General features: G+C 39.0%; 3 protein-coding genes across 5 annotated transcripts; 2 read left to right on the top strand and 1 right to left on the bottom strand.

Moving 5' to 3' along the window:
- Window positions 1-3420: 3420 nt before the first annotated feature.
- On the bottom strand, window positions 3421-32233 carry pds5a (PDS5 cohesin associated factor A). Of its 3 annotated transcripts, none has more exons than XM_084715385.1 (33): window positions 32084-32233; window positions 31011-31163; window positions 20795-20998; window positions 19406-19492; window positions 19189-19286; window positions 18676-18802; window positions 18085-18165; window positions 17780-17920; window positions 16557-16672; window positions 15828-15922; window positions 15554-15699; window positions 15235-15386; window positions 13680-13793; window positions 13381-13462; window positions 13216-13264; window positions 12963-13102; window positions 11461-11576; window positions 10759-10864; window positions 10421-10581; window positions 9614-9737; window positions 9304-9462; window positions 9137-9205; window positions 8479-8615; window positions 8016-8139; window positions 7492-7696; window positions 6869-6983; window positions 6558-6690; window positions 6025-6144; window positions 5726-5788; window positions 5439-5590; window positions 5266-5347; window positions 4915-5174; window positions 3421-3825 (listed from the first exon to the last, which is right to left on the bottom strand). In XM_084715385.1, exons 2-33 carry the CDS (start codon window positions 31122-31124, stop codon window positions 3822-3824), a joined length of 3876 nt encoding a protein of 1291 aa, XP_084571511.1. In that variant the 5' UTR covers window positions 31125-31163; window positions 32084-32233; the 3' UTR covers window positions 3421-3821. The 3 variants fall into 3 exon arrangements, with proteins under 3 accessions (XP_084571511.1, XP_084571512.1, XP_084571513.1); XM_084715386.1 differs by lacking the exon at window positions 32084-32233 and adding an exon at window positions 31872-31889; XM_084715387.1 differs by lacking the exon at window positions 3421-3825 and having other exon boundaries at window positions 4911-5174.
- Window positions 32234-35660: 3427 nt separating this feature from the next.
- On the top strand, window positions 35661-49960 carry n4bp2 (NEDD4 binding protein 2). The gene is made up of 16 exons (XM_084715384.1): window positions 35661-36145; window positions 38089-39067; window positions 40229-40353; window positions 40541-40629; window positions 40804-40880; window positions 41024-41164; window positions 42225-44869; window positions 45630-45715; window positions 46118-46163; window positions 46545-46768; window positions 46861-46985; window positions 47072-47198; window positions 47944-48120; window positions 48218-48386; window positions 49284-49407; window positions 49505-49960. Exons 1-16 carry the CDS (start codon window positions 35887-35889, stop codon window positions 49548-49550), a joined length of 5439 nt encoding a protein of 1812 aa, XP_084571510.1. The 5' UTR covers window positions 35661-35886; the 3' UTR covers window positions 49551-49960.
- A 2259-nt stretch (window positions 49961-52219) lies between these two features.
- rhoh (ras homolog family member H) lies at window positions 52220-56027 on the top strand. Its single transcript, XM_084713058.1, has 2 exons — window positions 52220-52497; window positions 54309-56027. Exon 2 carries the CDS (start codon window positions 54760-54762, stop codon window positions 55345-55347), a length of 588 nt encoding a protein of 195 aa, XP_084569184.1. The 5' UTR covers window positions 52220-52497; window positions 54309-54759; the 3' UTR covers window positions 55348-56027.
- The last annotated feature ends 4921 nt before the right edge of the window (window positions 56028-60948 follow it).

Raw genomic sequence — 60948 nt, 5'->3', positions numbered from 1 at the left:
TGTTTTCACAATGGCAGAAATGGGCTTCCATAGATTTCAACCATAGGCACTATTTTCAGCCACGGATTAAGGATCTGCTCACCTTCTCAGTCCTGATGTTGATGAAAGAGGGGGATCTTCATCACAAATCACTGATCCAATCCAGCAGTACTCAATCAAACCTTTATATAAACCTTCATATATAGAGGTATGTAGGTGAGGTCCTATATTCCTAAACATGCTTTACAACACAGCCAAATAAAATGCTCATTGAGGTTGTCTTTCAATGATGTCTTATGAGTAGTAAAAGAGGCTGGAACTCCTCTGTTATCCTCTGAAGCAGATAGCAGGCCTGCACAGTTTTCACACATTTTGATTTGAGGTACGTGGACTGTAAGGAGATTCTTCGCGTTTAGAGAAGTGGGGTGTTGATGAATCCTCACACACGGCCTTTTTCTTTTCTTTTTTTTTTTTAAAGAAACAGATCTTCCTTTTGCTTGCCCTCCTCCAGCTCAGTCCCTACCAACACAGTGGCATCATATTACAGTTTTACATGGCGTTGTTGTGCACCCTGTCCACTGACAGTGAACAGTTTCCAGCCAGAGCCAAAAAAAACAAGTTCATAGTCAGGGGTAGAATGCACAGACATCTATCTCCTTTACTTGTAAATATTCAGGTTCTTGATAAAGAGCCGTCTCGTTATCACTAGAGTGCACCATTGATAGCTGGATCTATATTTTGTAAGAAAAAGAAAGGACAAAAAAAGGAAAAGAGGCCCCCTCCTACTCCCCAGTGTTCTCACTATGTACAATATTGCACGATGACGAAGCATAAAAAAAGGGGCTGTTGCATCTCAGTTTCTCCATTTGGATTGAGACTTATTTTTCCTCTTTTGTTTCCTTGGAAGCAAGCATCAGCAGTATAAAAAGCATGGTTATTTATTGTGACAGTGTCATGTTTCTTTGATTAAAAAAAAAAGTGGAAAAATTAGTTTGTTTCTGTCGTGTCTCATGATTTTTAAAAACTGCACAAGACAAATACACTGCATGGTACCATCTAAGGCATTTATTTTATAGAAAAAAACTTAAATGTGATCATGAGAATAAGCATACTTTAACTACATCAAAAAATAAGTCATCAACACAACCTGCACAATTTCCAGTCACTCAGTGCTTAAAGGTGCAGCTCACCCCAAAGCCAAATGTAGATATTTTTCTTCTTACCTGTTGTGTTATTGATCCATCTAGCTTGTTTTGGCGAGAGCTGCAGTTCTGAAGATAAATGTCTGCCTCAGTGCACCAAAATAATTCATGTGAGAAACTCACATCAGTGTCTCTTTCCAGAAATTATGATCCGGTTACACAAGATGATCCACAGACCTTGTGAGCAGTTTCATGTAGGAAATATTTTCTGTCTGGTTTTAGGAAAGTAGTTCCTCTTCTACTGCAGAGAGAAAGTAGTTCCAGTAGACTCTACCTTCGAAAGAAAACAGTTCCTACATGAAAGTGCTTACGAGGTAGGTGGATTATCTTGAGTAACCGATGTCAGGATTTCAGAAAAGAAGGACTCGAATTGATTTCGGAATTTTTCAAATTTATTTTTAATTGAATTGATCCAATTAGATTAGGTGACTGTGACTTCATGTCCATTTCACTCTTGTGAAGGCGTTATATCTCAGGAATGCTTTGAGAGAGTTACTTTAACTTTGGTACAAACACCTGTTTGGACTCAAGGATGAGCTGTTGTAGATTTTGGTGGTCCAAGGTCAAAGTCATTGTGACCTCACAAAACACTATATTGGCCTATATTCAAGAATTCATTCAATAATTATTACAAAATTTAACACAACTAACAGGATACTTGCAGTGCTGGACAGTAACTAAGTAATTACATGTAATTAAAAGCTACCACAAGGAACTTTCATTTTGTGTTGAGGCCCCTGGGGATAAAATCAGTAGTGTTTCCACCATTATAACCACAAAATATACTGTGAAACATTTAATTATTCTTCTAACGTTCTATTTACTGTAACTTTGCCTGGAAAAATGTGAACACAGGCCTGTTTCATTTGATTTAATCGAGAGTCCAACACAGTGGTGGGAATTAAGAAGAACTATATAAAAGTAGCTGATTTTCTCATCGTTAACTACATGACAAGGTCATATAGAGGCAAAAAGTAATAAATCAAGACTGTTTAATAACTGGTTAAAAAACTCTTTGTAGAAGCTTTGAATTACAAAATAAATGTAATTGTAATTAGCTACAGTTACTGACAAGATAACAAAATAACAAAATTAGTTACTAATCAAAATGTTGGTAATTACAATCAAAATATGATTTATGGCATTTTAAGGCCTAAAATTCGGATTATTTACTTAAACAATTTCCTGATCATTTCCTTACTTTTGAAGGGCCTACGGTAAAAACCCTGTATTTCCTTTCTACTCAACCAAACCCTGCAACCAGATCACTGCACAGAGGGAAGCGTGCATCTTCTCATGGACGACAGGTTATAGGTCAGCAGTGGTTCTGAAGGATACCATTAATATTTAAGCCTTGCTCTTTCATGAGCCCGCGAGCTGCTGCCTTCTGTGCGAGGATATGATTGGCAGGTGTAGTTCAGTAGAAAGAAAACAGTTCCTACATGAAACTGCTCACAAAGTCTGGATTATCTTCAGTGACAGGAACATGAGGACTGGAAAAAGACATTGATATGGAGTTTTTCTATTTTTTGGCACCACAAGTTGAGTGACATTTTTGTTCCATTATATTGGAGAGATGGCAGACATCTCTACAGATGATAGCCTCTGCAACTCAATCTAGATGGAATAACAGGGACTACAGGTAAAGGAAAAAAATGTATTTTTAATTTTGGAGTAAACTGACCCTTTAAAAGCAGGTGCTACCCAACAAAATAACTGGCAACGTTTAAAAAAACATATATAATTGTAAAAGATGAAGAAAAAGCTGAACACATACTTGTATAATAATATATCATTTATGCATTCCAGTAAAAAACAAAAAAACAAAAGTTTATTTCAACCCAGCTCCAGAGCCCCTCACCAGTCTGGAGGATGAGGCTGCAACAGAGCTCGAAGCACAGTATTCAGAACTGACAGCTTAAATTTGAACATAAATCAAAAGGCCTTCAAAAGAATTACAGTTAAGAAGCCACTAAGGGTTTTTAACCGGCCTTGTGATGCTGTAACAACATTAAGCATCAAAACATACCAAAGTTAGAAACATAAACATACCAAAGTTTATAAAATTTAGGCGCCCGTTCCCATATTTTAGCCATGTGCTGCTATTTTTGAACCATCTTGGGTATTCAGAAAGTTTTACTGCAGAGTTACCCGTGAGTATTTATAAAATACAATTGTGTGAGCTCAAATTAAAAATATTGTGACGAACAAAAGGAGGAAGAGGTCAGGACACATACAGTAGGATTTTTCCCAGGGAATTTAATAAGCAACAATCATAACCAGATTAAAACGTTTGTAAAATGTCCATCCTGTTTTTTTTTTTCTTAAAAATGGCTCCACAAAAGAAGCAAAGAGCAACAAACACAAAGGAAAAAAATAACATGTTTTTTGAGTAAGACCTACATACAATGAGCTTCAAATCAGGACTATAAGGTACTTAAAACCTTCTAGGATGTCAGTGGTGTGTGTTTGCATGTGTGTGTGTGTGTGTGTGTGTACATGTGTGTTTTAAGAAAGGTCCATAATGTGTCCAGGAAAGCTTTAGAGTCAGAGGAGCGGTGTGCGCAGGGTTGGGGAGGTATAAGGAAGATTCTGGCCCATTTCTCTACAGTCTTGTTTTCACCTTCACCGGTTTCCTCTTTACCTGAAAGACAACAAAGACTGGACTGAGTAAAAAAAAGCAAAGAAATGATTGGACTGACAATGACTTAAAAAAAAAAAAAATCATAACACAGAATGACAACCTTACGTTTATGTAATTATCTGTGGCTTGTTAAAGAATAGGATGTAATGAAAAGTACCCATGACAGAAACTGTAACTCTCATCTTTACGTTGTGTCTTTACAATGAGAGATTTCCTTAAAAGTAGACAAGTAATGCAGTGCAAAGAGAAACTTTAAGGACCTTAAACAGGTCCATAACTACACAAACACTGAAAAAACTGTATGTACAATATACTGAGAGTGAATTATGGTGAATAATCACTGTAGTAATATCTTCTACATTTTACACAAATCGCTTAACATTAATTTCTCACCAAAGGAATCAGTGTGAGATGCTTCCTGGAACTATTAAGTTTGGGAAAAATACAAGAGTAAAATTTTGCTTTGTGCTACACTGACTACATAATTTGTTTCTGCCATTCACCTGGTGCAGTCCAGGGATGTGGTACTGCACTTCCCTAATGTTGAGGTACACAGATATACCTACATTTACTTTTAAGAACATGTTTTCTCCTAAAACTTTCTACATTTCCCATAATACAACTCCTTGCCCAAAGTTTGTAATGCAGACGGTCTGGTCTGGTCCTGAAGCTGGTTACGTTTAGAGACATCCTGGACTAAATCAACTCACTGCCAGTCTGCCTGCCTCACTGATAACTTCCTCTGGGCTGGAGTCCAGCTCTATCGCAATGTCGCCCTCACTGCCCAGGAGGAGGGCAACTCTCCCTACTGCTTTCCCTGTCTCCTCTCCAGACTTCCACTTTCTCACTTTTTCATTCCCTTGGCTCACAAACGTCCACCTGAAGAGAAAAAAGTTGACACTCAAAAGATTTTTGCGAAATTTCAGGATTAGGTTACATTCATTAGCCATCGCATCAAGAGACACAATGCAAACTTAAAAAACCTGTCGCGCTTTTCCTTGTCAATTTCTTTTTTCATCACGTATCTGCCAAAACTACAATAAGCCAAGTAAGTGACGTCTGCTGGACCTTTCCTCTGTCCTCTCTCACCTCTGTAAGTCAATCTGTCTCTTTGTCCCTTCATCATTCTGCTGCTGCTGTTTTGACATCTTCATGTTGATGGACTCTGTCGATGAGTTGGGGTCAGCTGCTCTCTTCCTGCCTCTGCCGGCTCCGCCTCCCATCGGTGCCGATCCCTCTTTTTCAGCCACTGCAGGAGCAGCGGCTGCTGTTTTGGGTTGACGGCCACGCCGTTTGACAGGTGACGCTTCTGTCTCGGCATCAGGGGTCGTGTTCTGACTCGGAATCTCCTGAGAGATGGTTAAGGACAGCTCAGTCAAGAAAAATCTGTATAATTTGCAGTAAGAGTAATTCCAGTTGACGTCTGGTGTCTGTCCTTACCTTCTTGACCTCGTCGTTCTTGATGACCGGGTTCTCGTTGTTTTCCTGCGCTCGACTCTCCGCAGACTCAGTGGCAGCATTGCTGTTGTTACAAGAAATGTTACAGAAAATTCACTCAGTTGTAGACGGTGTTATTTTGTGTGTGTGCAAAGGTGTGTTATGTGTGTGTGTACCTGTTCTTGTTGATGGTTGCAGAGCTCAGAGGTGTGGAGTTGGTGCTGGTGTTACTGGTTGTGTCTGGTGCTGTGGTCGTCTTGGTGAAGATCCTCCTCCCTGGTACTGTCAGAGGCTTGTTCACAGCTCCTAACACTGGTGCTGGTTTAGGCTGCAGGCAGACAGACAGGTGATGGAGTTGCAGGGTGGAGTTATTAGACTGGTAAGTGCTCAGTAAGCAGCAGCAACACTGAGTGGTGTTCATATTTATAGTGTTCATTCAAATTATCAAGTGTTTTGTATTTACCTTTCCAGTGAGCAGCATTTGTCTCATCTCTGTCGACAGATACTCTTTATCATTTTTGAATTCCTGTGGACAGAAATCACAACAGAAAACTTTATTACTCACTAAACCTCAAATATTGAGCACAAAGATCATTTTGGCTTTAATCTCACAAATATGCCCCCATATTTATCTGCTACTGAGGGGATACATTTCATTCTTAAGTTGTTTGATAGGTGTTTGTTTTGAAATCATTTTTCCAATCCCACGAGGATAAATCCATTAACTACAAGTGTGTGTGTGTGTTTGTGTGTTTGTATTGCCTTGTCCTGTATGAGGAAGAACTTGGAGGGTAGGACAGGGTCTTTCGGAGAGTCGAGGTGACATGCGGTGCTCTTGTTGGCGATGACAAAGAGAGCGACATCACAGACGATATACAGCTTCTGTAAACACAACATGGGACACACACTGTTACATATTGTTGGTAATGTTTGATAAGTAGGTGACCAGGCCAAAAGACTTTGTTTCTTTGGTTTCTTTACAAAAACTTGTTTTCCCATGAACATAAAATTCACACATTTGTGAGTGATGTTTATGATCAAAATAGGGATGATTCTCAGGCTTGTAATTCACTGTAACCCATGTGTGCTACACATTTTCCAAATATCCTGTAGGTCCAACCAAACTGTTTTACAGCAATATTTTATCATAATCATCATCTATATAGGGATTTCATCAACAATGTGTTTGTTTTAGATGCAGGGGGCAGGACAGGATCCAAAAAGTCTGTTTTGTTTTTGCTTGCTGCGTATTTTGCTGAGTAAGAATGTGTTTGCATGCGTGTGTGCGTGCATACCTCATTGGCCTTTGCATCATCAGGACACTGTGCATCCTTGGTCTGTTTGATGCTCTCTACCATCTTTCTAAGAAAGGCATGACTGTTGTTCTCATTCTTGGTCATCAGCACTTCCAGCATGAACCACAGGCACCTACCCAAATCAGCACAAGATCAATAAACATGCTGGATGTCACAGCTTTAGTCATCAACACATTTTAGCAGAGCATAAAATTCTCATTAAAATTAGAAGAATAGGGATTTTATAAAAAAGACATTATCAGTAGAGTCATCAGATTCACAAAAATAAAATACAGTGCGACAATACTCACTCTTTGATGTCTTTGAGCTGTTCATATTCATGTGGTTTTGTGAAGTCTGGGTCGTGGGCCAGCAGGTGGATCATATACGGAACAACATACTCAGGAAGGAGGGAGACAAGTTTTTCTGAGGGAAGAGAGAAAAGAACTCATTTTAACATCTAGAAGTGTGTTTCCACCCAGCTGTTTTTATGCACATTTCCAAACTGCAAATTATAAAGTGGAAACTTCAAAATGGAAATGTTGGTGTATAGATGGAAAAAAAAGCAAATATATAACAAACTCTAATAGAGACAGTCTCAACCAATAAATCAGGTGGGCTATGAAACGTGACCTGAATGTCCACTGAAGATTTTGTCCCATATGTGACAATGATGAGATTCTGACCCTCTGCAAATTAAAACACGTTATTTTTCCATCATGCCACCAGCGAGGACAACTAGTGCCACCAACTCTTAATAATTGTGTAACAGTAGTAAATGGAAATAGGCCTTTCTTTCACAGATTTTCAGGAAATTCTGTTAAAATTTGACCTAAATTTGGACGGAAACTTAGCTTTTGTGATCTTTCGTGGTCTAAACTCCTGTTCGATAAACCAACACATTCATAACTTCAGACCTCTGTTGAACACTGACCCTGAGCAAGTGGGTTTTGCTTGATGTACTCTCTGCGGACGGAGATGTTTTTGAGGAGGCACTGTCGGGCGTGGGCGCGGCGCTCCTTCACCGGGTCCTTGGCACACAGGGCAAAGACAGCCAGGTACTCCAGGGGCAGCAGCAGTTTGACGAGAGCCAAGTGCAACTTCTGAGCGAAGATCTGACGAACCTGGTAGCACTCATCCTGCATATATATATATATATATATAGGAAGGAACAGACTTAGTGGAGTCAAATTAAAATCACACTACTCAAAACATACATGAGAGTTACTCAGATTATTAGCACTGATCAATGAAAATGTTTCCTTCTCTTCATATAACACATTAAATCATCCAATCTGCCAGTGAGGCAAGCTTGTACAATAACAGGATCCAAAACAACTAACTGGAATTCAGCCATTATTAATTTCATTATGTACGCCTGAGATTCTTCTACAGTAACGTGACAAAATGTCCTCCCTTAAAAAGGTACATAAAAAGTGACATAAAGTGGAGACTGACATTGATAACGAGGCCACAGAGCTGAAACTGTTCAGGTGTGATGATGTCATGGTAACAGGGCTCCTGGGCCAGCTTCATGATGGCTCCACCTGCGGCCAGCCTCAGACGAGACATGTCTGACTTACTGTGAGGAGGAAGAAACAACAAAAGCAGCAGGAGGATAGAAAAGAAGATGAAAAATATCAAATTAATTTACAGTACAACTGGTAGGTTTGTTCCCTCAGTCCAAATCTTCCCGTTCCCTGAAGCTGTGGTAACTTATTTATTAATTTTAACCACCGTTAACAACAGCTTGTTTTTAATTTTTGTTTTTAATTGAACCTAAAACACCATGTTTCAGAATGGACAAAAAATGTTTTGTTCCAAGTAATGCTACCAAGTTAAAATCTTCTCCACCCAATATTAGCCATTTCTCTCAAGCATACCACCACATCTCTACTGTGATCCATCACAGTGACATTACCTGATCTTCTTTTGCTCTGTGAGGTCTCCTTCGCTGACCAGCATGGCTGACAGCAGCCGCAGGGTGGAGTTTGCTGACTTTGACTGGTTGTTCTTCATTCCTAGTAACCAGCGCACTAGCAGCTTGATGGCCTGCACCTGTGGGAACAGAAACATAAAACAATACTGAACAAGAGCTACATCTCTGATAGCAGACATGCATGCCAAGGTTGTCAAAATTACTTATGCTTACTTTTAATTACTATACTTTTTTGATAACCCATGTGTAAGATGATACACTCTCCATTAATCACACATTTGACATTGTTGAAAGCTATCAGCTCTGAAAAAGATGATTTAATTGCTCATTTAAGCCTTCAGTTCTGTTATTATCCTGTGTGAAATGTGACTTGCAGCAGCAAAGCTGGAGTGTTCAGTAATATTTTCTGTACCAACACTTTGTGCAGGTTGTTAATTCAAATAAAAACAAAACAAAAAAAAGTTATATTTGTTGTGCCTAGGACTTTTTTCCTTTTGCCATGGTATCAAAAGACATATTGAGTATTGTTTTGAATTAGTATTGTAAGTTTAAAATTCTGGTATTGTGACAACATCAGTGCATACAAGTCCAATTACAGTAGAAGTGGAAAAAAAAAATGCCACTCATGTTTTTGTCTTACCTTTGCGAGGACTTCTGGTGAAACCTCCTCATCAGTGGTCCACAGCTTCCCATTCTTGTTGCCAACCGACTGGAGACACAAAGACACATCAGAGTCACATTCTCACTCTTTGCATACAAAAATACAAAACAGCACACCATTTTGGGCACGATTTGAACTCCACGCACCCTGTCATTCATGAGCAGGTCCTTGACAATGAAGTTTGCCACAATGGACTTCATTGGTGAAGCAAACTGATCTGGGGCCAGCATGGAGATGTGCCCCAGGGACACGAGGGGAGTGATGAGCTGCTCTGGGACGTCTGCATTCAGACTACGTGACAGAGGCTGTGGGTGAAGGAAAGAAAACTGCATGAGTGCATCTGAGCAATTAAATTACAAGAAAAGATAACATACAGGAAGAAAAAAGTAGACAAGAAAATGAAGTACAATGCAAATTAAAATAAATGGAAAAATAAGTTAGGAACCAGTCCTCTACCTCAAAAATCTGTGCCAGCTGCACTTCCTTGTTGTTAAAGATGGCATGGATACAGTGAACAGCCTGCTTGGCCTGGTGAGGTGTTCCCCGTTTGGCTTTCTGATGCAGGATGGGAATCAGAGTCCTGATGGACACAGAAGAACAGTCATTAGGAACACTTACAATAAACAGATCGTTCCTTTCATTTAACCCAGATGTGGACACATGTGGCTAATGCCCAGAGTGTGGACTCAGAGCAGTACTGCACAATAGAGACTCTTGCCTGAAGGACTCATATTTGAATTTAAAATGTTCTTCACATGTAGATTCATAAAGTGACACTTAAGAATCAGACTCGGTTCCAATGAAATATCTATTGTTTGAATGTATCACTTGCACTTATAAGTGGAGATTGCACTATTTAATTTCCTCTTAATTTCTGTTGTACAATAAACAATGTAGCCAACTAGGTGTCTACGCTGACTGGACGACTTACTTCATGTCGCTCTTACTTGGGTGACATATTGTAAACCATGCAAATCAGCTGAAACTTGAAAAGTTTATTGTAATATTAATAATAAACTCAAGTTTTAATCACCACTTTGAAACCTGTATGGTATTTTAATGCATTATTGTGTTTTAATGGGGTAAGTGGTGAAATTCATAGACCAGCCCTGATATATTTTTAGTCTGGCAAGAGTCTACAGGACATTTCAAAACTGAGACAAAAAAGTTTGCAATTTAGATTGTGATTGCAATTAAGTAGATTGTGCTATTTCTTGCCATATCGTTCCTCCCTGGTTTTAAGCATAATATGATTTTGCTTACGATCGAATCTGTTGTAGCTCTGTCTCAATCTTCTGCCCCGTGTTTCTGAAGATCTGAATGGCTGCTTCTGCCACTTTCTCATCCTCCATCTTCAAACACTGAAGCAGAGACTCGTAGGTTTCTGCTGAGTGGAACGCTGTGGGATGGGTGAAGGACAGGACCTACAAGGAGTGAAACAGAGGGAAATTATTTACTTTCTATCATCACTTTGTTCATTAGTCACACAACTTGAATGCGCAATGCAGTATTTTGCATGTTTAAGCCTGTTAACCACTAAACACACATCATCTGGCCACTGGTTTCCATTTATTGCAGTGTGCTTGCTCCATGCTGTGTACCTTGAGTAGCTCCAGGCCAGAGCGGATGGCTGTATCAGGGGTGACACCCTCCTCATCATCGTCAGCTGTGCCCTCAATGGACTTGTTCAGCAGCTTCACCAGAGCACTAAAAAGTAAATATTCTCAATTAAAACCATCCTGGTGTTAAAATAATCTAAATCTATATGTGTTACATGACAAACCGGAGCAGTTTTAATTGTCTCAGAACATAATGTCAACTATGAAACAAAATAAAAATTGTTATACTGTGTAACTTAAGCACTAAAAGTGATTCAGTGCGTGCATTTCCTCTGTCATGGTGTTTTTCCATAAAGCAGAAAGGGTTAAACCTGCTCCTGGTCTGAGGCCTGCAGTTACACCTCGCCACCACTAGGTGTCTCAATGAATGAGAAAAGCCTGTTTATGGTGTTACACAATGACACAGGGAGCTTCATGTATTCCCCGTCTCTGTATCAGTGAGACTGCTGGTCTGTCTTATGACTGCCTCTTTGTGCACTGTACAAAATAACGCTTTAATCTAATAGAGCAAAATTTACAATCCAATTTCATCCTTTTCAATTTAAATCCAAATGCTTTCTAACCCATTTTATTGGTCCTAAAGTTTAGACTTGGAAATGTGCTAGTATCTGTGGTTTGTAGTAAAAATTTAAGCCAATAGCAGCAGTTTGTGTGTTATTGAACCCATCAGCATGTTTTTCTGACCTGATGGCCTCAGAGTCGATGTGGACGGGGGCAATACGCTCCAGCAGGAATTTAACCATCTCCAGGAACGGATTGGTGGGTTGTTTGGGGAACGTCAACTTCCGAGTGATCTCTCTCTGCACACAGTACAAAAAGTACATCATTAATACAAACATTCATGGATTTGTGCTTATATATCTGTATACACATTTATGCCAAGGTTTGTATCATTAAATCTAGTTGACGTCTTAGCTGAAAATCAAACATGGTAGAGCCTTGATCGCACCAGGTGTTTAAACATGTGACTGACCACTGACTAATATTATGAGGATAAAAATAAAAACCACATGGATTTATCTGTTATGTTTAACTGAATATCATATATTGATTAAGTGTACATTAATGCTACACTTGTAGAAGCTTTCCCTTTTTAGCATGAAGGCATGTATCATTAGTAGGGACGTAACATATGAAATGTTGCAATATTGCAATTAGGAAACGTCTCGATAATGTACAAGTCTGTGTCGATATCTAACATAATATTACATGGTTAATTTTCTCATTTTATTTCATAAAAGGGTTGCTACTGGCTGCTGCATTGCTTTTAATCTGCAACTGTAGACACAATTCAGACATTCATTGCTTAAGACAATTCACGACAACTTTTTGCACATGCTTAGGTCTGGCTGGCTACTTTTATTTTATTTAGGACAGCAGAAGCACTGCTGTTAAAAGGAAACAAATTAGACAAACAAAAGTTGTACACAGCTTTAATATTTAATAAAAAACATATTTTCAAGTTGTCACTTCTCTTTGTTATTTAATTGCCATAAATGTTGTTTCATGGACTTTTTATTATGGTATTGGTGTATTGGTCGTTTTTCACTTCTTGTCTCAAAAACTAATGACAGGCATCATACTGTTATGTACTGAGGAATAAAAATATGAAATGGCTTGCTATCAGAAATTGCACATTTAACAAGTTAAACTGTGGAACTAGTATTTTAGACCTGTATCAAATGTTTTACTGACTAAATATGTGGGTATGTTATTGTCAATAGTAGTTTTATTATTGTTGACTTGTTGTTTTTGCAGTGTTTTTTTTTTTTAATTTTGCCATGAATTTTCTATTGTTATGCATTATGATATAATGTTTATGTGTGTGGACCCCAGAAAATTTAGCTGTACCTTGGCAATGGCCAATGGGGAGCCAAATAAATAAATGGCGTAGAACATTTCCTGATACTACTACATTTGCTGTGGGGAACTGACTTATATTATTTTGAAGTAGCTGCCCCTTGAAAATTTAATCATTTTCACACTGTCAAAATTCACTGAAAAAGCACTACCTTGAGTGAGATGTGACTGCTGCAGTGTAGAACAGGGGCTCAAAAACAAGCCAACATGTCAGCAATGTTAACACTTGTGTGTATGTGTTGAAGATACGGAGAGAGGAGAAGACCGTCAGTCTGTCTGTGTCAGAGTCTATTTACTAAACGAATGAGTGTTCAGTGTCCTCTCACCACACAGATCTCAGCCTGTTTGCAGGAGCAGGTTGGGCTGATGAGCATCTCCAGCTGGACTCGAAGCTTCTCGTCCTCACCGAGCACCTGGTTGAATTTCTTCATGAAGTCCTGGGCCTTCCCAGCATCTGGAAGATTCTCTGTAAACAAAAAGCAGAGAGAAATCAGTTAAATCAATCACTTTAGGTGGAATGAACCTTTACCATTTTGAAGAAACGACAGAAGATGTGGGCTTCATTGTTTTATAACTTACTGGCAATACTCATCAGCTTCCCAAACATGGCTGTGTTATTGGCCTCAGACTATCGGGGAAAATAGAAATAAAAGCATCAAAGATATTTAGGGACATTTTCATTACAAAACATGGAAGAGGTGGTTAATTTTGTGTGTTAAGTGTGTGTTTGATGTTTCAACTCACCACTGGCAGCTTGTGGAGGTCCAGCAGCTCTTTGACAAGCCCCCTCAGCATGTTCTGACACTTCCACATCTCATTCAGGGCCCTGATGACAGGGGAGTTCGCAAAATATAGGAAAATCAATATGTGACAATTTGATATGTACTTGTTGACCCATTATCGCTTGTTTTCATGATGTATATAGATACAGTATTGTATTTCCTAAAGATGTGTGTTTGTACTTATGTGTATAAACCATAAATGTGCGTCTCTGTGTGTGTTTTCATTGACTGTGTGTGTTTCACTGAAGTGTGTTTACTGACTTGACAGCGTTGGTGTCCAGGCAGGCATACAGGTAGTACAGACACTTCATCTTCTCCTCTGTGTCAAGACTGTGAGGGACCATGTACTGAGCGAAAATCTTCTCTACTAATAATCTGTGGAGAGGAGGGGAGAGTTTATACGACTTGTGTGAAAGAGAGTGAAGCAGGTGAGGAATCCACATAATGTCACTGTGCTAATTCACTTGAAACCTACAGGAATGACATTTAGATTGCCAAAGATCTGTGCCATGACCACTAGTGCTCAATCAGACAGAAGTGAGTTTTTGCAATGAGCAGCATCTTTTTCTAGTTATTTTCTATAGATAGTGAGTGTTATGCAGACTGCTAATGCCCTCTAGACAGTTTTGCAGGAGTAATCTGAACACCTTGAGTTGAATAAACTTACAACTCGGAGCAGAAATAGGCCTAATGTCATTTACATTCTTCCTATTTTTCAACCAGATGAATTGAGAAATATATTTGGAAATAATCATGGAAGACAACCACGATTTAAATAACTGTAGTAACCATGATTTGAACATCAACCTGGAGGAAAATTAGTGCAATACTTGAGATTTTAGCAAAGTTGTTTTCATTCATTTCAAGTACTAATAGCTAACTGGTAACATACAGTTCATGGTTTGTGTTAAGCTAATGTTAGCCCACTTTTAATATCTCCAAAGGCAAACTATCCCATGATTTCTCCTCCTCCAAGTGCCCTCTGCCAGTCTTTTTTCTTTTTTGCTTTTTATTTGTTCATTTTTCACTGAACAGAACACACAACAAAACTAACAACACAACTATCACCAACAATAATCTAAAAAAAAAAAAAGGAAAAGAAATAAAACCATAAATAAAGTCAGAGGGCACTACTCTCTCTTTAAAATCTTATCTATTGAACTACTCTTTAATCAGCAAAGAACAGGACCCATCTTTTGTCTTGTATGCAGCCTGTTTAGCCCAGCCTTTTTATTGGTCCCTGCTTTAGTCCTTAGCCAGTGCCTCACTTTTTCCAAGTACATTTCCTCTAAAACGTCTAACTACTGCTCTGACGTTGGAAGGTCACATTTCAACCATCACCACATGGGAGTCTCAAGACTTTGAAGAGATAGATGTCCCTTAGAAATATGTCTCCTGCTGTCAATCCCAGGTAAACAATCTTGGGATCCTTGAATCTTGTAACATAAAACATCTTCAAGAATCTGACTAACCCTGTCCCAGAATTGCTTTTAAAAATGACCAGAAAACATCTGAGTGATTGGCATTCAACTGCCCACAGTGGCTCCAGTATGGCTGCAAATTTTTATTTTTTATGTGAGCTGTAATAAAAAAGCAGATTAAATTCCTCTACCTGTAGGCCCATTTTCAATGCAACTGTTTAGGTAGCTCTCTAACTATCTGCTAACTAGGAAATTAACTACTTGCAGTTAAACAAAATAAAAGGTTTAAAGGTACTACAAAATCATGATTACATTAAGGATATTGCCAGTTTCTGCACAAGATTATGGTGTGTGCTTTTCAACAGTTAACTATTTATATATCTGTATATGCTCACTTGTCGTCGATGCTGTTCTGATAGTAGATGTGCAGCAGTTTGTCTTTGATCCAGCTGATTTTCTGGGCAGACTCTTTCCCAGCCTCATGGTGCAGACAGTATTTCTTGTAAAGCTGAGCCAGGCCCATCATGGCCTCCTTACGCACACGCCACTACAGGAAGAGGGGGAGCAGGGAGGAAAGACAGATCAAAGAAGACGAATTTGAATAAAGATAATACAAGTGAAATTACATTTCTTGAAGAATGAGGGAAAACCTGTGCTGTTGTGAATAATATCTGCACTACTGATGGTCCATATCCGTGTGTGTATTTTTCTTACCCTCTTGTCTAAAGTCCTTTCCCGTACAAAACCCAACAGCTGGTCATTGACCAAATTGAGGTCTTTCTTGCCGGCGTTGATGATGGTGACGATGACATCATGACGGATGGCTTCCTCTGGGTCATGGGAACGCACCTTCAGATACTCTGATTGGATAATAAAGAGAGAGATGTGTGAGGATAATGTGGAACAAAGAACTGAATTAGCGGAAAAAGGAGCGTGAAAACATCACATTGAGGCAAAAAAACAAACTGAAAAACAAGCAGAAGTGCACCTGTCAGGTCTCTGGCCAGGTCCGGGTGGTTCATGAGGCAGTGGCTGGCAAACTTCACACACTCTAGCCTGACTGGAACGTGGATGTCATTGAACCTGGAGAAAAACATCAGTTATAGATCATGAAATCGACTGAATTATGTGTCATACTTTGAGAAAGCAGGTGAGTGAGCGACTGAGTGACTGAGGAAAAGTTGTCTATTTAAAACTACATGAAAGCCGATGTGTACGCTGTTCTTGAACATGCACACTTCCTGTCCTTTCAATTAAGGCAACTTATTATGGGTGTTCCAATTATTCACCCCAGCTGATTCTTCATTAACCGATTATCTTAGGACTAATCGAATTCATACCTTTTGTTCACTGGGTTGCTTTCCCTTTCAATTTCATTTCAGTGCTGCAAAGATGTGTCCCACCTCACCAACCTCATTTTTCTTTTTCAGCTAAAAATCTGTGGACTCACAAAATGCCATCTGCAACTTAACTTAATTCATAAAATGTTTAGTAAATCAGGAAATCCTCCCCAGAACTTTACAAACTGTCTCAAGACTCCACCAGAAATTTCTACTCTGGCTTCATGAGTTAATGAATTCGTGAAAATCAATGTGGCCTTTTATACATGTTAAGTAATATCTATTGTGTACTCTATAACAAATTAAATATATTATTTTCTGTTAATTAGTCTCTCCTGATTGAAATGGATGAGCTCAAAGCATCATTTGTCACTCACCGTCCTAGGAAGCACTGCCACAGTGGTCTGTTCTGTGAGGCCAGCTCTGAATCTTTGGCCCCAAACAACTTAGCTAACAACCGTACAACAGCTAGACGCTCCTCGCCATCATTGCTCTGCAAACACAAAACAAATACATGTTAAATGTTTTTTTTTTTGGCTCTTTTTATACAAACGTTAATTTTAATCCAGGTAAACAAACGGTCAACCATCCCCATCTCGTGCTCTGATCTGGTACCTGCACAACCTGTAGCATATTTGCATACAAAGGAAGCACAGTGTTACTGCCTCTGCCATTCTGAAAACACCTTTTTTGGTAGATTTGAATATTATTACTTTTATTTTCTCAGGTTGCTCTTCAACAGAATCAGAACTGATACATATTCATATTTGATTCCAGTCTTCAGTGCATTTCAAAAGCATCTACAGTATAATAGCTGCCCACTCCGCCCACTCAGCAGAGGCGTCCCATAATGTGGTACAATTCAAGAAGCCATCAGTTCTTTTTGGTTTTCTAGTGTTTTAGAGGACCAAAACATGCACAGGAGATTTTCTGGCAACTCTAAATTGCCTGTAGGTGTGGAAGTAAGCATGAATGGTTGTGTGTCTCTATGCATCAGCTCTGTGATTGACTGGCGACTCATCCAAGGCGTACCCCGCTACTCACCCACTGACAAAGGTTGTCATATCTTTTTGCATTCCGGCATTTTCTGATTAAAAGCATGAGCGTCCAATGAACAAGTGAATGATTCAATGAATTTCTGAGGACAATGCAGTTTCCAGCTTTGCAGAATTTTATATTCCTACTCAAGACTTGTTATACTTTGCATCTCTTGCAACTAATATAATTCATTTTGTAGAGATTACCTATGTTAAAACAGGAGGAACATTTTGTTTTGAGGTTTGTCGTCTTCTCTTTCTTATTTTGTGTCAATGCAGCAATTTCACGAGGAGTTTTACTGTATATTATATGAATGTATAAAGCTGCATTTCATTGTGTTAACTTAAATAAGATATTGTGGGAAAAGAATAGGTTTTCAAGGCTGTCTGAGTAAGAGTGTTTCACCATGATAACACACATAACAATTATCTTAAATTAGAATTATCTTGTACTACTGAGAGATAAAAGCAACTCAATGAGAAACAGTGCTTAAGCTTTAGTTTGCAAAGTTTGTCCACTGACCATCAATACTGTGTGTGTGTGTGTGCGCGTGTGCATTAACCTTAAGTTTGAATTCCAGCTGTGGCATAACAGAGGTAAGCAGCATAGGGTCGATGGCAAACAGTTCCTGGATGAGATCGAAGACATGCTCTGATAGGTCGCTGACTGACGACTTTCCCATCACTAAAACCTGATTGAAGAACTGAGGAAGGACAAAAAACACTGTGTGAGATAAATACTTAATTAAACAAGACATCCTGTAGATTCAGACAGTGATTTATGCAAACAGAGTCTGAAGACAAGAGTGAGAAAAACAAAAACACAGGGGAAAACTGAAAAAGACTGTGAGACGTGGAGGCTGCTCACGTTTGCAATGCATGTCTCGATGGTCTGGACGGTCCTCTTCAGCAGAGTCTTGGCAAGATCGTACGCTTGCTTGTTCAGATTCTGTTCCAAGGAAAGTTAAACACTGATTAGTTAGTTCAAATGACAGTGAAAATCTTACTCAAACATTCAATGATATACTGAACTTCAGGTTTTTGGTCAGTGTCCAGTATGACTGCAGCTGACAAGTAGATGAGAAATATGAAAGGCTAGTTGTTGTCAGAAAAAAGGAAGCTATTCTGGGCAAAAAGATGCCATTCATCAGAAGGGTCCTCTTGTAGTGAGGACAGCTCAGAAAAGGATTTCATTATTTGAGAGCAAAGAGGAAATTGTGAAGTAACCTCAAAGAAGCAGCTGATTTTCACATATAATTACATAATTAAGTGTTTAACCACAGAGAGTATGCGCTGCAAATGGTAATTTTGTAAAGATTTCATAGTGTCCTATGGGGTTTTTTGTTAAAATTAATTATTTTATTTTTGAAAAATATGACAACACAGTCACATAATTATATCTGGAGATCTTTAAATCTTTAAAAACACTGCAGATAATACATATGAATGTGTTTCTTACTTTATGTGCAGGGATGAGGTTAATGAGGATGGTGTCCAGCAGCTCCTGTGTGACTCCGTCTCCCTCCATGATGATGGAACTCATCAGGTCCATCATGTGCATCTGCACCTTCTGGTTATGGCTGTTACTGTGGAGACAGAGAGAGAGAGACAGAGAGAGAGAGAGATGGGGACATTTGTTATCTGATGAAAAGACAAAGATAAAAAACACTAAATCAAAAATAAAAAGAACAGTTTTTCATTGTAGCCTCCTCCACATCTGTGGTGAAAATGGATCCTAATGGTAGTTGGGATCATTATCAGTCTGCACATTTCTAGGTAAGGCAAAACAGTTTAAAAAGAGTAGTAAAAAGGGAGCTTATCTATACATGTGACAGATTAAACCAGTAAGAATGTGCTGGAATACAAAGTCTGACAAATATAGATATTTCAGCATGAAGAGAAACAAAGAATGTGAAAGTTTAAGACATGAAGAGATTTAACAGAAAGAGCAGCAGTTTAAAAAGGGCCTTACTTGATGACAGAGAAGAGAGTTTTGAAAAGCTGGATGAAGATCTCGTTGCAGTCCTCCAGTTCAAAGCAGATGTTGTAGGACTTCACCCAGGCCAGGTTCTACAGAAAAACAAAGAAACATCATTTCTTCAGCAGCAGCTTGTTGTATTGCCCCTTGAACCACAATTAACAAAACACAAATACAGCTCCTTGTGGTTTCTACTGAATAAATGTCTTACCTCCAGCAGGTAGAAGTATCTGTTGAACTGAGGACTCTTGGTGTCTTCAAGTCCCTTTAGCTGTCTGGTGATGAACAAGAATATGTCCTGGAGATGAGAAAGAAAAACATTTGAGCATTGATCGAGCTAACTGTTTTTTTATGTTAGCATTGGTGAGTGTTCAGAATATAAGTTCCTGGCATGCTCTCAAAAGCAGATCTGGCTAGAAAAGTCAGTGATAAATTATAATCATCACAATTCTAAACGTCAGTTTAGCATCAGGTTAAATTTTCTGTTCTTGTTTTACATGGCAATCCTGTTGCAAAAATATCAATTTTTAGGGCGTATTTTGGATTATTTGAAGTGGGGTTGTATGAGGTACTTATCAATAGTGTATCACCTGCAGTACATGGTGGTCAACATGTGCCCAGTTTGAAGAAACAGCAGGAGAAATGGTGTAGGAAGCTAAGCAATGTACTGCTGTGGACAGGGTCAGCAGCAAAACACATTTTAGCCACTTAAAAAAGGCTAGCCAAAGACCAATCAATATCAGTCTAAGTGTACGCTATATTTGGAATATTTTCACTGCTTTACCTTGTCATCAGGCAGCTTTTTCTGATGGGAAACTGCTGTTACATAGGCCAAATATTGCGTTCTCTCACCCAACCAGACTCCACTGATACCTTACCTTGCAAAACACGGGAGCTGCTGGTTTACTGCAGCCTTGATCAGTTAGTTTGTTTCGGATTCACCAACGTCACACAATAACACCAACTAAGAGATCGAGGCAGCTGTCTGACTGCAAGGTAAGGCAGTAAAAATATTCTAAATTTAGCACACACTTAAACTAATAGAGTTTTTTCATGTGTCTGACACATTTTTGTGCTGCTGATCCTGGCCACATCAGTTCATGGCTTAGCTTCTGTGCTGTACTGCTCTCTGCTTCTCCAAACTGGGAGCGTGTGGACCTCCATCTACTGTAGGTAACAGACTGGTAAGTACCTCATACAAACCCACTTCAAAAAAATCTGAACTATCCCTTTAATGTTGAGAGGTCACAATGATATTCTACAACAAGAGTGGTGGTTTTAGCACATATTGGGAATGCCTAAAGATGAAAAGAGTAATGATACAAGATATTAAGTAAAACTATATAACATTATATATTATAATACAATAGTCGACTAGTGAATGTTAATTGCCAACTAGTTAACAAACACACTATTAACCCAGAAATTTTATTAACAGCAGCTTACAGAGTTTTATTTTGCTTGTGTTCATGTTAATTAACAACAGTTCATCAAATCTGCAGACAGGTGTCAACACAACTGGTGCAATCAGCAGAAAGAAAGAAAGAGAGCTTGGACTGTTTAGACGATTTCATGCAGTTGTCCAGGGTCAGATTCTAACCTTGAGTTTGTCATGGGAGGTGTAGGGCGCCTCGGGAGCGTAGATCCTGAATATGTCAGCCAGACAGCAGGCTACCAGTAGCCGTACGTCTTTATTGGGGTTCCTGAGGAAGAACTCTGAGGCGAGGTGGAGTGCCAGGGAGAGATACTGCTGTTTCTCCTCTTCAGAGTCTTGATCCATGTCCATGTAGGTTTTCACCACCATCTGTTAAACAGAGCGACAAGAGAGGAGGGTGAGATGGGAAAACATCTAAAGCAGGCCAAGATTAAAATCAATGGAGCAGTTTGAATGTTTGGCAGCTCTGCATTAAGAAAATCTAGCCTACATCACATCTTTAGTTTGATGGTTTCCTATGGTGCTTTGTCCAGTGTTATCTAGACAGTGTTTGAACAGCCACTTAAAACATGGCTCCTGCAAAATTCTATGAATATAGAGGCAAATAATGGTATCATTATTGTAAGTGCTGGTTTCTCTTTAATTATTTTGTAATTTTTGTGTGCATTTCCATCTCTGTGGTTCACTGTGTGTTCACTCACAACCCTGTATGTTACAGAAACTGAAACAGTGTTCTTACCAAGCACTAAGGTTGCACAATTAATATTAATCACAATCACAATTTTGGCTCCCCACACTTAAATGAAAATGATCAACTGCAGTATTAAAATTTGAAATGCATGCCCTGTTATAGAAAACTTTGCTGAATATTACATCAAATGCTTCCTAAACTATCAGCCAGCCACACTGCAGTGGCAAACTTTCCTGAATTTTGCAGCTGCAGGACAGAGAAAAAGAATCATATACACCAGAGAGCAGACAAGAAAAATTAAAATCAAATGTCTGAAGCACAAGGTGAAGCACTAGTTCCTGGAAACAGATCATCGTTCGTTGGTAAAATTTTATTTCTATTTTACTTCTACAAGATGAACTGTGACTAAGGACCAGTCTTATTTTGATGCACAGATTTGTACATTCGCTGGAATGTAGCACAACGTGGAGGCGAAAGAAGTGCAATAAATCAGTATCTCAAAATGGATCAATCAATCATGATAATCATTTTGCTCATAATAATGCAGTCAAGCACACACAAACCGTGCTAGCTTGAGAAGTGGTTTTAGCATAGCGGCCACAGCTGGAATTGCAGGTCACATGATACTAACTGACTCCATACGGAAGCATTGAAAAATAAAGACCTTTCTATTTAATTTAATTCATTTAATTTTTCTGTGCTTCAAAAATACTTTAAAATTATTGTTTCTATTATCAACATTTAAAGCCATTAACCAATAAAATGTCTCAAACAGCAATTCAGCAAATCTTTAGGAGCATATGCACCCAGGAGCAACTTTCACTTCAATTAATGAGGCACCATCTGGGAACACTGGATCATTTTTTAAAAATACATCCATGATTTTAAATAAGATGCAAATAGTTGTTTTTGACAATGATATACCAAGAGCACATCAGGAAGGAAGCTGGGTACGAACTGTAAAGACTGGCATTCAGAGTAGCTTAAGCAATTATCCAGAGCACTTAATAATCTGCCTCAGTTACAAGTCACTTGGCCTTCCAGAGCTTGTCTACTTGAAACCGCTGCATTCAGATTTTGATGAAGGGATAATTTACAGCAGAGAGACTCAAACACAGTTTCTTACCAAAGGTAAGAGCTAAATGAGGCTAAAGCAACATATGGCTCCAGAGCCTAGCCTTAATATTCAAGTATGTGACACCAGTTTATCATTAAAAAAGTTACTGAAATCAGTGACAACACTGCGGGTTTGAGATATTCAATTTTAAAGTATTGATAGGGATAATGCAAGGTAAGAAGTATATTCCCCTTCTTACTTGTTGTATCTCAACAAATGAATAAGGCCCAGGGTTAAAATGACATACTTTGCTTAGGTTTTTATCTAGGTCAAACATGAACACTACTGTCTCAAGAGGTTGTATGTACACCGGTCTTATCAAACATCTCAGTTGTTATGGACAGGCACTAGGACAGCACACTTTAAACTACCACTTCCTCTACATGGGCTGACTGTGTGTGTGTGTGTGTGTGTGTGTGTGTGTATGAGAGAAGCAAAGCAGAGCAGTGGAGCTCACTGAACAGCCAGGCAGCCAGCGGGGGTGGGGGATGGGCCAACAGCTCCAGCAGACTGCAGAACACCGCACTCACTCCTACACACACAAAAACACACACGCACACTCTCACCCCAACCCTCCGCCGTTCTTAGCTGAAAACAGTAACAAGCCAGTCGCTGAAGGTTCTCTTACTCCACAGCTCAACAGGCCCACACACTCGACTCAGTGTATGTGCACCCTCAATTAACTTTAGTTTGCAACTATTAGCTGATCAGTCGCTTAGCTGTCAGCTATCAAATTAACCACCAACTAATGATAACCAATTCATCATTTTGAGTCACTTTTTGTAGAAAAAAAAATTACCTGTTTTCAGCTTCTCAAAGGTGAACATGTTCTGTTTTCTTGAGTCCTCTCTGACAGTAAACTCAAATGTTTTTAGGAGTTGTGGACAAAATACTGGAAATTTCCCCACTGTGGGACTAATAAAGGAATATCTTATCTTATCTTAACAAGGTATTTGAGGATGTCGCCTTGTGCTTTTGGAAATTGGATGAACATTTTTTATGATTTTATAGACTAAACAACTGATCAACCCTGTAGGTTAATTGATGCAAGCAGCCCTGATAACGTCTAATAAACAATAAACTGGCAGCCATTTCCGTCCCCAGGGAGGAGTCAAATATTTAAGATTTTACCCCTCTTACTTATTTACATGTAATTCATACAGTGCAGCCAGTGCATTGAATCATTCAGCTGTGTTCAAACTGAAAATTAACATTAAGAAATTACACTGTCAACTGTCATCTGGCAACACAACTCCTAAAGCACTGAAATACATCCAAGCAAATATTCCTGGCCGGTACATGAGTTTGTTAAATAAATGGGGCAGTTCTCTTGTTTACCTGGTGATCGGTACCCCAGGGGATAAAATTGTTGCTGTAATAGCTTTCCTTATAGTATAAACTGCAGGGCAGAGTAATTTGTCACTGAAACTGGCCATCCTGGATTGCATTTCGATGTCCAACTGTCAGCCGAAGCCTCAAACCTTGTGGGGTACAGTTAAACACCGGGCTCTTTTTGGTTTCAACTTGGTCTGCAACTAATGATTATTTTCATCACTGATTAATCTGTTGATTATTTTCTCAATTAATCAAGTAGTTGTTTGGTCCAGAAAATGGTGAAAAATATTGATCACTGTTCCCCAAAGCACAAGGTGATGTTTTCAAATGTTGTATTTCCTCCACAACCCGAAGATACTCAGTTTACTGTCAATGATAACTAAAGCAATCAGAGAATTTGGACATTGTTTCTGAAAAATGACTCAAACCAACTGATTGATTATCAAAATAATTGGCCAGTAATATACTAGTTGACAACTTTTTAATCAATTGACTATTTGTTGCAGCTTTAGTCTCAACCACTTTAATGTACAGTGACAGTAGAATGAGCCTAACATAATATAAAATGTAACTAGACTGAGCACAAAGTAAGAAGGAAACATGTTTCCAGATGTGTCTTACTATTAATGCAACCGTCTGCCATTTTGGGAAATTGACTTATTCACTTCCTTGAGTTAGATGAGGGGATGATTGATACCAGTTTCATGTCTCTGTCTAATAAATATTAGGGTTGGGCGACTGGTCGAACATATCACCTATCAATGATGGGCTGAATCCATCACAAGCTGATTGTTGGGGCGATATACAGAGCAACAGCCAGCCACTGCTCCACAACGCACTCATATCCAGCAGCACAGTATACACCAACTCAGCTGGACCATGAATGTGCTGAGCTGGGTGAGGAGTGAGAGGTAAATAGTTTACAGAGCTGGACTCTTTGCACTCTTTTCGCACAGTGAATTAAGGATTAAATTCAACCAAACCAGAGTTGGTGGTTGTTGGAAGAGGGGACATACTAAAAACAGTTTAAGTGAGTTCTACATGTTTTTCTGTCAAATAGTGTTTGCTTTGTGAGCCAGTTAAGCTGGTCTTAGTTTGGTAAAAGAGAGAAACTTGAATTCAGAAGGTGACAGGTTGCATTTCTCTTTTTAAAATGGAAAAAAAGGTGTGAGAATATTTACTTTCTTTACACTCTGTGAGTGAATTTTGTTTAAAGGGCGTAGTGAAAGTACACAGCATATGTAATGTAGTGAATTCACCTGCTGCAAACATCTCCCAGCTGAGACTCAGGAGGACAGGAGCAGGTAGGGGCAAATGTATCGCCAATTGCCAATGGATCAGCTTACAATGGCCGGTTGGAAAATTTTAAAATAACCCCCAATTCTAACAAATAGCAGTCGCTTCCTAATGGTTGCCTCGGTTGGTTGCCTAGCAACATCATAGTGACGACAAGAATTCAACCAGCTGCAGGCTGTAGTTTCATATTTACTGTATAGACATGAGGGTGGTATCAATCTTCTCATCCTGCTCTCAGCAGGAGAAACAGTATTTATCAAGTGAGCTATTGCTTTAGATAAAGGAATACTTTCTCACCATGAGAAATCAATGCGGTCTGAAACAGTGATCTCTACTATATACAGTCAGATCAAGCAGATGTGTCCCAATTCCTCATCATTTCTTCTATTTCTGTACACAGAGCTTTTGGTAAATCAAGCACTACATGACCAGTCTGTGCTGGAGAAAATACTTTGCCACTGGGTAGATAACAATAGTCTCTGGGTGATCATTTACAACATATTAAAAAAAAAAAAAAAATTTGGTTTCACCAACATAATGACTCCAAATTCCTCCCGAGAGGATAACAATCGAGATTCTTAAATGAAATCTTACATAAAATGATCTTTTCTCCAGCCCTCCTTTAGCTACCACAAAGAGTCAGTGGGCCACCCACTCAGATCAGGACCCACCAACTAATCACCATTAACAATCAGGAAATTGGCAGGTTTTGACTTGGATTTACTTTCTAGAAAAGTACACACAGTGGCCATGAGGGTGCATATTATAAAATGTTATTGAAAACCTTTTCCCTGATGCAAATGAATTCCCACTAGGGCTGCACAAATAATAGCAATATTAGTGACTTCGTGATACGATATGAGACACAATATGAGAAAACAGCATTATACTGAAGTACTGAAGTGCTGCATAGATGCCATGGCTTAAAAATCTTGTGCTTAATATTAAAGAAAACAAATATTCTTGGTTAAGACCACAACAAATATCATATCATCACGATTTGAAACTTTTTTCAGTAAAAATTAAAATCGTAACAAACACAATAATTTCCACTAATCTTACCATTTATCGCAGTCACAATTTCAGCCAAAATAATTACAAATGCCTTTTTTAACCAAATTGTGCAGCCTTAATTGCCACCACATTTAATTCAACACAAACACCTCCTACTTTCTATGTGTACTCTACAGCGATTTAAATTAAATGAATTTAATTGTAATTTCTAACTAGATGAAATACCACTTTTCAATTTTTTTGTCTTACTGTCCAGCTAACAGAGACTCAGCTTGTTAGCTCTTCCTACATATTCAGCATTCTGCAGCACATACATTATAACTAAGTCTAAAAAGGAGAGTAAATAGAGTAGTGAGACTAATGAAAAGCAAGTAAAAATCAAAGCAGATCCTTTTAAACAACAACATGGATCCCAGACAAACCAACAGTTCCATGTAACAACTCTGACAAAAACTCAATGCAGGCAATCCAAAGACGAGGCCAAGACAAGACAGACACTAAATATAAAGACTAGCAACTCTACAAAACAGACAGCAGTAACAAACAGTGTTAAACTTTAGCCTACAAATACATTGGTAACAAAGTTATGTAATTTCCTATTCAGCTCAGACATAGGCTTATATTCTGGTTAATGTTTATGTAATATTCAGACAAAAAGAAAACCTTTGGAGAATTAGCCTCACATGTTGCGTTTTGATGCAAGTATTTATTTGTAAAGAGAGATAAAATGAAAACGAAACAGCCTGGTGCTATATGGACTATATGAAACCCTGTGATGTCACATGTTGTGCAGGGAGGATTTGACCTTGCGGGCATTAATCCAAACTTCAGAATAACTTATGATAGTGGCTGAGTCTAGTAGAAAATGACTGAAAAGCTGAGACATCAAACATATAAAATAATTCCTCTGCTGGCCAATTTCCCTGCTGGCAGGACAACACAAATCTTAAATCTCTTCTAGCAAACGACTGGCTAGATTACTGCACATGCAATTAGTGTCAGCCTTTCCAACTCTCAGCAGCATCCAGCAGAGGTTAAAAAGATCTATAAACATCTGTCTTGCACAGTCAAGAACATGCCATTCAGCTCATTTGTCCAGCTTGTCCAGGCCAGTGGTTGTGTGCTTTACGGTCACGGAACAACTCTCTGAATAGTTCTAGGATGTCAGGAAACCATTTCGGTATTAGTGTAGTAAACACTCTAATGTGATTAAGAAGAGTCACAGGATCCCTGTAAACACAGATGCCAACTTTGAATCTGTTGCAGGTTTGAAGTGTGGGGGGAGGGGGTGGGTGGATATCAGGTTTATCACCCATGTTTTAAGCAGCTCTCATAAATATTTTCCATAATAAATGTATTATATGACAATGAAGAAACAATGTGACAATGTGAAAGGGGTTGGTTACTAAATACAAGCATATCACCTGAATCTGCAGGTACCCTTGGCTTCTCTGAGCTTCAGCCTATACAGAGTTTCAGCTTACTGTTTAGCTGTCAAGCGAGCCACTGTTTCACTCTCACAGCATTATTGTGACCACAACAAGCAGCTATTTTTAGTGAAAAAGCTCTAAAAGCTCACCATAAACTCCCAGCCCAGCACCAAATGGCAGAGGGAAGCCCCTTTCACCCATGCAGTATATCCCTGAAATGTTGAGGTACATTTCCTACAATTGTGAAACGGAGCAGGGATCAATATTCAGGGAATTTTGTACTGCCAATTTCCCATGTCAGGACTTAATAACATTTCAAGAATGTTATTAATCACAATGACACAATGACTCCAGACATATCAAATGTGTTTCAAGTAGATCACAAAAAACATTACTTCTCTCACAGACTTGTTGAATATCAAATACATCATAAGACCACCAGACAAAAACAGCTCCTGGCCAGCCACATTCCTGTAAATAATCTTTACCCACACACATCCTCCATTGCCCGATCATCTTCTTCTGTTGAGTTTCAAGCAGTTAGCATCCACAATCCCAGTATTACTCTTTCCGCGTCTCCAAGTGTGTGCACATGTTAACTTGTTGTCTGGTGTGACTGCGTGGAACATGTGATGGACAATGATCACATTGCTCTGTAACTAACCACTAGTCCAGATACATCTGTTTTGCATTTGATTAGAATGCAATACTATTTCTTCAATACAAACAACAACTTGCATCAAAAGCTGAATCCAGGTTCGACATTAACCATGGTCTGATGGCCCATGGCCACAAAAAGTTACTCTGTGGCCACCAAATATTCCACAAGGTTACAGTTCCACTAACATCCCAATTCCTCTGCATCTTTTGTTCAACATTTCATGTAAACAGTACTTGTCACCAGCTAGCTACTGATATTTTGCGGGAACTAAAGAACATGTTTACTGATCCTACTCAGCTGTTAACACGATCCTTGCAGAAGAACCAGAAAGACAAAGACAGAAACCAGGAAGACAAAAATTTTGGAGTGAATGGAAGCAGGAGTTTAAGTGACTAGAATATGACATTTCTATGGATGTAATGACCACTGGTTTCCTCAACTAGCCAAGATGTCTCATTGCAAACAATAACTCTAGTAAACACCACACATCATCAACTCATGGGAAGGTGTCTTTAAGGAAGGATGTGTTCAATTGTTTTTACATAAGCTTCCATTTGGGAAACCAAAAATGTACTGTGGCCATGAAATTAAGGGGCTTGGTGGCTCGTAAGGTCAGTGCTTGAAAATATTAGTCTCTATCACTGTGAATCTTTGAAATGTGCATGAATTTTAGAATCTCTAACTATTTGGTATGTTCTGCTTTCGCTTTACTGACAGCATGCACTCAAACTGACATGAACTCGCGAATTTGGGTAAAACTGGTGACCCATGTTATCCCAGCATGATTTGACAATGTTACAAGGAGCTTCTTGTGATGTCCCAGGCTTTCTCCATCTTCCAAGTGCCCCCATAAATGTCCAGTGGGGTCAAGATCAGGTGACTGTGGCAGAAAACCCATGACAGTCAAGACTCCCTCTGTATTCAAGCAGTTCTTGCAAGACAGCAGTATGAATCCTTCCCCACAAAGATGCAAACCACAGTGTAATGCATGTCTCTGAATATTAAGTGATGCTTCTCATCATCGTGTAGTCAAATAGATGCAGGTGTACAAACTGAGAGACAGCAAAACACCAGACTTGATTATTCCCACCACCATGTTTCACAGTCAGTTTGATCTCAAACTTGGATTCATCAGTAAATAGGACTGTTTTTCCAGTCATGCACTGTGAAATGCTTGTATTTCTTGGCCCAAAAACTTGATGTACTGATCTGATAGTGTGGTCGCTTTTGGTCTGCCTGATCATGCATTGAATACAACTGATTCAGTTTTTGCAAAACATTTGCGAGTTCCCTGCACTCCCCCTTTAGCAATCTTAAGTCTAACCATGACTTGATGTTGAAAAAGTTCCTATTAACTAAGAATAACAATTTGACTTCTGACACTTTCACTTAAATTCTGAATCCTCAAAGTTTGCAGTCATTTCTAGGTTTAGCTGAAAATATTTTTCAATATGGTCTCAGATTTTTAGACCCCACTCTGTATATGTATAGCAGTATGACAGTTTCTTTAAAGAAGAAGGACTAAATGCAAACATGAGTCACTGTTTTGTTCCCTTGCTGTAAAAATAGCTTCAGTGAGCAATGTTTGCTTTCCTACTGTTCACATTTTGGAATCATTCCATTTTTCTAACCTTAAGGGGATAAGATGAAAGGCTGAAAAACTTGCAATACTTTCTGAACAATAGTGACTCCTGTACAATGTCACACTCAAGTTCACGACCATCAAAATTCTCTGGTATTGATTATGTCCTTGAGTGTTGTTTACAGACTGTGTGATCTCAACAAAAGTCAGAGGATTAGGACAATAGCCTGCCATAAGGGAGGAAGTGCTCGTATAACTTAAATGAATACCTCAGACTTTTTTAAGTGGGGACTTATGAGGTACTTATCGATACTCAGTGTACAGTAGATGGTGGTCAGCACACCCCTACTTTGGAGAAACAGAGAAGAGGACCAGAATGAAAGCTAAGCAATGTACTGCTGTGGATTTTAGCCACTTTAAAATAAGGGCACACCTAAAAAAAATAAATGAATAAAATGAAAATCAATGTTGGTTTAAGTGTACACCATATTTAGAATATTTTCCCTACTTTACCTTGCATCAGACAATCTTTTCCAACAAGAAGCCGCTGATATATAAGCCAAATATCACTCTTGCCAAACCAACTAAACTCCAAGGGCTAAATCAGTAGTTTTACCTCACAGACCACAGGAGTTGCTGGTCTACCACTGCCTCAATCAGTTAATTGACTTGTGCTATTAAATTACTGTGAATCTGGATTAATCCTTTAAAACACTTAACGCACACAATAACACAAACAAACAAACCAATCGAGGTAGAAGTAGACCAGCAACTAGTGTGTCCTGCAAGGAAAAATTCCTCATTAAGCACAGTAATCCAGTTGGCTCATGGAGAGTGACACTTGGCTGCCTGAAAGCATGGTAAAGCAGTGAAAATATCCTAAATATAGCATGCACTTAAATTTGATTTTTATTTTTAAATCGATTTTTTTATGCAGGGCTGTTTTTTAGGTGGCTAAAATATATTTTGACTCTGTCCACAGCAGTACACTGCATAGTTTCCTACAGTGATACTCCTGCTGCTTCTCCAAAATGGGGGCGTGTCGACCTCCATCTACGATAGGTAATGCACTGAATAAAAGTATGTACCTCAAACATGCATCCCTACATGAAATAATCCAAACTATTCCTTTATTACTCAACAGTTTACAAAGTTAAGAGGGTTTGTGGCATCGTGCCAGGGGCTGGACTGATAAATGAGGTTACGGCTTGCAAAAAAAACACATCTTGACAGCCAAGAAACCCCATCAACACACCTTTAACCGTTTGACCACCTCATCGTTGCTGATTTTGTCCGTAATCTCCTTCACTCCAGGAGGATAGATGATCTTTCCGTCCCCCGCCGGTTTCTGCTGTTGCGGGAACTCCATGCTTGTTGGTGTCTAGTCCACACGGTCTTCTACTGGCCTCTATGGGTCAGAAAACAAAAGTTCAACACAACCATGCTACCGCACTCACCAAAACCTCATTTTAACCATCAATCTCATTTACCTAGTATCAATTTTGCCTGCTAGAAATGATAACACCGCACCTGTATATTTATCGATATTCTAATCCAGAAAACTTTTCAGGCAGAAAGCTAGCATTAAACCAGCATTGTGCATATTATTAGCTTACAGGCTAAAACACCCCAGCTAAACATCAGCACCATATTTTCACGTTAATGCCTCATCAAACATCGTATAGCTGCAGAAACAAGCTCAACTGCCAATTCGGTAACATCACAGCTATTTAAATCGCTAATCTGTGAGAAAACCACTTTAAAAACAACACGAGAGTAGTCGGTGTATGCCCACTGTCATACAGGTTATCAAATTAGCTAGCTAGCTAGCTAGTTGCAGTGCAAACATCATTGGCTAGCGGCTAGCATTTTGCGGGAAGGAAGCGAGTGCTACTGCGCGTTAGCCGCGCTAGCTAGCTAACTGGTTAGCCTACTTTTGCTAGCCTAGCTAGGCCGCAAACTATTCAGGTACCCATCACATCTCCAGCTACAGACAATCACAGAGGAAGTGAAGTATCCTATCATCTTTGCCTAAAATAGCCATGCTCGCAGTCAGTTCCTGTGGTTTACAACAAATGCAACTACTTTGTGACTTTTAAAAACGAAGCAAATTTACTTGTTACTGTCTTTTTTCAACTTCAACGCATCGCTCCGTACTGCCGCTAGTTTACAGGCGAAGGGCTGCTACCGTCGCCCTCTCTCACCACCAACTTGCCCCCACGGAGGATTTAGAGCACCCTAACAAATGCAAAATGGATCTATTTTCACAGATACAACTACGACTAAAACCGCAGGATATTTGCCAAGCGTTTCCTCGTATGTATTTACCTCTCAAGTGGGCCGTTTTAATTCATTAGTCTGACACAGGTTGGGTTTAGTTTTCGGCACAAAGCTCTCTGTCCGTTCAGTCAGTGCTGTCTGTGTGAAGCCTGGGTGCAGAGCGCCCCCCTCGGTCTGAAAGGAGTACTGCAGCACCAAATACATGGCGGGAGTCAGAAACAAACAGCTCGCAGTGCACACTCAAATCACTGTCTGTCCCTTTACCACGATGTTGGTTTAAGACATCGGCAGGACTCATCAACTTTTATTTGTTCGTTAAATGTCATGTTTGTCCATAAATTCACACATGTATCTGATTTTGCATCGCATAAACCACAAATATTGTAGATTAACACTAATAATATCAATCAAAATAATAATTGTAGCAATTCTGCAATACTTTAAAAGGGTAAAATAATGCTCTATCAGCACTAATTTCTGCAACCTGTTTCATCTTATCCACTGGTAGACTCCTTATTCCCCCGTGTTTGGAATCCATGCATGCCTCTGAGGTAGATATGATAAAGTGCCCTCTGGGGTGCCCCTCAAGTGGAGAAAACGTGGTGAAGTATGCTCTTCTACATGCTCCTAAATGGTTAAAGAGCTAATTGTTCCATATTTCAGGGGTTCCCAAAGGCCTCCTCAAATACCATTAGCTTATGGCTAGGGCCCAGTGACAATACTATGCCAAAAAAAAAAAAAAAGACTTCAGAATGTGTTTTTTTACTTTTATTAATATGCAAGGAGTGCCTTTTGAATAATATATGTACATTATAAATGATATTTTATAATTATACACATACAATTTTATTTTCTTTTTCCTTCATCTTCCTTTGAGGCTCCTCTTGACATCCCCACTTTGAAAATCATGGCCCTATGTGTTAAGGTGTAGTTGTGGTTGTACTTTAAGTGATATTATAAAATTATTTTAATCTAAACCAGGGGTTAAAACTTTACCACCATAAATACATCACAACATTTGGTGCACTAGTACCCCACTGCATACAGCGGGTGCCCTTTTGATTTTTCAAAACAGCCCCTGCCCCTTAGACAGCCCAAGCCTACCACTGATCTCATCCATGTTATTACCACTATACTACCATAACTACTTGTAGCAGTAACAAATTCAACACCTTCACTTGCTTTATAAAATAATCAGTTGACAGAGTAGCGACTCCTGGTGGTCAGCATGTAATTAGGGGACCAAGCAACATCGCTAGGTAGCAGAAAAATCAAGTTTTAGCAATTACCTCAGAAAATCTTCTGAATTTTAATCTTTCAAGTCATCAGCGTCTGGTCTTGTGCTTTAAAAATGTCTTCTTCACAGCCTGCTTAGAACCCATTGAAAGCTGCTTGCAGGTCTTGTTAACATTTGAAAAAGTTATCCAATTTCTTCTACTTCAAGAATGCTGCAGATCATCTGCTTTTGTAATATTCATTTTGGATAATAGACTTGCATGGGAATACGTTCCCAGATTCAGGCACTGGATCAGAAAAACAAAAAACAAAAAATATGGTTGGGGTGAGGGTGTCACAGAATTTGTCAAATCTCACAGCCCCCCAATTGTAATTTCAAAGAAGTACAGTTATATATGTAGGCTACATTGTTCCTATGATCTGTGTCAAAGTGGGTTGAATAAAAATCCAGGTTGGATTTTGTGACAGAAAACTTACTGCAAATTGTTTTATGTATGTGATGTACAATAAAGTAGATACTCCAGTACTGTGCTTGAGTGCAGTTCAGGTCTAAAACATGCAGATTATTTACAGATTATCATGTAATATTGATTATATACAGACTGCTATTATGTTACATTCATAATATGTTGTCTGAGATAATTATGACTAATATTAGTTACAACAAGAATAGCTACAGATATATGTAAAGTAGATACAAATAGGAAAATATGAAATAAATTATTTCATAAAACAAAAAAAAAATCAGATTTTATTCAGTAAAATTAATCATCTTAAATTAAATATAAAACATAAAAATGTGAATTGAAGAAAGCAGGTAAGGTAAGGCAAGGCGCCTCCTGGGGCTGGCTGGCGGCTGTTGAGCGCCTGACCTCACTGTGACCGTCGCAGGTTGGCTGGCACCTCCTAGGGCCTCTTTTTCAAGTGGTGTCCAAAAGGGTCAAAGGTCAAACATCAACTTCACTGTGACATAATAATGTTCAGTTCTATGTCATCTCCAGTCAATGGGACATTTCAGGATTGTTGCCATGCAGCTTTATAATACAGAGTTCAATCATGGGCTGCTGGAAGGAAACATGACCCATCAGTGTTGTTTCCACATGTGGTTCAGTATGATTAGCTGACTGTGCTGCTTTGAGTTTCATGGCCGAACTGGCTGACAGTCATCCTATTCTTATCATCAGAGAGAGAGAAGAAAATATAAGCATATAAACAGGTCTAGGTCACTCTGTGCAGTTTTAGAGGTTCAGTAAAAACATATCATCAGCTTTATGTGTCTGCTAATCATGATACATTAGACAGAAAAGATATTTGTCTTACTTAATATATTGCAAAATACATTATAAGTAAATGGTGGTGTGATATGCATAAAGGAAAATAATTTTTATTCTCATTTGGCAAAACACACTGAAGACAGTTTGTATTATTTCAAAGACAAATAAATCGTAACTTTAAGGGTGATCTGAGACTGACTATGTCTGAAAGTAAGCTGCATTTTACAACAGTATCCATGTTTTGAAAGTCCCTGTTTAACCTCAGATGTCCCATTTGTATACATTCATAAAATATTTTCAAATATAATTTCAGACAAAATTACATTTTTGGGGAAAAAAATCAAACAAAAAAATTGGAGGCTCTTTGCAGTAACTGAAGATGCCCTAGAACCCATGCTGAAGACCACTTCAAAACTTAAAAATTATTTTGGAATTTATTTTTCTTGACCTCTCACAGCCTACCTGCAGTGCCTTCAAGCCTGCCCACACTTTACGAATCCCTGGTCTAATAGAAATTTCTTGGACCTGGTAATGTGTCCTATGAACTTTTATTACTTTTATTGAAATGCCATCTCTAGGTTCAATGGATGAAATTCAGCATGGTTTCCAAGAGTTGCATGTTGGGTAATCTAAATCAATAGTGTAATGAGCTAATTAAATGCTTTGCCTTGGCTATGATTTTGCTTCTTGTTGACCAGAAAGTTGATCACATTGTCTAACTCGTTGATTGTAATGTCCATTATTTTTTTTTTATGTGCAAGATGTACAGTCCCCCCTGCCTGCCCTTCCCTTGTCCCTATTTTATAATTAGTCAAACAGTTTGAGTAAGTGACATTAATTGCTCATTACTGATAAAAAAAAAAAAAAAAAAAAAAAAGACAACCAAAAACCATCACAGATTTCTCAGAGTATATTTATTTTCATTTTAATGAAAATCCATATAAAATATTAGAAAAAAAAATCTATCCAAATGTTTATGCTCTTATTAGCATATTAATCATTAACAACTCCGTGATCTAAAAAGTTTGGGAACCCCCGTCCATATCAGTTCAAGGTTGCCGGGACAACGTTTTATTTTGGAGTTACTGTCGGAATTTCCGGTGTTAACGTCTCTGGCGGACCTGGTAACAGTTACAGTTTTCCTGGTGTGTGTTTTCCACCACTTGGAGTGCTGTTAGATATCATAACCTTCAGCCGTTGCACTTTAGTTACTCTACTAGACACTACAGAAGCGTTAGCATGTCTTCAGCTCCGGGCCAGCCGTTTGTAGCCTCTCAGCTACTTAGTTAGCTCCGTGTGGCCGCTAATGAGAGCAACCAGCGGCTATAGCTCTGCCACGGAATGCCACGGAGAAAGAAGAACGGTCACAGCCCGGCCAGAGCCCCCGGCGGGCCGCCAGAAGGGGGAAGCCTCGGCCAAAACAACACGGGTTACCGACTATCTCAGGGATTTGACGGCGCAATGGCGAACAACTTTTCATCCAGTAGTACGCCGCTGTCCAGCTCCTTCAAAGAGAAAGTCGTGAAAAGCATGCAGGAGATGTTCTCACACCTGGACCCTGAAGTTCTTTACATCGTCCTGTCCGAGTGTGATTTTAAAGGTAGCACTGGACACGGAAGCCCAGCTGTTCAACCTGCTGTGCGACTCTCGGGAATGCTAACTTATTTACTGTAATGCTAATCAGTTAGCTGGGTAGCTTGTTAGTTAGCAGTGCATTAGTTTCCTTTATAGTGGGGGTACCATGTGTATTATTGACAGTATCAGAAGTTATCTAAAACGGAACCTATGCTTACTTGGTTCACTAACCCATGCACTTTTCCACCTGTTGTAATGTCACTGGTTATATATCAGTCCCCAATACACATGACTGATACCGCATGTGCGTTGTGTGTCAGTGACTTTGAGTGGGCTTCCAGCACCAAGTGATTTTCAAGTCAGTAAAGCAGAATAAAAACAGAAATAGCAATAGTTGTTTTAAAAAATCCTGCATTTCCACTGATAGAATAGTGAGAGGCTGTTCCAAAGCAGGGGCACTATAGTTAACAAGAGTTAACAAAATTGCATAAAGACACGTGCTTCTTGGTATAAGATACCTGCTTTGCACTCATCTCTAATGTCAGGTTTACTGTATAAAGAGCAGGTGTGACAGTGGAGGTATTTTGAAACTGAGTTGCAAGGATGGTGGTGATGGGTATTGTCAGGATTTATTGATATTAATATAGATACTGATACTGATTACAAGGGCTGTGTATCAAAAAGAATCAGGTGATTTGATACATTTGATACAGGGGATTTATGATTCACTATTTTGGCATATATTATGTTACTGCTCCTAAGGCAGTTTTCTAAAGAAGTTTTAGGAAAACTCATAGTATAAAGAATACACCCTCATTTGCATAAAATCTTAGTAAAAGAAAGTTCACTTTTTTATGCAATCAGAAAAATGGGATTTGCATTTGCATTTATCACAATCCCTGTAACATCCAACAGCATGCACTACTTAATGTGCAATCTGAGCAAAGGAAAGATATGTGCTTACTTCCTCCTGTCTCCCTTTGTTGTTGTTACATAAGAATAGAAAAGTCAAATGGCTGAAGATAGGTTAAACACTGCCACAAATCTTTGCATGTGAACTGTTAACAAAAAGATTATATAGTATTTTCAAGAATTAACTTTAACACATTACCTTGAAAAATATCTATTCAATACTACTAATGATACCACAGGTAAAAATAATGAAGACTGAGAATATAAAACTAGCTTTTTATTTAGACATACAATCTGACAAGGGTATAACATGGCAACAAGAAATGTATGTCTATAAAAAAATGTTTTTTCCTCTTTAGACCAGGCTTGTAAAAATAACAACATAATTCCTAAGAGTAGTAATTTAAATAATTTTATGTTAATACTACTGTGTATTAAACATAGCATCTAATTTAATTAACTTCTGACCATAGTCAGAGAAGGTGGTTCTATGAGGACACTGCTGCAATGTGTTTGTGAACTCTGCTGGTGAGAAGAGAAAGTATGGCTGGCACCAGCGTATCGATACTGCATGGAATTACTATTGAAAGCATTTGAAATACTCATTCTTGATACCCATCCTTAGTGGCAAGTTAATAATTCCCATTACAGAAAATTTTAAAAAGTTATAATTTTATTATATTTTATAAATATTTATTATTTATTTATAACACTGAAAAGTATTAGGAGTAGGACAGTCAGGTTCTGTAATGGCACTTATCCCTAGGCCTCTCACATCCTTAATTCCCATGTTACCAGTGGTGCTGTGGTATTCATGTCCCTGTAATAGTATGTATGAAATAGTATTCATCATTGTTGGCTGATGTGTTGACAGCATTTCTAGGGTATGGCTTGTATTGTTTATTCATATTTGATTATTTTTTTGTTTTAGCCACTTCATTTTTACTTTGCTCTATTTGAGTCATGTATCAAAACATGGAACCATGAGTTGGAGGGGTTAAACTTGACTGACTTTTCTTTTTCTTGGTGTCTGTGTTTTCTCTCTTTGCGTCGTAGTTGAAAATGCAATGGACTCTCTGTTAGAGCTGTCTGTGGCTGCTGAAGGTGCAGCCCCTGTACCTTCTCCTGTCTCCGGCTTTGAGCGAACGGCCGCAGCCCTGCTCAGCCCTGACCACTTTTCTGAACCTAGACCAGAGCCAGACTCCTCCAGACCAGCGCAGCTGCCCTCCTCTCCACCCTCCACCAATATACTGACAGAAGAGTTGGACCTATTAGTTGATCAGGAGCTGGAGACACTAACCAGACAGCAAGACATTAAGGATGAGCACCACGGCAGCCAATATTCATCCTCTTTCCCCCCACCACCACAGCAGGCCCTGCCTGAGCTGCTTCAGTCCAGTCTGCAGCCTGAATCTAGAGAAATCTCTGGTGGCCAGGTGGCCCACTCTTCTGGAGCTTCCTCTCCACTAGATCAGCTCAGCACGTGGGATGATGAGCCAGCTGTGAAGCAGCAATCGATGGTGGATTTCACACATCTGATGGGAGAGACACCTGCAGACAAGCCGAAACCTCCTTTGGACCTGGCAGCTTCAGGACGTCCCTCAGCTTTCCAGGTGTATAAAAAGCAAGACCCATCACACACTCTGTCAGACAAGGCTGGGGTCATGGCCTCTAAAGTGACTGATGGAGGGGCCAGATCTAAGTTGAATCAGGAGCCGCTCGGCTACATTCCACCAACCTGGAACGTGCAGGCACCAATGTTTTTCCCCAGTATCCATGGAAACCAGGGGCCAGCTTTCATTACCCCTGTGGCCCAGACGCCTCCCAGCTGGCCCAGCCAACCCAGACATGCATCCACCTGGCTGAGTCAGGGACGTGTCAGTCAAGCACCTCTCAGACCTTCTGCTACCATCCCAAAGTCCTGGGCCCAGCCTGCTCCTTATCCTCCAGGCCAGCACAGCAGGCTTCGTTTGGAAGGGAAGGTCCTGGTGCTGCTACGTGGTGCTCCAGGATCTGGCAAGTCAACCATGGCAAGGTAAGAATGTTGTGATACTCTGAATAGCAATATGCTATGCTCTCAAGCAGCATATGCTGTTTAGGAGTGCACTTTTGTGGTTACATCACAGCTAGAGCCAGCAGAGTGGAGACTTGGTTGCATGCCAGTAAGACACAGCCATTTACTGGAAAAAACTCATTTGGCTTGTTTTTATCTCTATCAAGCCAAGACATTGCAGGCACATTTTGTAACATGATTGTTCACTCCTGTTTTGTTGGCTTGTTATTGAGCTTTTGATTTTAAAATTTGAGTTTTGACATACACAGCAATACGGTCAAACACCGCTTACTGCTGTGAGGGACCACAAGTCCTTACACCAGACTTCTGGCAGTGCCGAGGTCAAGGCTGAAAACTTAAGCTGATAATGCTGTGAACAGGAAGGCAATCTAGCATATGATACAATACAAGTATAAAAAAGCAATTCCTCTTTAATAACTGTGGCAAAAGAAAAAAAAGTCCTAAGCACACAAAAAAGAAGATAAAGATCTTTTTTGTCTTTTCACTGAGCACTCTTCGGTTTTGCTATGCTACAAGCCACATTTCAGGCAATAAAGACTGTGGTCTTATAATATTTCATTTTCCTTTGTCCTTGTCCTGTAAAATATTTTGTAACATATGTTTTAAAAAGTGCTGTGTAAATTATTTTTTTTAAAACTTGCTTGTGCAAAAAGCATCTAGATAATGAAAAGACATATTTTAGGAAAAAGGTTGCTGAGATTGAGTAATGTATAAATACTGGCAAACAGTCTGGTTAAAGTTGATATGTTTGCAGTTTTTAGTGACTGTGATTGCATTTTTTCCCTCAACTTCAGCATGTTCCTTTTGGCTGTTGTAGTTGTTTATTTTGTTTTAGGCATGTTAATTTAGCGCAGATGGCCAGTGTTAATGTTGAAACTAGTAACTTTTTTTAAAAAGTAGTATTCTATGAAGATAGCAGAGATAAATGTAGACACACTAACAGCCACTGTTGCACAAGACTCATGGAGCTGTCTTTATCTCTCTCTCTCTCTCTCTCTCTCTCTGTTTGTGTGTGTGTGTGTGTGTGTGTGTGTGTGTGTGTGTGTGTGTGTGTGTGTGTGTGTGTGTGTGTGTGTGTGTGTGTGTGTGTGCATGCGCGTGCATGCGTATGTTTTTCTGCAGAGCTTTGGTTGAGCATAACCCAGGGGGAGTAAGACTGTCCACTGATGACTATTTCATTCGTAATGGAGAATATCAGTTTGACCCCTCTATTCTGGGGGAGGCCCATGAGTGGAACCATAAACGAGGTAAAGGACACATGTATAGTTTTGATAAGAAGAAATCAAAATTCCTTTGCAAACTACAGTGGTTGTTTATCTTTGTAATTGATTGGCATTGTTTTCTTTAAGTGCTGTTTTTTTTAACCCCAGTTGCACTAAAACAACATTGTTTGCTTCTCTTGGTCTGTCTTCTTGTGATAACTTTGTTCTATAGCCAAGGAGGCTTTTGAAAGAGGTGCTAATCCTATCATCATTGACAACACCAACATGCAGGGATGGGAGATGAGACCATATGTTGTTCAGGTCAGTCAGCTTGTCTGCAATACATAAAGCACGGGTCTCAAGTGGCCAACTGATTCTGCTGTAGCACTAATTGGTCTGGAGAAGAGATTCATGAACCTCCTCTTTAATATCATCTCATTAATGACACTGTAAATGGGTTAGGTTTGAGTCCTGTTGGTCCCCTATCTGTTCTAGGCACTGAAACATGGATACAAGGTGCTGTTCCGAGAGCCGGACACTTGGTGGAAGAACAAGCCAAAAGAACTGCAGAGGTGAGAGAGAAAGAGGAATTACGGTAGAGGTAGAATCATGTCACCTAAATGACCTTTATACACATACATATACAAAATACTGTTTGGACTCTTGGACTCACTTTTATGTCTGTATGTATCTGTTTTTATTTGTCCATGTGCAGACGTACAACACATGATGTGCCAGTGGAAACAATCAGACGCATGCTTAATGGTTATGAGCGCTTTGTCTCAGTCCAGTCCATCATGGGTTCAGAGATGCCTGAGTTCAAACAGCGCCTCTTTCTGGAGAACAGAAACCCACTGTGAGTACTGCTAATTTACCTTGGGTTTTACCTATTATCGACCACATTGTGTTTGGATAAATATGATCCAGTTGCAACTCAGATTGCATTTAATTAGCTATATATATTAGAATAATCCATTTTACATTTCTTTCTGTTGCCTTAAAGTCCATATCATATGATTTTTTTTAACCCTTTAGATCACATCATTGGTCATATTGTGCACTTTTTCCACTTTTTTTCCCCCAAAAAACAGCAACAAAAAAGTCACTTTTAATGTATCCTTATAAAATATGACATGTTCTTACACAGGCCTGAACCAACCATACTCAACCAATAATATGACAGCCACCTGTCAATCAATCATCAACTCTGAGCGCCACAGAGCTAAGCCTCAGTAGTTAGCTAGTTAGTAATAGCACGGTACACCCATGCACACTTTCACTGATCCAGTCAAATGTCTCCCATCGTTCTGTCCCTCCTGCCTGTCCTGTTTGACTCAGAAATATATAAATTATGATATATTGTGATTTATTCCCTTTTTTCCAACTGCAAGTTATTTCCCTAAAGGAAAGCTTTATCATCATGCTTTATACAGATAAAGTTTTCTCACTTAAATAATTTTTATTGCAACAAAATGGGGTTGTTAAGCAGACAGACTGACCAACACTGTCATAAAAACCTGCCAGTTCTGCTGACAGTGACCTTTGCTGACCTCACCAGAAAAAACCTCAGCACCATCTAGTGGAATGAAAAAGCACTTGATCTAATGATTCTTATACCCCAAAGTTTAATTCACATTTGCAGTATTAGTAACTTATATTTTTTTTTGATACAGTATTGCCAAGCTAATATCACAATAATAAGCTTAATTGATTTTTTCCCCAACCATAATAAGACTAAATATTAACTGGTATGAAAAGAAATGCCCTATTGTGGTTCAAATAAATATGTATATTTATGCATATCTAATGAACACGAATAATTCAAATTATTGGATAAATCTGGATTAATTTAGCTACTTTGCCCTCATCATTACTGATGTTCATTGTATCATTCATATCTCTCTTGTTTTCTCTAGGCCAGTGTCCTCTGAAGCACCCTGTCCTGACCTTGTAGGTCCGCCTGGATTGACTGAGGGGTGTAAGAATTCCCGCCCACAGCTCTTCTCCTCCCTCCCTGACGTCTCATCTATCGGTCGTTCTAGTGAGATGGGAATGACTGAGGATGGCGCCCACAAATCTACTGAGTCCCTCAATTTCCAGCCTACTGTAAGACTTGCGGAAAACCCTGAAATGTCCGATGGGAGCGATGACATTGATTTGGGAGAATTAGACTCTGAGTTGGATACCCACTTAGATTTGAATCATCCAATAGGAGATCAGAGAATCCCTGACTGTATTGTGGAATCGGTGATGAATGAAGATCATTGTGGGGATGAAACGCCTGTGGCTTTTTCTGAGTCTATTGGACAAAGAGTGAGGAGAGAAAGGCCAAGCAGGAGGTCTGGTTTTGAGAGGTTGGAGATCGCAGATCTGGTAAAAGACACTAACCAATCACAGAGCGAGGCAACGGAGAACAAAAAGACAAAGGAAGAGGAAGCAGAAGGGGTTCAGATGGTGAGGGATAGAGGAGAGAAAGGAATGCCTGAGATGTTGGATTTCGTAGGGGACTGGCCCTCTGAAGGGTCCCTCGAGCAGCGACAGGTGAGGAGGAGAGAAAGGTATAAAGTAGGAAATGGTAAGGCAGATGAAGGTGTGTCTCAAGAAGCCAACGAAAACAAAATGAAAACTCAGTCTGAACCGAATGTAGCAGAGTTTCAGAAGCTCCTTGATCTTATTCAGACAGGTGTAGCTGACATTCAGACTGGCTCATCCCGCTCGTCCTCTATTTCCCCGAGCTCTGGAGTGGAATTTGAGAATGAAAAAAAGACAGGTGGCAGTAGATGTAACAGTGAGCAGGGAGAAGAAAACATGAACAGGGTTAATAGCAGCAGAGGTGAATTACCCGACTGTGTGTTAGACTGGAAGAAAGCTGAGTCTTGTAAGGTCAGGGAATCGAGAATTGATCATTGGGAGATATTTAAAGCTCAAAATGAAGCAAGTAGTACCACAGGAGGGGACGATAATGTAGCAAATCCCTTTTTAGGTCTCATCTCTGATTCGCTAAATATCTCCAAAACTGTGGAGGCAAATGTATGCCATGATGGTGTGGGACGCTGTAATTTTGAGGTTGGTACAGAGACTTGTACTGACATAAATGACTACACAGAATATGGCACAGAGACAAGAGTTGAGGCTGATGGCACTCATATTAGTGAAGTGTGTCAGAGTCCTGTGTGTGACAGCTCTGTGGAAGGAGAGAGTGGTGCTTTCAGTGGAGGCAGTCAGGAGAGAAGGCAGCGTCAGAGTCGTAGATTGGGGAAACAGTGCAAACTAGCTCTCACCTTCACCCAAAACTGCCCTGCTTCTTCTCTGAATACTCTTGAATGTCCTAATACCGCTGCCCAAAATATAAACGGTAGTCAGAATAGCACAAATGGAGATATGGAACCTAACTTTAAACCCACCAGCCTTAACCTTGAACCAGATTTTGATCTGTTCACTAAGTCCAAATCTGAGGCACACCTTCAGCCTCTCTCCCCTCCTGCTCTGGTAGATGAGGGCCGCCCCACGCAGACAGAACCTCAAGACTTTGCCCTTCTGTGGCGACTGAATTGTCAAGACAGCCCTGATAAAGCAGTCGTCTCCGCTTGCAGTGCTGTCCTGTCTGCCGACTCTTCTCGCTTTTTGCCGGAGGTGTCATCTGTCGTTTCTGCAGCAGTCGCAGTGCACCCATCTGGCCACAGAGAGGTGCCCTACCGTGTGGTGCATGAGAAAGGTACACAGGTGGAAGAGAAAGAGCTTGGAGCAACTCAAGATCGACTTGAGAGTCTGCGCATTCTTAGCCGTCATTTTAAACTGGTTAGTTTTGATACATTAGAAGATCTGTATGACAAATGCCATCAGGACCTAGAATGGACCACCAACCTGCTGCTGGACTCTGGAGAGAGGTTCTTCAAAGACGAGGATGGTGAGAGAGAAGAGGAGGATGGTGCCAGTGGTGGAGAGAACCATAACGCATATGGTCTGTGTGGAGCTTTAGGCGAGGCTGTAGAAACTAGGTTACGTCCTAATGTGTTGAATGAGCCTGAAAATCAGCCAGCTGGATTTGAAGAGGGGACTCAGGAATCAATTTGTGGGGCAGAGGTGGGTGAGAGCTCCAATAATGCTGATATGCTATGCTTTGGAGGTGTAGCTGTTCCAAATAGAAGCAAAGATCATCCTGATACAACCGCACAGTTAGAAAAAGCTCCTCAAACAGAACATCCTCAAGCTGCAAGCAAAGGAGAAAAATGTGGTGACACTGAACATAAAGTGGCATCAGAAGCTGACCTAGAGGGCGGCGCTTGGGGTGGAAGCTTTGATGATGGAGTTATAATTGAAGAGTCAAGAGTTGACATCGAGGAAGAGATTGCAAGCATGGACAAAGTCCACCGGCTGCTGCAGGCTGAGCTAGATGAGCTGGAGCGAGAGGAAAGACAGAAAGAGGAGGAGAGGACTCAGAGGGGGCGCATGGAGGAGAGAAGGAGACGACCCCTAGACATTCAGAGTGTGGAGCTGAAACTACCCACTGAGGTGGCGCTGCAACTGACTGAACTATTTGGTCCTGTAGGAGTCGACCCAGGTAACTAACAAGCAGGTGTCACACTGTCCAGGATGGCTACAGGTTATTAAAAAGTCTTAAAATGTCTTAAATTCACATGTACTATTAAAATACCCTAAAATTATTACATAGTCTTAAATATTTATTAATTGAATGCTGTAAGTATAGTCTAAAATTCACTCTAAGTGCAAATGCTTGTACATATCTTTGTTAACAGTTGACTTCAAATGCCCGTTATTCTTTTACACTCTTTAGGCTTTTTGTATTTGTGTTTTATTTGACAGGATGGCATTAATATGTTTATTTAAAAAGCAAGTATAAACTATTAAACAGAGAACCACGATAATAATTCTGCAGTCTTAATGACTTTAATGAATGTAAATGTTCTTTAACTCAATCAGTCATTGTTTTTTTTGTCTAACTTGTAATTTTGACAATATATACATTGACTCAGAGGATTAGATGCTTGTATTTTCACATTTGAATTGAGGATAATGGCACACACACTCTCAGACAGTCTATCTCGAAAGTATTCATGGGGTTGCATTCAACCAAAAATAATGTACTAGTTTTATAAAGAATTGAAATAAGTGTAATAGAAATTTAAGTTCTTTAACAGCTCTACACCTGGTGAGTAGCTGCAAAATGTGGGAGTCCAGATTCTGCCATCTGAAGTGGGGTTGAATTGCTGAACCAATGAAAATATATATATTTTTTTATCTTCCACTGGTATTCAGAATTGACCAAAGGACATCTATTCTCTCTGGTCCAAAATATTTAGGTACATGCTCTGCTGATGACTGTGCAGTGCAGATGGACCTGAACCTGGCTAAACTACTTCACCAGAAGTGGAAAGAAACCATTCAGGTGAGCTCCTTTAAGAGGCTGTAATTGTTTCAGCTCGCTTGTTTAGCGGTCTGCTCCACAACTTCATAGTGCCATTTTTGGCCCCAGCAGGCAGCTTTTAACAGTGAATAAGCAGCAAAACCCCACTATATACTACCTGCTCAGCGCAAAACTACAGATATAGTAAGTGACTAGCTGGTGAACATAGTGGGGCATTTAGCAGCCAAAGTGTCAGATATTTCCCTCAGGAGTTGTCAATGTTGTGATCACAACTTGTATCTGCTGCCCCTGGACCAAAATGAACATTTACTATTTAATATCTAGCAGCAATATTTTACCAGCAATTTTAAAACGACTGTGATGCCCTGATTTGTTGTAAGTGGGTATCTTTTCATTAATTTGACTGTAAATGCTGTTTTACAGGAAAAGCAGAGACAAGCAACTCTTTGCTTTCATTTGCTTCAGGAAAGTAAGTTCCTACACACAAACACACGACCACACTTAGGCACAAGCTGAAAGTCCATGCAGCATCACAGAATGATAATGGCAGCATGTATTTGCTCAGCCTATGTGTGTTAAATACATACTTGCATATACAGAAATTCACACAAATGTATACACATAAAAACTGCTCAGTCTGTATTCTCAGTTAAGTTGTTGCTGAATCTGATCCATACATATGTTGCTTTTTTTTTGTTTTACTCTGAATTAAAAAGCATAATCATTAATGGGGGGAGTTTACAGGATTACAGTATTGACCCTTTCAAACAGTTACTACTGGCAGCATCATTTTCATGTCATAACATCTTTTTGTTTCATAACCACTGATTGTTTACATTTGAATTTGTAGGTTCAGCACACTGGGGTGAGTCACAGATGGCCAAACCTGGACAACAAGACCGGACACAGCCAGCACATTTCCTGATCAGTGCAGATGGTTACACGGCAATGGACAGCCAGTCAGATGCCCGTAATCAGATGCCATTCATGGACCACTGGAATGTCTCCCGCCCACACATCTCTCTTAGAGATATTATAAAGGAGGAGCAGGCTTTGCAGGAAACCAAGGAAAAGGTAACTCACACCTAATGCACCTATAGGCTGAAGTATTTTCTCACACAAACATCCTGAATAATATTCTCCTGGTTTGATCTAACACCTTTCAGATGAGACAAAGTCGTGCAGACCTCGACCAGCGTGATGGATCCACTCTGTTGAAAGAGAGCCAACTGTACTCCCTGTTTCCCACCATAGACAGACATTTCCTCCAGGACATCTTCAGAGACCACAAGTGAGAAAACAACTTTGAGACTGTAGCCAAAATATATGTATCATGTGTGTTGAAGCACTGGTCTATATTTCTAAATGTGTTTATAGTTACAGCCTGACCCAGACAGAGCTGTTTCTTCGCTCTCTACTGGACGAGGAGCCTGTCAAGACAGTGGTTGCCCCAGAGGTACCTTTGTCTGACCGCCACAGAGCAGCCAGCAAGGAGAGGGAAAAGGTATTCATAAATACAGGCAGAGAGCAAACAAACAGTGGAACAGAGCACATGCATATTTGTGGCACAGAAATGCTATGTACTACTAGGCAGCAGTCAAAAGACCTTTACATCATACATATCATTAATTTACAAGTTTATTTAGCCTAGCAGTCTTTTTACTAGAAAAAATGTAAACTAAACATTTTTTTTCTTTTATCAAGCCACAGAGTAGGCTTGACAGGTCACAGAAGTTTGGCCTACTAAGCAGCCTCCTACGATATTTTTGAGTGAGGACAAAAAAAAAAGTTTTGTACACAGACTTTTGTGTAAATTGTGATTGTAGTTTACATGTACAAATCTAATTCTGACAGCCTCAGAGCACCGCTGTGACTTTTGTTGCTGCCTGAGTGGGAAGAGAACCCTTTGGGAACAAATGGTCTGATGTACTGTATAACACGTATCGCTTGACCTCTGTGACTTCATTTTTTTCCTCACCACCCTTTTAGCATTTATCATTAATTCACCATACTATCAAAATATATTTTGACAATGATGGAATCACCATGCAGGAAATTTTATGATACAAGATATATAGGAAGAGTTCACCTACAATCCAAAACTGTATTACTACTGAGAAAGATACACCCCTAAAATAGCAAATACATTTAATAACTGTAACAATTATATACTGTTCTGTATTTCACAGTTTCACATTTTTTGCCTTAGCTGATTAGTCAGTATCACTCTGTCCCTTTGAATTTGTCAGAGGCAGAAGCCCCCAGAGTCAGTCATACTGGACTATCAGGATACGGAGGACCCAGAGTATGAGGACTTCAGGGCTGAGGCGAACCTACAGAGAACCCGACAGCTTGAATGTTTCTCCAAGGCTGCTGAGGCCTTCAAGCAGGGTCGCAAAGATGTGGCCTCATTTTATGCACAGAAGGTGAGGAAATGAATGTTTTACTTTCATATTTTCACCTGTGAAGAGTTTCTAACTTTCAAAGCTGAAAGTAAATTAATTTCATTCACCTCTTTCATAGGGACACCTGCATGGAAAGCGGATGCGTGAGGCCAATCACCGTGCAGCAGTTCAGATTTTTGAGAGAGTCAACTCATCACTGCTGCCGAATAATATCCTGGACCTCCATGGGCTGCATGTAGACGAGGCTCTGGAGCATCTGGCCCAGGTCTTACAGGACAAAACCACAGGTAATGAACAATATGTTGTACTGTATACATTTAGTATGACTACAGAAGGAAGATGAGAGAGAACATTTTGGCATCTTAAAGGTAGACTAAAAATATACAGTGTATTCGATTCCAGGTATCCTCAAATAGTATGTATTGAAACATGTTTTGCAGCACCAATGTGTGATTGTCTGTAGCTGACTTATGAAACATGTCAACAGTTCAAAGTCATGTTTTTAAACAACTTTCATAAAATTTGGTAAAAGCTATGAAGGATCAAGCTGATGAACAATGTTACAGTATGTTTTCACAACTGTTGAAGAGGGTCTGAGGTGCTCGTTTAAGAACTTTGTCTTGATTCACCACCTTCTTCTGCAATGCATAATGGTTTCTGACTGGAGAAATGTCACCATCTACTGCTCATCATGATAAACCAACTTCCAATATTTGCGCAAAGGTAGTAGATGGAAATAAGCATTTTGTTGTACTGATGTACTTGAAATTTGCGACACATTTGGGTAAAAACATGGCTACTGACTGAGCCTGTAGCCTCTTTGATTATGGGAAAGGGTCCAGCCGTAAATCTTACATAATAACAACAGGTTGTGTCGAGAATTGATTTTGAAATAATCACAGGCAGTGGGTCGATTCTGTTTCTGAGCTTTGTGGGTGCTGGGTGGGTTTGTTAAATGGTGATGTGTCTCTGTCGTGACACTGTTGCACCTTAATCATATGAAGGATCAGAACATCTAACAAGTACGCTTGCAGAAGTTTGTGTTCCTGCCCCTCTCAAAGTGTGTGCTCACTGCTCCTGTTAAGCGTGTTCTGTGTGTGTGTGTGTGTGTGTGTGTGTGTGTGTGTGTGTGTGTGTGTGTGTGTGTGTGTGCGTTTGTTCTTCTTTGGCCTCTTTCTTTGTAGACTGTGAGCAGGGTCTGTGTCGACCTCAGCTCTCTGTCATCACAGGAAGAGGGAACCACAGCCAGGGGGGCGTGGCCCGCATCCGCCCCGCCGTTATAGACTACCTCACCAACAAACACTACAGGTACACACACACACACACACACTAACAAATGCGAAACACACATGCATAATGTGTTCGTCCTCGCCCACCTTCTCTCCTTTATCTCTTCATCTCTCAGGTTCACTGAGCCAAAGCCAGGTCTCGTGTTAGTCTCTTTGAAGTGAGAAGAAACTGGTTTATTGGATTCAAGCTGCTATGGAGAACAACACACACACATACTCTCTCTCTCTCTCTCTCTCTCTCTCTCTCTCTCTCTCTCTCTCTCCCTCTCCCTCTCTCTCTCTTTCCTTCTGCAACGCCTCTTATACAGTTATTACAGTATACACAGTATGGTACATACAGCCTCCTTGTTTCTTATGTCTGTCTGTCAGTTTTAGTACTGTTTTTTTCTGCTCATCCCCTTTTTCCATCATCCATATGGCCGCTAGTGATTTAATTTCATCTTAAACTAGGTAAAGTTGAAGTTAATTTTAGTTAAGATCTTAATTGTAATTTTGATCTTAATAAGAACATATTTTCTTCTGTCATAATGAAAGGTAACTGCATCAGCATAAAAAACAAACTGCATTTTGTGTTCATTTTATATTTAAAAAAGTTTTATAGTGTGATGTGTTCTGCTTTATGCATTTTAAATAGTATGAAAAGCCCCTGTGTTTTAGGTGGTGTTTAATTATTTGAACATTTGCTAATCTGGAGAAATGTTGAGGCGTATGGTAAGGATTTGATGAAACTTGAATCATAATTGCATGCTGTCAGCTTGGAGGTTGTTCTGTAGGATTTTAAGTAATGTGGCGTCCCTTTTTGAGACAATTTAAGTATTTTATTATTACCATCTGCTTTGAAGGAAGACAGTTTTTTTCTCTTGGTCGTAGTGTTACAGTGTGTGTGCTCACCAGGAGGTGAGTAGGAAACTCTTCAGCTGATCAACAGGCCATTAAATAGTTTGAACGCCCTCCACTGTGAGCTCTGCAGCAACCAGCCTCCTTTGTCTTAACAGCTGCCTCACCAACAAACTGCAACTGTTCATTTACTTTTCCTCATGGCCAGACCCAGCTTAGCTGCTAATATACTGACATTCAAACTCAGGTAACCAGGTTTTCTTGTCTTTCAAGGCCAGTTGATTGTTTCCAGCCTGTTCCTGGTGGCTTTTTTAAACCCACTGTGCCAACTTTTGTAGCAGTTGTATTCCTCAGGTTGCTACATCAGTTTTGTAGGTTTAAAATCACTTTTTTTTTTATGTGTGATATTTTTCACAAAGGTGCAACAAAAATGTTGACATTTTACTAATTGTACATATTACGAACACATGGATTCTAAAGAGAAAATTGTATTTTTTTATTCATTTGTTCAAATGGTTTTACGGAGAATATTGTATTGTGGAATAAATTTCTATATGTTTACAGTTTAAGACTTCATGTGTGGGTTAATTTTTCTCTTACATGAATGGGGCTTTAATAGTTTTATAGGCCCAAGCTAGAATTTTTTTGACGATATAAATTATAGGTTCATTCACACTGAAGAGCTTGGATTGCAGATGTATTTGCAAGTGATCATACAGAAGAATTAGCCTGTTACTGCCATGTTAACAAAACAAACCATCAGAAAACACTGATAAGGAGATATTAGTCTATGTATCAAAAGACGTGCTAGTTTGGGAGTGATATCATGTTTTGTTGCCTTTTTAGGTGATAATGATGGCTAATAAAGAGGGCCAGTATAATGTACTGTATGTTATTTACAAATATGTTTTCTACAAGTGAAGATGAAATCAAGTTTTTCAAATGTTACCTACTTAAAAGTAATAATACTTTACTTATTATTTGTTTTCAAAAGTAATTAGTTACATCACTCATTATATTACTACATTACCTTTGTACCTCATTGGCGGCCTCCAAAGTTGAACTGCTGATCCAGCGAACACCCGAAAAGCTTTTGTTGAGAGCTGTGCAGAGTGTGGTCTTCAAAAGTAAAGAGACTTTGTTTCCTGCATTCTGGTGACTTTCAACAATTGAAAATAAAAAAAAAAATAGTCATTTTAATTCTCAAGAGGGATGCCAAATAATTTGTCCCTTTTGCATAAACTAAATCTCTGGCATAAACCAGTATTCATCACATTTCATTCACTCCTTCATTTAGTTTTTGCCCTGCTCCTAAAAGAAGATTGACCTAGCAGATTTCGCAAAATGTATGCCCCTTCAAAACTTTCCACAAGAAGTTAGGAAGTTAGTCAGGAGGTCTAGTTCGGTGCATCTGTATCGGCTACAGAGGTCTGGTAAGCCGAATTCTTTCTAACTCAACACCACCAGATCCTTTTTTTTATTTTCAAAGCTGTTGTGTTCAGTCAGAACTGCGAGAAAACAAATGAATGATTTTAGGTTTTTAGTTTACTTTATTATAATAATAATTATTATCATTTTGTTTCTTTGCCCGACCGACCGTTGACTCAAGTGACGCCATCAGTTTATCAGTTTCGCTTCTTCAGGAGCTACAAAACTAAATACAGCTTTTTAAAACATGTGACATTGGACGTCCCCTTTAACATTTCAGACTATAATTTGTGCAATAAACGGTATAAGAAATTCTGTACATAATATCATGAGTTGGAAGTGGTTTTATATCGATCACTGACTGGAGCCGTCCTTTTCTGTTTTACTACAAGGCCAACAAGTGTTTTTAAAATCTTTTACTTGGACCAGCTGTGTCAAACTGAGACGATATGATACAAATCTACAGCAGTGAAAAAAAAAATTCAGTTTTAAAGCACAGCTGCTGTGGGGGAGGCGAGCAGAAGACTTCAGTCACACCTCCACACTGTCAGCAGCGGATGCGTTTTACTTTTCTTTTCTCTGTACTTCGTCGCTTCCCTCTTATTCAACCAGCAGCTTTGGCTCTGAGAGGCAGGTGCCGAAATATCTTGTATCTGAGTCTGTTTCAGTCTCTAATGAATACTGTTTTGAGAGCAATTTTATGGTATCCTGTTCTGCAGATTATTATAAATTGAAATAAACCGTCTCTGGAGTTTAAAGGCCTTTTTTTTCTGTCAGCAATGTGGAGTCTTCAAAGGCGGCAGCAGCATCCGCCCGTTAAAGATTGAGAAGACAGACAAGAAAGGTAATTATCTTTTTCTTTGCCCTCGTTTATTTTGTCTTGATACAACACCATATTGCTGAGGTCTTCATTTGTACTTTTCCATTCTAGCCCAATTTGTTCTGTTATGTTCTATTTGAAGATGTAAGAGTCCATAATGCGAGCAAAAACCTAAACTTGAACATTAAAATTTCAACATGAGCAAGTGAGATCTATAGGGTGAATTTTGACTCTGTTACCAACTGTAAAAGATAATTATGAATGTGTAAAATAACGTTTTTATAAACTACATTAAGTAAGAACAGTTTTAAAGGCTTAACTGAAGGGTTTATCCTTGTTTTCTTACAATAACTACTTAAATGTATAAATAAATATATACTTTTATTTATTTACATCTAGCTGTGTAAGTAGACTGAGAGTTCTAGTGAGGTAATATAGAAAGTTAAATTGTGGAAAAAAGACTGATTAAAATGTCCCGTCTGCGTTGTGGAGATGGAGGTCTTTCCATCTAGATGACTGTGTGTGAATGTGTGTCATGGCAGGTGGTTTTGAGGTTATAACTTGTTACCTCTGATGCTTAAATACAATTAAACTGTCAATTTAATGCACCAGTAGAAAGAAACCACCATTAGATTTAGATGATCATATTAATAAAAAAAAGATTTATGTCTAAAACTGTACCAAACAATAACAGAGACATCCTCGTCCATTATTAAATGTACTTCAGTGACCGAATCAGGACTGTTTATGAAAATAATGAATAATAGATGATGATAGAATGAATGAGATAATACAGCAAACATGGATAAACTGTCAATGAGCCCATTTTAGCGTCTTCAGGATCAAGCAGTGAATTCTGGGTCACACCCAAACACACAAATCTTTACTTCCGTATTGAATTAGTACTTTGTTATGCATTTAATGTTACATATTTGAACCTTTCTCTGTAAATATCAATGATATCTGCTCCAAAAAGTAAAATTTATGTCATCTGCCACATGCAGTACTCGAGCAGACCACCACTTCTATAGTGTTTAAGTATAAATTTCTTTTTATTTCGTTTTTTCCATGCAAAAAGTTTTTAGAGCCATGTCGCTGTCATCCTCTACGGTAGGCTACATATTGTATGAGAAGAACTTGAAAACTAGAGAAATGTATAAATATGGTGTAAATGAGCAATTTACATATAATTTACATTTCAGAGTCTAACCCAGGCCTTTTCATTTTTTTATGTTTAGAAGGGCCAGAATTAAAAAAGAAAAGTGCCAAGGGATTGGATGTTTGCATTTGCTGACCTGAAAAGTTTAAATTTAATGTAACAATGTGTGAAACAGTGCACCTTGTATTTTTTTTCTCCACTTTATCACTTTTCACAATTGGAAAAAAAAAACCCATTATGTACGAAAGGAGAGGAAAACACAAAGTACTTTTGTAATCTTTTGTTAGAAATAGCTTGTTGTATTTTGTAGTTTGACTCTCCTAAATTCTCTCTGCTTAAACAGCCTGAGATAAAGCTTTTTATAGTAAAGATCGTCTGTGCTAACAGCAGACACAACCAATGAATGGACTCATTAGTCTACTAATGAAACGTGATTTCATTTATATAACCTCAAGTTTAATGGCGGTTACGTTGTTTAACAAAACATCATCAATGATATGCCTGTTTTCATATTTAGAAACATTCAGCGGGTTGAACTGAGTTTGTTAAAGTCTAGGATTTGGCCCAGTTCAGTAGGCCTGATCTAACCATTCCGTCTTTTCAGAGTTAGATGACAAGAGCGCTTGCAGACCTCATGTTTGTAACACATCCTCTCGTCATCTCTCTTCCTCTGTAGATTTCCGTCGTCAGCTCTGAGAGGTGTGATCTATTTGGACAGAATGACGGACCTCGGGATCATCACAGAGAAAGACCAGAATGTGAACACACAGAAGAGACCAAGTGGAAGTCAGCTGAGCCAACAGGATCTTAAGAACCAAGACGTTATGTGAAGTGTGTATAAAGTTCACTGCCGGAAAACTGCTGATTGTACATTCCTGCTCTAATTGAGAGACATTTAAGGACATTATAAGTCAGTTCAACAAGCTAATTAACCAGTATAACCTCCAGGAATGGAGTCATCTCAAGTCAGGGCTGCCAATCCCCAGCAACACGGAAGTACAGCACACACGGAGTGATTCCTGCCTTTTACTACCTGGTGAATGCTGTGAAGTTCCAAAAAAACCACAGCTGAGACTTTCTCTACCAAACCACGAACATCTGGAGGAGTGAGACCGTCAGAGACAATCATGAACGGCCTGACGGAGATGTCCGTGAAGTGCGTCCTGGTCGGGGACAGTGCCGTGGGAAAGACGGCCCTCCTGGTCCGCTTCACCTCAGAGACCTTCCCAGACACCTACAGGCCCACAGTGTTTGACAACACGGGGGTGGAGGTCTACATGGACGGGGTTCAGATCAGCCTGGGGCTGTGGGACACAGCGGGCAACGACAACTTTAGACAGATCCGACCGAGATCCTACCAGCACGCTGACGTCGTCCTCATCTGCTATTCTGTGGCCAACCCCAACTCACTGGCCAACGTTCAGCACAAGTGGATCGCTGAGATTCGAGAGAACTTGCCCAAGGTGCCGGTGTTGGTTGTGGCCACCCAGACCGACCTGAGGGAGGCAGGGGCATATCGGGGCAGCTGCATCTCAGCAGCAGAGGGGAAACAAGTGGCTCATGAAGTCCATGCTAAAGGCTACTTAGAGTGCTCCTCGTTAAGCAACCGTGGCGTGCAGCAGGTGTTTGAGTATGCTGTGCGGATGGCCGTAAACCAAGCCAAGAAGCAGGCCAGGCGGCGGATGTTCAGTATAAACCAGTGCAAGGTCTTTTGACCCTTGACATTGACTTGGTGGGCATCTGAGACTTCATGAGAGGACTTTCTCAATAAGACACATTTTCTTAATGTGCTGTTCAAACTCAGTGAGGAGTAGAGGTACAACAACCTACCATAGGGTTCTTTTTCACTAATGCCGGGGATGTCCTGCCCTCCCAAGACTTTGCTAATCTCAAACCATGTTTAAAACTGGTCAGTCAGACCCTAATAGACCTTCATGCAAACATATATATACTTTTTGATCCAGGGAGAGACATGAAGAAATGTTTGATACCTCTAATCTGTTTTTTTTTGTTAAGTAAACCACAGTATGTCACATGGAGGTATTTCAAATGGAGCGTCAGAGAGTTTGTGTTTCCATTAAGAACTGTTGCTATGGAAGGATTTCGTAACTTAAAGCATTTAAAGCTTTAATGTTGACACAAAGCATATCGTTCCTCAAAGAGGAAAGTATCTTAATATCTCAGTTTGTGGTTGGATCAGCAGATTAACTTTTGAATTGAAGCATAAAATAAATAAGAGCCTTTGTTGCTAGTAAAACATCGCAACCAAGTCATTTTCACAGTTGAGGTTGTCCGGTATGATTTGCAATGTGTCAAAATCAAGTGAGGAACAGCAGAGCTGCAACGCTTAGTTGATTAATTGATTAGCTGTCAGCAATTAAATTTTGACAACCGATTCATTAAGACAAAAAAGTTCAAATTCTCTGATTTCAGCTTCTCAAATGTGAATATTTTCTTGTTCCTGAATGACAGTAAAGCACAAAAACATTTGAAGTTGTCAGCTTTGGCTTTAGAAACAGTGATCTTTTTGTTTGTTTGTTTTTATCATTCTCTGACATTTTATGGAACAAACAACTAATCAATTAATGGAGAAAATGGTCAACAATTTAATTGATAATGAAAATAACAGTTATTAAAAACATTCTTATGGTCCTGCAACTATATATGCTAGCATTTGTCAGCAATGACTTCAACTCAAAGAACTCAATGGCCAATTTTTGTGGCAGCGGCTCTAAATGCAGCATATTGCCTATTATTTCTGTTGAGGGGAAATCATTATACCAGGCAATAAACTGTCAATAGGATGAAGAGTAGACAAACACCTACAGGCCACATGTTCCTCCAATTTATGTGTGTATTTTATATATAAATCTGTCAAATCTATTTAAAAGACCCGTATTTGTATTGTTTGATATGTTTACACAGATATTGGTTGTGTTTAAATGAATGAAAGAAATGAACAAAATTTTATTTTATGATGGTAGAAAAGCAAAATATTTACAAATGATTTTCTATAATGAAGTAAAGGGGCATTTTGACACTTCACATTTTATTGAAAGTATGTCACATATTAGTGGCTATTTTAGATTATTTTGTGAATTGTATATATATATTTTTAAATTGAACTGTATACTTTATTTTAGAAAATAAAAAGACATGACCTCCTACTTATGTATCTTTCAAACTGTCCCAATTGTTATTTGTTACTGGAACAATAAATTTCATAAATTCATAATAAATTAAAACTACAGATTTGACACATGATATCTGTACAGTTTTTTTTTCCAGCCGTTTGCAACAGCAAATACATGTTTATTCACATAACAAGTAAATGTTATTACTTAATGTACCTGGCAGGTCACAAAAAAATTATTCTGGATGTATCAGTAAAATGTTCGTCGACAAAGTATTTGTTTTCCACGAAAATAGTCCTGCACCACAGTATCCAGTTGTAGTGACTACAGAGCATTACTCAAAACTCAACAGTGACTTGAGACATGAGATACTTTTATTAATATTTAACTGAAATGGTGATCTTTCCCTAACCTTAACCAAAGTGCTTTTATTGTCGAAGCTTACCCCAAAATCATGATGTTAACCTAACTTTAACCAAAGCGTTTCTGTTACAGGAGTCTGGACGTCCGCCATCCACTCCAGCCACCGCTGCATTGTTTCAGAGAAATATATTCTGTGAACATAATCCAGACCGACATTAATTGCCACTACACCGTAATTATGAAAACAATTTAGAAATATGCAAAAGTTATTTTTTTCTCATGCTGAAGGACTGCCTGAATATAATATAAATAACTGGGAAAATTATCTAATAATCTAATATTATTTCCTCTTCTTCTGTTATTTTGAAGAAGTTTTAATATAAATGTGCATTCACTATGAAAGCACGCTTCTCTGCTGTACTTGACATAAGTATCATGCAATTGTATAAGTTATGTAAAGTTTAATTTATTCACTTTATATATGAACATTGGACTATGTTGTATGAATTGTTATTTTATGGTCACTTTCATAACAGATTTTATGTTTGTTATATCTGAATATATACAGTATGGAATATTAAGCTACCATCTCCAAACCTATGTGAAATCTATATTAGAATACACATTATATAATGTGTTCACATACAAATCATTTATACATTTTCATGACAGATTATTCTAAATGTGAATTGTTGTATTTTCAGACATACAGTATGTGCTGCATGTCTGTAATACAGGATTCTGAAATGCTTAATCGAGTGGCAAAACATGAAACAGGAATAAAAGATGTAGATGTAATAAATATAATTATCTAAGTGAAGAAGAGACGAAGATTTCAAGAAACAGCTGCGCCAATGAGAACCATGCATAGCTAGTGTATATACACAAAATAGATTAGCAATATAGATACAAGGCGGTCTGGCCTAGATCACAGATATGACCTTAAATGTCTATATCTATCCAAGTCAAGTCACTTTTATTTATTTAGGGCCAACACACAAGCTTCCCTCAAGATTTAAGATTCAAAAACTTTATTGTCCATTAATTCAGACTATAATGCAAATTTGTCTTTCACTGCTACGTGGCGCATAAAGAGCCACAACACAGTATATATAAAAATATCAAATGTACGTAACAAGAAAACACAGGTGCTAAAACTTTTAAAAAGTAAAATACTGTGTACTTACAGGAGTTGAGAGTTAAATGAAGTAGTTGACCAGTGACAGATGAAAATTAAATAGGCCTACTAAATATTTAATGCTAAATGTAAAATGCTGTATGGTGGCCCAGCTCATTGAGTCCATAAGTTCTTTCTCGGTTAGAGGGCTTTAAAGCTGCACGTCTACTCTCAATGCAGTCTCAAGTATCTACAATAAGTATATTATATGTCAGTAAACGTGACATACGAGAGTCTTTATGTATGTGTTTAGGGGTTTGAACGTGCATGTAAAAGGACAGCATCAGGAAATGAGGGCTGTGTGCGAAAACTAGTTTGTGTTTTAAAGGTTTGTAGCTAAATGATAATGAAAGCACAAAAGCAACAGCCAGGAAAAAGCTCAGAGAAAGGCTGTTCCTTCCTCCCTCACACTTTCTCCCTCCCTTTCTCTACATTTCTCTGTCACATGTGGTGTTCATAGCTGCTGAGGATGAGAGATACAATACAGACTTTTCAAGGATACTATGAAAAACAGCTAACCACATCCCAGCACACACACACACACACACACACACACACACACACACACACACGTACATTATAGAGTCAAACTTGTGCAAACTCACACAGCGACTATAAGTTACACTGTCATTTTCTCAGTTGCCATATATGTTCACTCATTCAGTCTCTTATGCACACGCTTAGACAATCTAACGCCTGCAGTCATCATGATAATTCACATGTAGACGCCATATTCACAGGACCACTAGAACATCGTGTGGACGTCTCTCTTGTTTGACATCGTATAATTTGAGAAAAAACCCTGTTGGATGCAGTAAGCTATAATAATACTTATACTTTCACTACAATAAACCTGATTTTATTATTGTCTTTTACAAGTTTTTTGTTTTGGACACTTCACTGTAGAAAAAAAAAAAAAAAAAAAGTTGAAAAAACTCATAATTTCAAGGCAACTGCCTTCACTAGATTTTTGAATTTTGGGTTCAAAACTCTTAAGTTTTGAGAAAAAATAAAACCAACCTTTAATCTTTTGTCAGGATAATTTACTTTCTTCTTTAGAACTTTAATCTATGAGTTTAGATGCTCCAAAAATTTGTATTTCAAAAATAGTTCACAGTGAGAATTAATTGGCTTAAAATATTAAATACTAAATTATTATAACCGCACATTTCTGGATTTCTACAATTTAGAATTTAGTACAGAGTAAATAATCTCAATAAAAGATCAGAAATTGGTAAAACTTTTTCAGAACATAAAGGCACAGCTCACCGTTTGTTCTCCTTGCCTGCAGTGCTATTTATCCATTTAGATTTTTTTTTTTAATTATTATTTTTTGTTTTTGTGCAGAGTTTTGGATATATCGGCCATAGAGATGTCTGCCCTCTCTCCAGTATAATGGGTCTAGGTGGCACTCAGCTTGTGTTGCTCAAAGCACCAAGCAAATATATTTGACACACTTAATACCAGCGCCTGTTTCCAAAAACCGTGACCTGGTTACCCAAAATAATCCACAGATCTTGTTGTGAGCAGTTTTATGTAGGAAGTCCTTACATTCTTTGAGGCTGAGGGCCATTATATTGGAGAGAAGACAGACATCTCTATGACTGATAAGACAAAACTCTGCAACTCACACCAGAAAAAAATCTAGATGGATAAATAGCACTATAGGCCAGAGGAAGAATATGCATGTTTGATTGTGGGGTGACCTGTACCTTTAAGAGTTTGAGCTGAGTTCAAACAGTGTACAGACTACATCATTTGACACAGGTGGCAACACATCAGCACCAACGTATACAAATTAATTCATAAAACAGCTCTCTTGTTGAGTTTACTACATAGAATCTAATACTATGGTCACATGGTCACATTTTAAGTATTGTCTGTGATACTCGTTGAGTTACAAGTGACAAGGGAGAAACACTTTGCTTTGCTTTCATCTCTCACTGCGCTCAATCTCCCACAACTACCACAACGCCATATTCCCCCCCCGCCCCCCCTTCTCTACGTCTCTTTCTCACACACTCACACACACTGTATACAGCATGGTATACAGAAGTGAGCACAGCAGAGCCACTTCACAGTCAGTGGGTAGCCGTTGTTCTGACTTCTTTAGGGCCTCTGATGTGTTATCCAAGGCAATGACATGTTGGCATGTCATAGCCGAGGAGCACAGGCGCCACTCATAACGTTAATAATGGCTGCTTTTAATCTAAGTGTTGTTGCTTTAGGGTTCTGGTGGCCCACTGACAAGGCGTAGTGGTGCAGCTTCATGGAACAGAGCCGTTGTTAATTAAATTAGCCACACTTGTGCATTTCCTGCTATTAAAGCTAATCTTCACTACATTTCAGAAGGAAATATTTACCTTCTTACATTTATTTGATAACTTTAGTTCATTTACAGATTGGGATGAATACAAAATAGCTAATAAGTTATGATGTATTATTATGGGATAAGATAAGATAAAAACTTCACTGATCCCTTGGTGAAGTTTATAAGCTTCTCAGCAGTGTATAAAGAAGAGTAACAGTCAATTGAAAGAAAATTAGGTACTGACTATTTTGATAATAATTTAATTGTTTCAGTAATTTTTAAGCAAACATTTGCTGGTTCTGGTTCTTGAATGTCAGGTTTTGCTGCTGGT

Source organism: Lutjanus erythropterus, chromosome 3 (assembly GCF_056507025.1).
Source record: "Lutjanus erythropterus isolate fLutEry1 chromosome 3, fLutEry1.hap2, whole genome shotgun sequence".
NCBI classification, from domain to species: Eukaryota; Metazoa; Chordata; class Actinopteri; order Lutjaniformes; family Lutjanidae; genus Lutjanus; species Lutjanus erythropterus.
The sequence above is the reverse complement of the archived record's forward strand: the minus strand, read 5'-3'. Positions and strand labels throughout refer to the sequence as shown.

What these genes read in the sequence shown, in the direction of transcription:
- pds5a (XM_084715385.1), bottom strand. Translation starts at nt 31,124, where the DNA reads ATGGAGTTCCCGCAACAGCAGAAACCGGCGGGGGACGGAAAGATCATC. An exon ending in CAGAACAGCATCGACGACAA is followed by an intron (nt 13,794 to 15,234) that starts GTGAGCATATAC and finishes TCCTCTCCACAG; the next exon opens with ATTATTAGTAGAGAAGATTT. An exon ending in CACCAGAAGTCCTCGCAAAG is followed by an intron (nt 8,616 to 9,136) that starts GTAAGACAAAAA and finishes CTGTTCCCACAG; the next exon opens with GTGCAGGCCATCAAGCTGCT.
- n4bp2 (XM_084715384.1), top strand. Translation starts at nt 35,887, where the DNA reads ATGCCACGGAGAAAGAAGAACGGTCACAGCCCGGCCAGAGCCCCCGGC. An exon ending in TGAGTGGAACCATAAACGAG is followed by an intron (nt 40,354 to 40,540) that starts GTAAAGGACACA and finishes TTTGTTCTATAG; the next exon opens with CCAAGGAGGCTTTTGAAAGA. An exon ending in GACATCTTCAGAGACCACAA is followed by an intron (nt 46,986 to 47,071) that starts GTGAGAAAACAA and finishes ATGTGTTTATAG; the next exon opens with TTACAGCCTGACCCAGACAG.
- rhoh (XM_084713058.1), top strand. Translation starts at nt 54,760, where the DNA reads ATGAACGGCCTGACGGAGATGTCCGTGAAGTGCGTCCTGGTCGGGGAC.